The sequence below is a fragment of the Carassius gibelio genome, chromosome B18, assembly GCF_023724105.1.
Source record: "Carassius gibelio isolate Cgi1373 ecotype wild population from Czech Republic chromosome B18, carGib1.2-hapl.c, whole genome shotgun sequence".
Lineage (NCBI taxonomy): Eukaryota > Metazoa > Chordata > Actinopteri > Cypriniformes > Cyprinidae > Carassius > Carassius gibelio.
The window spans coordinates 4674770-4737919 of NC_068413.1; the positions used below are offsets into that span (position 1 = coordinate 4674770).

Below are 63150 nucleotides of genomic sequence, written 5' to 3' on the forward strand. Positions count from 1 at the left end.
GGGGGGTGAACAAAGGGCTCCTGTGGTGAATTGATGTTTTTTTTTTAAGAAAAATGTCAATATACAAAATTAAAGCTGCGGTAGGGAACTTTTGACGCTCTAGCGGTTAATAAACAGAACTGCTTGCGTCTTGTGGAAGAACATCGTAGCCGGAACTACTTCTCTCTGTTTATGTCAATGAAGAATCACAAAGGTACTGGGTTACTCCGCTGCGGTATCCCCGAAGCAATCTAAAATAATTTGAATATAAACACTTATTATAGGTGCACCCTAGTGATTCAGGACAAGCCAAAAACACGGTTTGGAAAATGGATTCATGGTGTACTCACTTATTATATACATTTTTCTACATTTTGAACACAAACAAAGTTACGGACCGCAGCTCTGATTGGTTAATTTTTACCGGGAGCGCATGACTTTCTGCAAATGGCAATAGGAGCACTGGGAGGAGCCAGAGGAGCTTGATTTTTTTCACTTGTAACTTTGTTTGTGTTCAAAATGTAGAAAAATGTATATAATAAGCGAGTACACCATGAATCCATTTTCCCATGAAACCGTGTTTTTAGCCTGTCCTGAATCACTAGGGTGCACCTATAATAAGTGTTTATATTCGGACTATTTTTGATTGCTTCGGGGGTACCGCGGCGGAGTAACCCAGTACCTTTGTGATTCTTCATAGACATAAACAGAGAGAAGTAGTTCCGGCTACGATGTTCTTCCGCAAGACGCAAGCAGTTCTGTTTATTAAACGCTAGAGCGTCAAAAGTTACCGACTGCAGCTTTAAGAGCTAATTTTCATTTTTGGATGAACTAACTAATAAATAAATAAAAAAACCCAGGAAGGAGGCAAAAACCTTTTCATGGCACTATAGATTCTAGCAAACTATAGCATGCGTAAACGCATAGAAGACATCCAAACACATTCCTTTTTGCATGCATCCACCTCTATCTCTTCCTGCCGTCTTTTCTAATTTGTTTCCCCCCTCTGTGCCTGAGCTATATAGCACATGCATTGCATGGTTCTCTTGCTGCTATATTACCCTGCAGGTAAACCCTTTTCCGACCCTGCTTTGTTTGCAAACTGTGTGCGAGTATCAGATTCCTCTTTGACAGGATGCAGTGAGCGTGGAGAGGCCAGCTGGTTCCGGCAATGTTCGGCCCACCTCCATGGGTCTTCACGTCTGGACAGAGTAGGGTCAGCCGGGGGTGAATGCTTTTCAAAGCCTGTGTCAAAGCTGTGTTCTGGCTCTGTGTGTCTGCCATCACCCAGAATGACCTCCGGTCTCCTCCTTTTGGTCTCTGCATCTGATCCGGAGATGTTAGTTGAGCTACCAAAAAACAACTTGTCAGCGTTTCTTCCTGCAGCTTTGGTGGAATCAATCGCTTTTGCATCTGCTTAGCAAACTGAGAGAGGGATATGCATCAGGTTTTGGCCCAAAAAATATTTGCTAATTTAAGCCACTCATGTATTTAGAAAAAAATATATAGACCTTTGTGATTTCCAGAAGTGCCATTTTGGGTTTTCCAATGAAGCTTTCAGTGAAAAGGTCTTGAAAGGACCATTTTAGGTGAAGAAAGAACCAAGTGTGAAGTTCTTTTCAATGATCTTAAGAACCCTTTTTTAAACACTCTTAAATATAAAGGTTCTTTATTGCCATTGCTGTTTCTGCGAAGAACCTTGCATGTACCTTTCCATTGCAATGTTTTTGCAATGTTTTTTTTTTTAGATTATAAAAAAAAAGAAGTTGTTTTAAGAACTGTTTAAAAGTTATTTGGAGAACCCAAACTAATTATTTAATGGCATTGCTGCAAATACCCTCATTTAGAAATTTTATTTTAAGAGTGTACAAGAAAAATTTTATGCTAAGAAAAGGTTGTGTGTATTTAAAATCGAACTGTCAATACTAATAGAACCTTTAGTAAATGAGGGTTTATTTTTAAAAGTGTTGTTAAATGTGCCTTAAACATCCCAAAACTTTTGGGTACACCATGCTAAACCTTTTAAAATAAATAAAAAAATCTTTGCTTAATTGTCAATTCAGAAAAGATATAGGGTTATCTGCAGAGTACAAAGCTCTTAAAAGAGTTGTCATTTTGGAGGAAGTGGTTACAGACATGTTCAACATTTAAAGTTAGCTCAAGGTTTTTCAAAAACAAAAGGAAAGATATCTTAATTAAGCAAACCATGAGTTCATTATGAACACTTCATTACCTAAATGCAGAATATGTTGGGGAGACAAATTAAGATAACAGAGACGAATGGCTAATTAAGATAACAGTAATGAATGTAAAATTGAATTTAGATAAGAACAATTGAATCATCAAACACTCTTGTTAGAGTGCTACTGTCATCAAGAAATATTGTAAAGCTTTTCTGTTCAGGTTTGACACAGACAAGATGAGTTCACCCCCCCCCCCTTGCTTTCTCTCTCTCTCTCTCTCTCTCTCTCTCTCTCTCTCTCTCTCTCTCTCTCTCTCTCTCTCTCTCTCTCTCTCTCTCTCTCTCTCTCTCTCTCTCTCTGTGTGTGTGTGTGTGTGTGTGTGTGTGTGTGTTAATTTAAAACTGAAGAACTTGAGTGCATTACACTAGATGAAATTAGTTAAACTAGATTAGTTGTGTTGTCATGCAGAAGTTACCATCATGTTGCTAGGGTGTTATAGGTGGTTGCCAGGTCCTTGTTAATTGGTTGCAAAGGTGTATTATCTGTTTTTCAGAAAAACATTCAAAATAAAAGTTCCAAAAGTGGGGTTTTGCAGCAATGTCATAGAACCATTTTTGGGTTCCTTAAAGAACATTTCAGTTAAGAGTTCTTAAAATAATAATTTTACTAAGTGTGAAGAACATCTTTTTCATCGAAAGAACAATTTTCCAGTTATCCACTATAAAGAACCCTTTGTGCAATGGGACGTTTCCATGAATGTTGAAGGTTCTTCATAGAGCCATTGATGCCAATAAAGATTCCACTTATGAGTGGGCATCATTGTTTTTGCTATGGTTCCTTGAAGAACCTTTATCATTCATAAAACCTCTTCATTGCACAAAAGGTTTACTTTTAGAATAAAGGTTTCAAAAGTGTGTGATGCAACAGAAGAACCATTTTTCTTTAGAATTTTAAATAGTTTTTCACGCTAAAAAAAATGGTTCCTTAAAGAACTGTTAACTGAAAGGTTATTTTGTGGAATCACTGCAAAATACTTATTTTTAATTTAAAAAGTTTAGATTGCATTTGTTAGACAAGCATGTGAAGGGTCTGCTCTAGTGTCTTCTGTAAGTTGTACTCATCGCGTGAGCAGTGTCCTTACAAGTCCTCATGTAACCAGCTTCAGTTTAAGACCTTGGGACAATAGAACAAGCGCCATGACCCACTTAATGTGAGCTAAAGACACACTGTTCTTGGCGAAGTTCATGAGACTGGAGCAAGATTGTGCAGACAGTTTGGGGACAACAGATACACAATCATTTTGATGCATTATGCAACAGCATGACAGACTTTATCAGACCACCAGTGACCATTTCTAAAGCGTTCAAGCTTGTTTGTTAATTGCTCTGAATGATAGAAAAATTGGCAATGAGGCCAAAAGTGGTACTTTAGAAGATTAAAGCATGCGATTGCAATGTCATGCAAATGAATCTGCTTCAAACAATAATGCTATTTTTGGTAACTGACTCTGTCGTTATGCAACCTAATGAACAGCTTTCATGGTCTAACACTTCTCTCATTCTAGTCGTTGCACTTATTTATTTATTGCCAAAAACGTCTTACTCTATATAGATACATCTAACGATCATGAGAACTATTTGTCCCTGTATCTGCCTCCTCTCATTATTGAGTTGGGTGCATTCAGAGTTTTGAGGGGTCAAGAGTGCTTTTGTTTTTGGGGTGCTGAGTTTTGTATGGCTTACCCCCTCTCAGAGAGACTCCTTCAGTGCGCAAACACTCACACATTTTGGCATATAGCAATGGTTCTCAGCTTCAGGACCAAGATTTTATAGTGGACATCAAGTGGCAACCCAACATGGTGCCAAAATAATTTATCATATTAAAGTTATTTGTTAATTTATTAATTCATGCTGTATATATACTGTTAATTAGTGCTGTCTAATCGATCATCACAATTGATCACATCCAAAAGTTTGATCTATATATTCAGATTTCAGAATTATAACTATATATTCAGGTTTACTTCTATATATTCAGATTTACGTGTATATATTCAGATTTACATGTATATATTCAGAATTATAACTATATAGTCAAGTTTACTTCTATATATTCAGAGTTATAAATATATATTCTGATTAACAATGTAGTCACAATTTACATTTATATATTCAGATTTACATCTATATGTTCAGATTTTTATATAATTATTTCCTGTTTGGCACCTCATACACCTCATAACAAACATATACATATAAATGTACACAGTACACACATATTATGCAAACACAAAGTATTAAGCACAATGCATGAATATTAAATTAAGATGAATTGTGATGTACTATTATTATTATTATTATTATTATTACTATTATTATTATTATTATTATTATTATTATTATTAATTTTATATTCTTATGTGATATATAAAAAGTAATATATAATTAGTAATATATTTTGGATCTCTTTAATCATAGTATTGATTATGATGATGATACTTATTTATTATTATTTGTAATTTTTCAATTCTCATTTCTGTTATCCATTTCAGATGTTTAAACACACACACACACACACACACACACACACACACATATATATATATATATATATATATATATATATATATATAATTATTATTTCATTATTTGCATTTAACAAAATATTTTCCTGCAGTCTGGTTCCTGCTGACTGAGAACCACTGGCGTTTGAGCCGACTGCTCTTGCAACCAGAAATCATATGATATCCCAGCAGACGTCCCGTAAAGCAGGTGTAAGAATGTGGGAGACACACAAAAATGCGATATGTGCATGTGTGTATTGGGGGAAGAGGTCGTTTGTAATTGCGGTAAACAGTTTACTGAACCAAGGGGCCCCTTCTTTGAATGGTAAATCAGCTTGGCTGTCACGCGATTACAACACAACCGTATGTAGAGTAGATGGGCAGAGAAGATCGAAGCTTCCGCTTTCTTTCTCTTTCCTTTTCTTTATCATTATCTTTCCCTTTCTCTTCATGAATGAGGCCTTTCTCAGGCTGGCACAGGGACACTTGGCTTGCCGTAGACTACTAATGTGCTGTGAGTTTCTGGTCAGGCATTAAAGGGACGGCTCAATATGTTCTGAGTCCTGATGACAGGAGGTTGTGGAAACCATCTCTCACCGTATTACACACATCAGTTGATCTGCCAGGGGAAAGTGTTTCAGCTTATCAGGGCTGTAATCGGATATCTGGGCTGTGTGTGTGTGTGTTTATACTCTTTCTCCTCAGGGTAACAGGGTGTTTTGCAGTCAGGTATGGGTCAGGATGTATTGCTCGATGATTTCTCCTTTATGTTATTGTTTCCTTCCAGGCCAAATTCCAAAGCTTATACCTGTGTGTTGCAGCGGTTGAGGGTTTACTGGTAAAAATAACATTGTGCAAGTGGGTTCAGGGATCGAGGCTTACTGGGGTTAAGTGGCTTGGCAGATATGGTTTCCATGAGCGTGAGCTCAAGATTACCTGGAAACGCTCAAATTCCACTTAGATTTTGGAGCATATTAAGTAGCTTTGCTTAGAAACCAATTCAAGGTAAAGTTACATTTAAAAGGAAAGCTCACCCCAAAAAAATGCAATTAGAAAATTCTGCTATCATTTATTCTTCCTCATGTCATTCTAAACCTGACTTTTTTTTTGTTTTGAAGCATTTTTGAAATTAAAGTAATTATCTGGAAATCTTTCCTTTTGTTGTAACTCTTAATCTTTGTTTGCGCTTCCGCAGACGGAAACAAACTTGACACATGGAGATGTGATGTGCCAGGTTTCACTTCAGAGATGCAAAACAACATTGTTTTTCTTTGTGTCTCATATCCAGCACACACACAAGTACTTACAAGATGGTGAAACTGTAAATTATTGTGTGACTATGCTAGCTGGCTGTTTATTGTTTTTACTATTACAATCATGGCTAAGTTGAGAGCTTGTGCAATTGTTTGTTGTGTTTTATTCTTAGGTTTATATATGTTTTTGTACAAGGGTCAAAGCCATTCAAGTTTCAAGCCATACAAGTTTCATTCATTGCTTAGTTTTGTGTGTATACAGAGGGAAAAGTGTTGCAATGCACCTGTTGGTGCTGCAATCCTAGGAAGTGGGCATATGCATGTCATCACTGTCTGGACTTCATAATCAAGCTCTCTCTCTCTCTCTCTCTCTCTCTCTCTCTCTCTCTCTCTCTCTCTGTATGTCTGTCTGTCTGTATGGCTGTTTGTTTTTCTCTCTCTCTCTCTCTTTCTATTTCAACACCTGGACGGACGTGGAGTGTGGGTGAGTTGTGTCAAATATTGGCTGCTGTCGAGCAATAAATTAAAACGAGGTGCAATTTCCTCCAGTCTAATTAGCAGTAAATTGGTGGTGTCTGTTTAGTCAGTCTGCCCAAGGGTACAGAGAGAGATTGACATGTCATTACATGAGTGAAGGAATATGCTTGATACTCTCACATGAACTTTATTATATGTTGAATCGTTTTCATTGCTTTATACATGAATGTTTATGTTTACACAATTTAGCATGTACATTTAGCACACTTAAGTATTTAAAATAACATTACAAACTAACACATTTAACCATGCGACCTACTTTATGTTTAGTGATATGGAAAACAATACAATGTATATTGACCTCTAAAGGCACTTTTTGTAATACTTATTCAGTGTTTGATTTAGATTAATTGGCATTTATTTAGTTAATAATTCAGCATATTATGCCATCAATTCTATTGTTTCAGTTGATTGACAATCCTTAGCTGCAATATTTTAAAAGTAACACATTCATGAAATGCTATTAATAAACAGTATTTTTAATACAGATTCAAACACATGTAGGTGGTTACTTTAGTTATAAGGGCTTTAAATCTGCTTATGCTCATGGTCTTATGGGTGTGTGTGTGTGTGTGTGTGTTCACATGGTAAATCACTGTGCACTCTGGTCAGGTCCATGAATGGAAAGCATCTGTCATGCATTGAGCTGTAAAAGCTGTGCAGTGTTCCCTGACTGTTTTCATTCTAAAAAAACAAGAAAGAAAATGAAAACACAAAACAGCATCATGGTGCACAACCCTTCTCTGTCTTTCTCATTTGGGAAGGTACATGTTTTGGTAGTAGACAATATGTGGTAGCAGAGGTGAACTAATTATTCCTTTACAATTTTGGTTACATTTTTAAGAGCTTATCCATCCATCTCTCCATCTTTCTGTCCACTCTTGCAGTTACTGTCTTCCTTCATCTCTTTCATCAGCACAAAGCTCAGAGGTGATTACTGGACTGCATTGTTGTCTAGGATCTTCTGAAAGAGAAAACTTGAATTCAGCATTGAATTTACTGTGACCTCGTCCTGACACTCATCATAGTCAGCGTAGAACATGGCTCTGATCAATACAACACCTTATCAATGTCACTGAGACCATGTCACACCACTGACCAGACAAGACTTTTAGAAGGGTGCATCCTCATATCTTACATACCATTGTTTGAATACTTTATTAATATTTTCTATTGGAAAATAAATTAGTACTATAGAAGTTGCACTCAGAGAGATTTCCTTGCAGACATAACCAACCTAAACTAGTTAAACTGGTTCAGCTGGTGACCATGTCCAACCTGACGTCTTAACTGACAATGCCAAACTACTGTTCAATTATTTGTGATCCGTAAGATATATATATATTTTTTTTAAATAAGAAATTAATATTTTATAGCATGGATCATTACAAAAAAATACACAAATCAAAAGTCAATAAAGACATAAGTAATGTTACAAAACATTGTTTCAAATAAATAGTTATTTTAAACCAAAAATATGTATCATGGTTCCAACAAAAATTATAAAACAACGCAGCTGTTTTAAAAATGGATAATATATTTTTCCTGAGCACCAAATCACCATTAGCATGAAGGATCATGCAACACTGAAGACTAGAGAAGCAGTGCTGGGAAAGTCAGCTTTGCATCACAGAATAAATATATTCAAATATAAAACAACTTTTTAAAATTGTAATAATAATTCACAATACATATGATTTTACTGTATTTTTAATTAAATAAATTGGTGACACTTAAAAATGTATATACGGTATATGCAATATATCAAACCAACCCCAAGCATTTAAGCAGTTTGTTTTGAGCACTTTTGGGATTTTAGGTGGTCATTGGTTTACCTGCAGCAAAAATCATATTAACCCGTTTGTTTCAGTAATATACCAGCACTGGCCATCTAAAACATGTCTGTCTAGTCTAGTTCATCTAGGAATGTACAGTAATTACATCTAAAATGCACAATACTTAGTTTTTCTATTTTATTTGTGACAAAAAAAAAAAAAAAAGAAACTGCAAGATGCCTATATTTTTTCCTAGGCTAGTTCCCCTTGTAGGTGACACTGTCTACTGTCCTCCTGTTGGGTTCTTGATAAATGGCTGATTATCTTAAATGCTATTTATCTCCTTGATGTTTCACCAGTGGAGATGTTTTTCCCCTCCATTGATCATTCTGTGAACAATACTCTACACTAGCACTGGCTTCCATTCATTGCAGCCTCAACTCTAGATTTGTCTACAAAGCAATTAAAAGTGTGAAATTCAGTCAGTGTATGCCACAGGAGAACTTTTCCCAAATACATTGAACATTAAGCGGTATCTGATATTTAGATTCACCATGGGTCACCAAAAAAGCACATTCAGACATTTTACAACAATATCAATCTCTGTCGCTGTGGCTTGTACTCAAATGATTCATTAGGAAATAATTGCTTCGGAACAATACAGGCCGCATTGACAGCGTTCAGTGATTTATGACGCAAAGAGATAGCGTGCACAGGTGAAATCAATCTACTGTAATGAGAGAGTCCAGCGGAAGTGGTCTCACCGAGTTGAACCCACACAACCTCTCGCAGTCACACTTCTTTTCTGTTAGTGTTTACAGTCCGCCGTTCTTTTGGGTTTATGAAAAGAACATTCACACCTAATGCCGTGTGACACATGTCTGCAAGCATTGAGCTTCTCACTGCTGATCAAAGATACCTGAAGGGCTTCTTTCCATTCAGTCTTAAATAGATTTTAACGGATCCATACCTTCTGCTGCTGCTCACTTGGAGTTGGTCTGCATAAATTCGGATGTAAGGTTCTCTTTGAGTCTAACACACTTTGGAGTTTACAATATTTTCATGAGGTCACTGAGTTTCTGTTGTCCACCATGAACGTGCTTGAGAAAAAGGCTTAAGTTATTTCCCCCAGACTTAATTAACGATATCGGAAAATAGAAGAGGTGGTGTGTGGGTGGAAGGTTGCTTTAGGACTTGTTGCAAGAGAGAAGAGTGAGTGAAGTAACCAGACGTTTATATTCCTTGGTTTGTGCTCAGCAGGATTAGATGACAATGTTCATTCTGACTTTTCTTTTTGAAATTGTTTTAAGTGTTTTACCATCTTTACATAGTACATTGTTCCTGATTGGAAGTTGAAAGACTGAATACTCGTTGTGAATCTATTGCTGATTGACAGAAAATGGACAGTTAGTTGGATATTCCCATTGTGATTGTCAGAAGTTAAATTAATATTATGTATGTATGTATGTATGTATGTATGTATGTATGTATGTATGTATGCATGTATGTATGTATGCATGTATGTATGCATGCATGTATGCAGGTATGATAATAAATGCTGTTCTTTTGAACTTTACATTCATCAAAGTAGGTTTCCACAAAAAAAAAAATATATATATATTAGGGCCGGGACTTTAACGCGTTAATTGAGATTAATTAATTACACAAAAAATAACGCGTTAACTAAGATTAATTAATTACAGAAAAAAAAATCCCGCATTTTTAATAACTTATTTTTGCACCGCGGAACGTTTCTCACTGGATTTGTTTCGGCGGACCGATTATACTGAAGCACCAACTAGCGTTCGCTCTTTCTTTTACTCTGTCTATGGTTCGCTCCGCATATCACTGCAGCCTGCAGCACATCGAGCCTCAAGTATCACCTCAACGCAAAACATACAGCAGCTAGCGTGGACTTTACACTTTATGTTGAACTATATATTATTTTGTTGGTGCAACAGTTTATGTTGAACTCTTTATTGTTTTGGCCAAGGTTATTGAGAGTTGGACTTAGTATGTTATGGCCTCTGAAGCAACAGAGAGATGTTTTCTAATAGTCAGTGTTTCCAATGTTCTGAATGTAATTGACAGTATTGTGTTTTACTTTAAAAAAAAACACTTTAAAGAAGGTTCCAGCACCTATAAGCTTCCTGAATTTCTGAAATGTACTATTTCTAAATTGTTTCTAAATATGCTATTGCTACACTTCATGGCAAAAATTGCACTGGTCTGCTAGACTTGGTTGAACAAAAATAAACAATATTTTGTTGCTTAAGCTTATGTATTCAGTCATTATTCAATGGTATACTATAAATCCATGTGAAAAAAAATTACTTCTCACTGTTTTCAGGTCAAATATTTATATGCGATTAAAATGCGATTAATTTCGATTAATTAATTACAAAGCCTCTAATTAGATTAATTTTTTTAATCGAGTCCCGGCCCTAATATATATATATATATATATATATATATATATATATGATCCTTCAGAAACCTTTCTTATATGCTGTTTGATGCTCAAACAATATTTATTAGTATTGTGAACATTAAAAATAGTTATGCTGCTTTATATTTTTGTGGAAAGCGTATATTTGTTCAGACTACTTTGATGAATGTAAAGTTCAAAAGAACAGCATTTATTATTATTATAATAATTATATATATATATATATATATATATATATGTGTGTGTGTGTGTGTGTGTGTGTGTATATATATATATATATATATATATATATATATATATATATACATTTTTTTTTTTTTTTTTTTTTTTTTACTGGGACATTTGACCAATATAATCTTTTCTGAATAAAATGTTAATTTCTTCAACGAAAAACAATAAACATTTAAATATTTTATTGTTACTGAAAGTATTGTTATCACATTCATCAGCAGATAGTTTTATTTCAGTAGTGAAGTGTATGGTATAGGGGTTCCACAATTTTAGTGTGAATTGTAACTATACAAATATATATATTTTTGTAGTTTTATACATTTCTGAAGCTGTGCACATCAGGCTGAATATACGATGGAATATGATGTTCTACAATGTCTTGTACAGAACTCTGTGCTGAACTCTTCAATAAATGACTCTCAGAGTTTTCTGTGACATATGTCAAGAATGTGGGTGCTGTTATAGGGGAAATGGAAGCCAGAGGTACAGGCTTTATGGATTTGGTGAAGTTTTTTGTTATGACTACTCTGTGAAGGTGTAACCTTACATGCAGGCCACTCACTTTCTGTCCACCCACTTTCTCCTCCTTTTTCAGGCGTTCTCCCAGTATTTTGTTAAATGATCTCAGCTAGTCTTGACAAGCCCTTCTGGTGCCTTTCCATTTAAACATTGGTGTCAGGATATCCATAAATCTTGATGCCAGTTTGTCACTTTGTGGTCTTGTGATAACCGAATATCAACATATTCAGGGGAGCTTATTTAATATCAAGTTATTATAAGATTCTGCTAATTCTAGTTATTTTTATTAATGCATTCAATTATCTATTTAACATTAGTATTATTATTTTTTTCATATTCCTTTTGGAATTATGGTAATTAATTTAAAGTTCAATTCATTAACATTACTTAAATGGATAGTTGTCCAAAATCGACCCAAACCTGGGATTGAGACATGGTTGTGATTTTATTTTTTTCAATGTGATTTTGAGAAAATTAACTAAATTGAAAAATTTAAAAAACTGAAAAATAAAAATACTGTTTGGATGCAGATTTGGAAAAAACATGAGGGTTAATAATGATAAATGATGTGCTCCTTTAAATCATTAGGCAGAACCAACAATGAACACACTTTTACTACATTTATCAGTCTAGATTTAAGTTGATTAATGTAAAAATGTAAATGTAAATTTAATTTAATACCAAATTTATTTTACAGTATGCATTAAAATTACCTAGATTAATATATATATATATATATATATATATATATATATATATATATATATATATATATATATATATATATATATATATATACATCACAACCTTATGTAAGCTATTGCATTAACTAATGTAAACGTATAAAACCTTATTGTAAAGTTTTATCAGAAATAGTTATACCTGCATTATTTGGTTGGTTTTGTTGGGTTGTTATTGTTTACAGCTGATGGAATTCACAAATGCATGCAAAAATGTTCTTGGGCTCTAGTTCAAAAACAGCTTCTCTGAGGGGCTGGGTATTCATGACTATTTTGGGTTTCGACATCAAGGTGGCCCTGCATATGTTGACTGGATGATGGATGGTTTTCAGGGGCTGGTGGTTGCATATGGACAGAAAACTGAAAGTGCTTATGTATCCAGTTTATATAAGTACAAAGTGGAAAACTGCTGGCATTTCTCCTCCCCATACAAAGACCAAGTGTCGGCGAGGGAAATGAGAGGGATGCCAAAGTAGTGTGACTGTTCCAAGACCCTTCGGCAAGAGCTTATATTGGTCCTTTACCAGGGCAATAATACACTATACTGTACTTGTATTTGCATTCATGTTGTTAAAATTGTGCTATCTAGAAAAACTGTTCTTATCTGTGCAAGAAGTAGACAGTACTATCTTGATATGGTATGTCACTAATTTGGCCTTCCTTTATTGTATATAAAATCTCTCAAATCTGCTTTTAAAGGCAACTTGGAATGACTAAAATAATATTGTTTCTTTTAGCTCCACAGTGTTGTAGTTGAGCTTTGCATAGTTTAAAACGTTAGATGCTGTCGTGATCCCTTCATCTCCTCAAACTCCCTCACATCCCGTCTTCCGTCTGCCTGTCGCTGTATTTCCCTCTCCGTTCTTAAGGTTGGCTCATGCCAATGCACATGTGTGTTAGGAAAGTGATTAGAGTCAAGAGTAGTGCTTTAAAGACATGCTTTTGTCTACAGCTGAAAGACTTGAATGAATTGCTTTAATCCTGCTTAGTAGACCTGAGGCTGTTGGGTAAAATCTTCTTCAAAGCCGTGGCTGCCTTAAGCTACAGGTAGGAGTTTCTCTTTCTCTCCTGTGAATTTGCATCGTAATTGGGTTAAGCTCTCATAAACGAGGTTAATTACTGCAATGTGGATCTAATTTCAGAATCAAGCACATGCCAGTTCTAGGTAGTTCTATTCTAATTCTAGAATGAGACTGAAAATGCATTAGTAGGCAGCGAGCGATGCTTGTTCAAGAATTAAAACTTTCAAAACCACCCCCCAACTTGAAATGAAATATATAAGAGCTATTCAGCACTAACACACCTACATTTATGTCTAAAACGGCGCAAAATAGCTGAACGAAATGTTATCTGATTTAAACCACATGTGCAGCTTCTGTGCAGCTGTGTTAAAGGTCAGTACTGTGAGGTCCCAGTTTCACCATGTGCCCAATGGCACTTAAGGGAAGGGCGGGCCAACCTCTGCACGGTGGGAAGGCGAGCACATTGCGCAGAGTAATTTATTCATGGCTTTGTGGTTTTCCACGTTATTTTGTCATCCATTTTTTATTGAGAGAGAGACACTGACTCACACGGCGTGGTGTTCTTGTCCATTAATACTGCATGCCGGTCTCAGCCAGGATTCTACCAGGAAATGTTTATGGAGTAAATAATTGCTCCTGGTTAGGGCATGCTGTCGACACCCAGAAGGCGACGGTCTGTGTTTGGATCACGATGGGAAATTCATAAATTAAGCCACTCCCCTCTACCCGACTTTCTGCCATGTTTCTTTTATAACTACTGTTGTGTACATGTCCTGCTTTTTAAATGACTGCATAGCCTGTGAGAGATTAAAATGTACAATAATATTACCATGGTTTAGAGATGGTACCTTGGTACACTCACAACAGTTGCAGTTATGTATCAGATGGTGATATTGCACTTTACTATGGTACAAAAATGTTATGGAAAGTACTTTGTATTCAGTATTTAGATCACTTAAAAACATTTCATGGGATCATGGCAGTGTCATATAAATAGCATGGTACTGCCAAAGTACTTTTTTAAAGTGATTATACCTTATAATAATAGCATGAGTTTTTTTAATGTATTATTATTTATTTTTTTATCAATATGTCCAGATACCTTCCTTACAATGAATGCTGTGGAATAAACTGGGTACAGTGGCAGTTTTCAATGGTAATTCATAGAAATGTACCATGGTATTGAAATACTTGTCCAAAACCATGAAAGTAAAATTATACTTTTTGTAAAATCACATTTAACAAAGTTTTGTATTTTATGTGATATGACATTTAACATCATAACATGTCCAAAACACCTCAGTTTTACCATGGTACTTTTTGTAAGTGATATCAAATTTACAATAGTACCAGGTCCAAAATACCATATTAATACCATGGTCATTTTTTTTGTAAGTGATATGACATTTACCATAGTACCATGTTGTAAGTTATATCACATTTACCATAAAACCCAATGAGGTTGATTGACTTTCCTCAAGACCTGCTTGATATGCTGGATTCCCTCAGTCTAATAAAACTGTGTTTGTGGAAAGTCATTGTGTCATCTTACATTATCATAACAGGTAATATAAACCATAATTCCTTGCTTTTTCTTTCATCACGACTCACACTGCCTCCCTAAGCATCTTCTCACACCTGTCACACGGTCCCACAGTCCCGGGACTGACTCTGCGTGGGCTTTGGGACAAATGGTTGAGCTAAACAGCCACATTTATGGGATTACTTTCCCAGAGTGTTTGAACAGATGAGGACTCAAACGCTCCACCCAAACGGTCAGTAGTGGGTGGAGGTCGAGAGGGGACCAGGAAGGGTGGATGGAGCCTGAAAGGGTTTAGAGAGGGTGATGGGGGTCTGGAAGAGGTGTGGGCATCAGAGTGGGTGTGGGTATGTCTTTATGTCTGTTTTGCTGTATGTTCTGTGTGGGCTGATGGGAGGGGTTGAATTGTATTAATGAGTGCTGAGTGGGATTTTCATGCTTCCTGTGGTTTCACTGTTAATAGATCCTTGAAAGATGCAAGAAGAATATTACATTTTTATTTGAACTCTATAACTAAAATTGCCCTGTGAGGTGTTTGTTTAAAACGTAAAACTGATCTGAATAACTCTGAACATTTTTAAGTAGTTCATTAGCAACTTTTAGTCAAAAATCTTTAAGGAATACTAATGGAATTTCTAGCACAATTTGGAGCCACAATTTTGTATATAATATAATATAATATAATATAATATAATATAATATAATATAATATAATATAATATAATATAATATAATATAATATAATATAATATAATATAATATAATATAATATAATATAATATAATAAATGGTTAAACATTTTATTTTTAAATATTAAAACAAAAAACCAAACTGAATTTTCAACATCATTACTCGTCTCTTCAGTGTCACAAGATTCTTCAGAAATTATTCTTATTCTACGTGATTTGGTGATCAAAAAAGCATTTCTTAGTATTATCAATGCTGAAAACAGTGTTTTTTTTATTATTATTTGATGCATAGAATGTTTTAAAGAACATATTTTATTTGAAATGAAAAATCTTTTTTTTTAACAATGTACCTCTGAAAGTCTTTAACATTACTTACTTTTTTTAAAAAAGAATAAATTAAGAATAAATGGCTTTATGAATGAGTTCTTAGTCCATGATGTGGACCTTGAAAAGCTTGACACGTGGATTTGGAGGGTATACAGCATCAGGCTTACTTCACAAAGACAATAAGCAATACCCAAACGATCTTCCAGATGAAGGGTTTTCTTCCAGCCTGAATATACAAACTCTCAAGAGCTTCATATCACTAAGTGTGTTTGAAAGAGAATTAGTTCTGGATCATCCACGCTTCTCCAGAGGGCTTTATTTATTCCTGCCTGTTCGCTCAGATTCTTGAGCAATAACACAAACTTTCCTATTTGGTCTTTGTTGTGTCAATATGTGAGCCTATGCAGTTTACCAGTAATATATAAAAAAAAATAAAATTGGAAAGTTGGTGTCTAACATAAAATCAGGTTTGAGAACCAGTGAGATGAACTCAAATGAAATGAATTAATTTGTACTTATGCTGCTCTTTTACACTGGAGCAATGTTTTTGGGACACGAGAGGAGGAAATGTTCAATGAAAGTCCCTTGTTTGTCTTGAATTACTTGCATACATGTTTGCTTTCCGCAGACGTTCATTCTTCCCATTTGATATTAAAATGATGTACCTCAGGCCCTTGGTCATCTGATTCCAATGTGAGATTTGCTAGAAAAGACCGGAACGCTGTATGATGCCACACTGGCCTTGTGTGAGTGAGTGCCATTGAATTGAATTGTGTAATAGTTGGACCCTGGAGTCATTCAATAATATGCTTCAGCAGATTCCTTTTTTTTTTAAAGCAGCGCTGTCAGTTAGACTCATGGGATAGATGATTGAAGCAGAGAAAAAAATAAGATGAGATAGAAATAATAGAACGCATTTAGTACTTGACCCACATGGATTCCAGCAGAATTCTGTAGAATTGGAATGCTGGACGTTCTACACACAATTCAATCCTTGCATGTTTGTCTAGTAAATATTTCAGCTAATTTGATGCACTATTTCTTAGACAGTTTAGGCCTATCATTGAGTTCAGTAGTAGAATCTGATGTGTTTATTTAGGTGTGAAGTTCAATTGCTTGAGTTTGTGTTTCTCGCTGGAAGCAGACATCAATTAGATGGGAAATCAGTGGGGAGCTCACTGTAGTAGGAGGCAACCTTAATGAAAATTGAACACCACTTGAAGTAACTTGGCAGACTGCCGCTCTCGCTCTGCATGCTGGCCTCATTATTTACCCATTAACAGACTCTCTGTCCAAACCTTTATATAGCAGGCAAACACTTGCTACTTTATCATGACTTCACCTCAACTTGAATAAACAGAGTTCAGTCTCCTCAGCCTAATCTTACAGCTGGCATTTCTCATTATGAGAAACGAATGCTTAAATCACACAATAAGCAAAAATGGTGTTGTCTATAACCAAAACCGTAGGACTAACTCCTGCCAAGATGCTTAAAACCATTTAGTTAATGTTTAGATTTTCTTCGTTTAGTAGTGTTTCCAGCACTACAGCCAGTCAAAGTTTAAAATAATTTTAAAAAAAAAATAATTTCTCATATGCTCAGCAAGACTGAAAAAAAACCACTGTAATTTTGTGAAATATTACCATTTAAAATAACTTATTTTCTGTATTATATTTTAACATGACATCTTTAGAGAGTAAATTACATTTTAAAATATAGTAATCAACATCTGAAGTGGATCAAAAAAGTGCATCACAGTTGTCCTAAGACAAGAATTCATTGTGGTTTTAGACTTTAAACTTTGATGAAAGGTTTTGATCCGCTTCAAATGTTGACTAGTGTACATTACATATTTAAGTTGTATTAATATTTCACAATATTGCTGTTTACTATTGTATTTTTGATCAAATAAATGCATTTACTTTGTTTTTTAGCCTTATGGTCCACTATTTTATAATTTAATGAGAATCGCAGGGTAATTATATCATATCATGTGAGATATTCCCAGTATTCTCTGTCGTTTTTTCTTCTCACATTGCATCTGTTGCTGAGAGCTTTGGACAGTCCTCTCTGTCGCAAGCTCGTTTGTCAAAATGAATTAAATCCCAATTACAGAAGTATTTATGCCCTGTGTGGTGAGCAGAGAAGAGAAGTCTGGTGGCCTGTGGTTCAACATTATCATGTTACAATAGTCAGCATCACAGCTTTGGGAATATTAAAAAGAGATCAGACTGAAAGCACTTGAATCATTCATAGACTGCTCCATTGTCTTCTAGAAGTGTTGGTATGTTCTGTGGTGGGGGGATCACAGACAATGAGGTCAATGGATTTGGGGTAGAGTGGGCGGAGTCACGGAAACTGGCGTCAATCAAATATTCACACTAAAATCTTAAGGTGAGGTGGGGGGAATTGGGGTCCGATGCTGTTTAATGCATGTTGAGTTATTTACACTGTTAAACAGTTGGATTATTATGCTAAAGATGGCCACAGTTTCAAAAAACAATTTGGATGTACAACAGAGTATTTCTGTGCCAAATTTGTGCAAGGTTATTTTTTTTTACGATAGAATAGAACAGCATTTATTCAAAAAATCTTTAGCAACATTATAAATGTCTTATTTACTGCCACTGTTGATCAATTTAATGCATCCTTGTTAAATAAACGTATAATAATTATAAAATAAAATAAAAAATTGATGTGCCACATCAATTGCGACTTATGAGATCCATCAGAAGAGAAGATTATCAGTAAATAATTGTTTAAAATTCAGTCTGTTCTTCACACAAATAAGGCACACACATTTGATTGACCAGTTTTATGATACTTTTGTATCTTTACAGTGTAAATAGCGGATATGCGAAATGAAAATGAGTAAATGATGAACTTTCCCTTTAACTTTATAAGCGTCCTGACCAGCCTTTCTTTAAACATGGAATATCATCCTTCCTGCCACACGCCTTCACCTCACACGTGGAGACGTGCTAAAAATAAACGTCTGGCGTGAGGGTGGAGTTTGACGAGTGTTTTCAGACTCCTGGGCGGCAGAGAACAGTGCGAGACACGGACAGGAAGGGACGACTTCCTAATGTCCTGAGAAGGACATAAAGTCTGTTCTTGCGTCTAATATAGAGCAAAATAAACATTGGGAAACCAGGACAGTGAGGTCAGGAAATATCAACCACACATGGCCTCCAATGTCAGAATGATTTTTGTAGAGTGAGTGCAACTTTGACAGTGTGTGTGGGATGTGGAAGTAGGAAAAAAATCTACCTAGAGGATCTTCTGCTGGAAGCACAGCCCTCCCCTTTCCTCTCGCTCTCTCTCTCTCTCTCACTCACAGTCTTTCTCAGCTGGCTCCGCTCTCTCTCATTCTTGCGCTGTGACCGTGTGCACTGAGCTTTTGCAAAGAGAGGGAGAGAGAGAAGCGCCTAGGGCTTCACAGAGCTTAAGTTGAGTTTAGTCTCCACTGTGTTACTATTTAAAACAGTCAGAGAGGAAGAGCGCACAACATCTAGGAGATAAACAACCACGGGAACACACTTTAAAGTGAGACAGTGAGTGGTGTGGACACTCGTGGTCTTCTCCTGAGGCTGTGACTGCTTCACCAGGAGAGATGTGATCTTTGTGTGACTTATTGTACATACAGACACACCTGCTCCATCCTCTGAAGGACTGGATTGCTGAACGAAACAGTGTTTACCAGAGGCCAGTGGACTGCACAGAGGCAGGGGTGAAAATGGACTACCTGTGGGGGATTGTACTGCTGCTGTGGACGCTCGGCGTGCCGGAGAGAGGAACCGACGCTCAGGGGAGCAAAAACAACGTACCCCGGCTCAAACTCTCATATAAAGGTCAGTCACCTTCTGATTTTGGGAAAGGGAGAAATCAGAAAATGATTGAGGAATCTTAGGAGAGTAAATGTTAAAGTTTCTTGATGCTTTCTTGTCTGGAGTTGGCATACAGGTCTGTTTGCTTCATTAATATGATTCACATGGTTTAATTATGCATGGTTGGTGATTTTGAAAGATGTTTCTTAAAGTGAAGCTAGACAATATATTCTGTCATGGATATTTGCGTTCCTTATTCACAATTAAAATATTAGAGAGGTGATATTAAAAATGAAATTGTGCTTGCTGAGAGGTGAAATTATAGATCAACAATTAGAATGTTCTATTTGTTTTTTTTACCAGTAGTGCAACCACACTGAAAAAAGTTGGTGTAGGATTTAACAGTTTTCACTGAGAAATTGCAAGTAAATTACACAAATAATTACAAAGCAACACACTGAATTAAATGTGAAATTTTGAAGTAGAAATACTATTTTCTTGTTAATCTTATTCCAGTAATCTTTTTTTTTTTTCTGTTAAGCGTTAATCTTAGATTTTCTCAACAATGCCTTCTCTCTCTCTCTCTCTCTCTCCTTTCTTAATTTTTAACATTCAACCTTAAAAAAAAGTAGATCTGCACATTTCTACCCTATCTGACCTGAAATATTACTTTTGTTTGGATAACCTGTTTTGGTTGATTCAGTCAAATTAAAAATAACATCTGACATAAAAAAAAAAAAAAAAAAAAAAAAAAGCTGTTACCACTGAAGCATTTTGTACAGTTTAGAGGTTTACAGTATTCTGTTTGAAGGAAGCATTTAGGTTTAATTCTACAAGAGACACAATTATTCTACAAGTATCACACAATACTGGGTAATTATGCACAGATTAAATCAGGCATGTGATGTTAAGTTTGTGTGTTCACAGAGCCTGTGGGCTGAATGCGTTTGTCTGGATGCACAGGTGGGAATGTTTAAACCGCTGGCATTCATTGTTTCCCTGAAACACCTACACGTATACAGTTCAAACGCCCAACATACAGACTAAACTCTGTTTTTAATTTGCATCCTGTACATTTTGAGTCTAACTTAATAATATCAGTCAATCATAAATTATCTATCACAGTGGTTTTGCAAAAAGTCTTTTATGTTTTCTATTTTTGAATATGAGAACATGTCATTCAGACTGTTTATGTTGGCATCTGCTAATTTTATTAGCATCTGCCAAGATACACCAAAGTTGCACCATAAATATGAAATGTGGAAAGCCTGTTTATTTCGCTGTAATAACTATGCAGGATGTTAGATTTTATTATTGCTATACAAGCATTGTTAGCCCCTATCAAAACCGACATTGTTTGCCCCTATCAGAACAGACTTGTCCACTTTTGGGTCATGACCCACTGCTTGAAAACCAATGATCTATTATATTCTTCTCTGCATGTGCTTTCCTCCACTTTTGTTGCTCAGCTAGAGTAAAATGTTTATAAGATTCCCAGTGTTTTGAGGGAGTGTGTTATGATAATTGCAGATAGTATAATGCAAGGTGGCTGTTTTTAATGGTGGGGTTTTGTTAAAACATTACAACTCTTCACATCCGACTGGTGTTCGTGATGAAGTGAGTGAATTCACAGAACGAGTGTTTAAAGGCAAGAGCTAGTTCCTCCCTCCCTCTGTAATTAGAAAGAGACACAGAGAGAGGTTTAACAGTCAGGGCAGATGGCTGTATAAAAGTGAGCCATTTCTCTCTCTGCCAGCTTTCTAATTGCACTGACAGCTCCTCATTAGCTGGCTGGTGGAAGCTGAGCTCTATATGAACCGCGGTGTGTGACTGTCAGGCGACAGACGTGCTCGATCCAGCACGCACGCATGCACAAACACACAGGGGGGCTCTTTAAGTACCCAGAGCTCTCATCTGCCCCAACACACACACACACCTCTGGAGCTGTTTACCGTATCAAACACTGACACCTACAGGCATACACACACTGTTTGTGTGGAAAACAATGAAGAAAGAGACAAAGAGAGATGGAGAGGGAATATGTGTTTGTGCATCTATAGAGAGAGAGAGAGAGAGTGTGTGTGTGTGTTTGAAATGTACCCTAGGCTGATCTAAGCAAACACGGCTTGGTAAAATGCCAAGACTGATTCTGATATCCACCAGCACCAGAGCAAACTCACACACCTGTGCACATTTGTCAGCACAGTCTGGCTGATTCATCCTTTGCTGAATTCTCATCAATTCAAATGCATGTGGCTGTGTGTAATTTATTTATTTATTTATTTATTAAAGTAGGTTTTTTTTTTTTTTTTTTGTATTCCTTTAGTCTGGAACAGGAGCAACGAACATCAAACCATTTGCTTAGCCATTTCTTGTGAGAATCCCAGAATTGTTTGCTTGTAGTCATTGTAGGTTGGCTTAAAGAAAGAAAGTGTAAAAAAAAAAAAAAAAACTTTTAAAGTTATATTTCAGAAATATAAATATAACTTCAAATGTAATATATATACATAATATATAAAAGCATTAATAGTTATAAAAACCAGTTTGACTAAAATTGTGTTTTTGTGTGGTAATATTTATTGCAGATGCCCAAAAGAACACTCTAAAAAGTAAATGCCTTATTGCTAACTTGAATTTATTTATTCGCTTATTCATTTGTTCACTTATGCACTTATTTTGCTTGCTTTATTCCCTGATATGAAACTTAAACATGCTCACCAGTGGTGAAATCCATTTTAAATGATGGCAAGTCATTATATATATATATATATATATATATATATATATATATATATATATATATATATATATATATATATATATATATATATATATATATATATATATATATATATATATATATATATATATATATATATATATATATATATATATATATATATATATATATATATATATATATATATATATATATATATAAATGTTTTTGACCTTTATTTTAAAAAGTCTTATTTTCTTCTTTTTTTATAATATAAAATGTATTTTATTTATTTATTTATTTATTTATTTATTTATTTCTACCAGTTGATTTAAATGTTACCACATGAAACACATTTTTAGTTAATCCTGACAACATGACTCAGACGAGCTGAGCCATTTACAAGGTCCTCCAATAGACATAATGATTTTCATACTATGATAATTATATTTTCTATGCTCTAACGTTCATGGAAACCTGCTCACATTATCATACATGATTTGGCTGCATTATGAACCTTTTAAATATGGAGGACCACTTTAAATATCTTCATAAATTGTTTTATTATATTTTTCTGAGTGAGAATATATTCCAAAATGTGGTCCTTACATGTACAACCAAACCTGCACACATTCACATACATGCTGTGGAATCCCCACAGCTGTACTTCAAATATTATAGAGGTGTGTGTGTGTGTGTGTGTGTGTGTGTGTGTGTGCTCTTGTTTTTGTGACATATCAAGACACAACTCTGTATAATGACATGGGTATGACACAGGTATTACAAGGAGAGAGTGACTTATGAGGACATAACCCATCTCCCCATTGTTCAAAACTCTTATAAATCATACAGAATGAGTTTTTTTGAGAAAGTAAAAATTAACAAAGCTTCCTGTGAGGGTTAGGGTTAGGGGTAGGGTTGATATAGGGCCATAGAATATACAGTTTGTACAGTATAAAAACCATTACGCCTATGGGATGTCCCCACTTTTCACAAAAACAAATGTGTGTGTGTGTGTGGAGAGGAAGCCACCCGTGAGGAAGTCCTGACTGAGCACTGATGTTCCTCACAGGGATAGTATCAGTGTCCCCTCTGAGCTGAAAGTTCCCAGGGCAAGTTAACAATAACACCTTTACTTAAATGTCAACTGGTGTGGAAAGACATAAAGAACAGGATAATGGATGTGGCTGCATGTTGTCTCAAATAAGTGGAAAAGAAACAAGAGATTGTCTACTTTAGTACTGTATGTATGAATGTGTGTGTGGATGTGTGGTCGAATAATGTTTTTGGTGTAAAGTTATCCCATTCCGAAATTAATGTTTCAAGACAGCTATAATCTCATGAAGGCATGAGAGAAATTTTATTTCACTTGAATTAAGCTTTTAATCCACAAACATGCCAAGAATCTGGTGTTGGATTGCATTTGCAGCATGTGAACTCTCCATATCCTCTTCAGAAATAAAGCCGCAGTGTTAGAGCTCACACATCTAAAACAATACCCTGCCAAATTCCTATGAAATGGAAAATATTTATGCCATAATACAGGTTTTCCCCTTGGAAAGCAAAAAGACACAAGGAGAATTGGATTTGATTTCAGGTATTTGATTGCCTGAAAATCATCTTTGGACCCTGTGGAAAGAGTTCAAACAATTATATACGCTAATAATCAGAACTCCAGATTTGATTAGATGGACATGCATGCTGTGATGAATGGAAAAAGGTGAGCGTGGATAGTGCTCATGTTTCATCTGCCCACACACACACACACACACACACACACACACACACACACACACACACATGTGCCCTGCAGAGCAGAGAGCGCAGGCAGTATGTAGGGTAGGGAAGTTTATTTTTATCAGCCTCAGATGGGACTGTTCCTCTGCCTCCACCTGCCCTCCCCTCCTCGCTTGTATTCTCAGATGTTTTTCCACAACAATAGATGGAGGGAAAGAGACAGTGAGACGGTCTCAGTGGTTTGAAGAGGCTGAGACTAGCTCTTTTCCTCTTTAAACCGGCGAGGTTCAGATAAGCAGCATGTCTAAAGCCACTTCCTCCTGTGTGACTGCGTGCTACTGCTGTAGATTACCCACAATGCCAGGCAGGGGCACCGTATGTTTTGGAATCTGACACAGAGCTTGACCCGTTTTTGTCCTGACTCAGCTAAACCATGGTACACTATTATTTCAGGTTTGAGGTTTTTCAATGTTTTTTTTTTTTTTTTAAAGAAGTCTCTTATGGAGTTGAGTATAGCTGCATTTATGTGATCTAAAATACAGTAATATTGTAAAATATTCTTACAATTTTAAGTGGCTGCTTTTTCTATTTACAGTAGGAGGACAAGCTAAATGGGCTTTACCGCCGCGCATACTGCCGTTTTACATTTTACATTTGATCTTAAATATTTAGGTACATCTAGATTTATATTTAGATTGAACCCGTTTGGTGTTCCTTGTCTTTGTCTTTGCAGCTCAAATCCTTCATTCTGAGAACCTGTTCCTCAGGGTGTTCTCAGGTAGTCTTTAATAGATAAATAACTCTGGGCTATATGATAATTACAGCTCAGGCACTATTGATTCACACAGCAACTGTCGCTATAGTTGAATTCTGAGTGAAACCTGCCAAGAGCAGTTACTTCTTGAGTCTTTATATCGGAGTTATGTGGCTGAGTGTAATGGATATTACTGATTTAAAAAAAAAAAAACTGTTTTACAAGGCAGTTAGATCATAAATCTCATATTCACATTTTACACAAGATCAGGTTTTATTGCTCCAGGTTGAAAACTTAATGTTCTCAGACGGTATTTTATTACCAAACCCAATTAAATGTACTCCTCACACCTCAGTCTGATCACACACTCAAAGACATGAACAATGCGCAGAATGATGTACTAAGTGCCTGATGATGTTCTATCTGTGGTATCTGATTTATGAGTTCGAAATGCCCTGGCAACCATCTGGATCATAACAGAGACGTTAAAAAAACCTAAACATTTCCTCATGCTTTGTTTTCACCTATTTACCAGATGTAAACTTGATGACTGATATGTTTCAGTGATGACACAATTACAACAGAGCCACAATGTTTTAGAACATTTGTGCATTTGGCTGCACATAGACTATTTGTTCAAATGCAATGCTTTTCAAAATTTGACAATGATAAAGAGCACTTAATTTCCTTTTTAAAGTGAGTGTTTGTGATTGTTGATGGAGTCATTTTGCAAGAGGGTGTGTGTGTGTGTGTTTGACTGCTATATGTGTGAATATTTTAATAAGACCTCTTCTCAGCACCAAGTGCATTGCGCAAGCAGACCTTTGACAATCCGATGAGACGCCTGTGTCAGTTGATGTTACACACTCATGCAAAACCACCAAACACACATAGCCACACATTTACACTTTCAGAAGCAGAAGTGAGCATAAAGCACTTCAAAAAAGAGAGCGCATATGACAGTAACAATGACATAATTCAGCAAATGTTTTTATGACATTAAGCTCAGAGGAAACGCTAGTCCTGTACATTGTTACTATTGCAAAATGCATTTCTTTGAACTGTGATATTCTATTTCAATATCACTGCACATAAGCCTAATTAATATATTGATTTAAGCAAATATTGTATATTGTACATAAATTTAATAAATCTGTCTGATTTTGTGTAAGGTTTTGGCTGAAATTAAAGGATTATAGCTTTCTGGACAGTTTTTATTTGTTTTGTCTTCTAAAAAGCCTGTGTTTTTGTGAGCATGGTGAGTAATGGTGATGGTGAGATGAATCTCACAGTGTTTCGTATGTGTCTAAAGGCATTCGGAGTGCTTTTTTTTTTTTTTAGTCATGGTCCCAAATGGAAACACCACAGCCACTCCAAACCCAAGCGAGAGATTCCCTCTCATTCTCTCTTTCTCCTCTTCAATAACTGGCCTCTTTTAAGTCATCTCATCCTTAGTCTTAACCTTTCTTCTGTTCTGGTCTTTTATTCTCCTCTGTGGCACTCCACAGGTTTTATCTTTCCTTTCTCACACTTTCCTCTTTCACTCTTTCCTCTTGCCTGGTCTTCGTCCTTTTCCCTTCAGGCCCTTTGAAAGCCCGTTTTCTGACATAAATATACATTATACATGTGTGAGTGTGTAGTTATGAAGATTTACATAATGGAAAATTGCTTTAAGTATTAAGTATTCCTTAATTCATTCTTTCATTCACCTGTTTACATTTGTGTATGTTTGTATAACATGGTTTTTATTAATGAATGAATGAAATAATTCATTTGTGATTTTTGGTAGGTAAGCAACAGGCTTAAAAACAGTTTTTGGATACTAAAAGTAATGTGGATTATTCTATCCCACACTGTGTGTTTGTGTGTGTGTGTGTGTGTGTGTTTCATCTGCTGCCCTTTTTGCCTTAACCCAATACAACTTAAAACCCAACACAGTCGCTGTGATTTTGGCAAGTAAGACATGTTCCTGGATCAGCATCTTTTGTTGATCCTGGATCAACATAACTGTCCAAAAATGTAGACTAAAATCAGGAATGATAGCTGATTAACAAGGGTGTAGAAGCACCTAACCCTGATTGTGAGCCTAAAACAGATAAAGATAACTGAAAACAGATAACTGAAAAGTTATCCCCCAATTCTGACTGGTTAATAGGAATGTTGTTCCTGGATCAACAGGGATATTGATCCAGGAACATGTTATACTTGGTGTAATCACGTTCACCAACCTAACACACACAGACACACACACACACACACACAATCATAAGTTACAACAATTGTCCAAACACTTCCATATTTCTCAGCTGCTATTAAAGTCCCTCTGGAGAGCAATTTAAGTGTGACGGCAGGGAAAATTTTACTTCCCTTTAGAACAAATGCTGTAATTACAGCTTGCTGGTCCTGTCACACATTTTCTTTGTTTCTTTAACTTGGTTTCACACCACACACCAGCCATCCAGGTACCAAGCTACTAATATACACTCTTTAGAAGTAAATAAGGTACAGAGATGTACCTTTTGAAGGGTACTGCCCAAGTGACAGCTTTTGTACCTTTTTATTCCGAGAGTATATTAAAGATGTAAGACATCCTGTTCAAAGTATTTTTTAAAATAAAGTGCATGCATGACAAGTCCTCCATAAAGGTCTTGATAGCCGAAAAATAAATGTTCCATACAACTCATACACTTTATTCTCAGTCGTCTGAAGTAACATGATTGGTTTGTTTGAGGAACAAACCAAAACTGACAGTCATTATTCACTGAAAATCCACTGTAGCCCTCAGATATCATCACTGCATTCAAATTCCAGTCTGTTCCTTTTTGCTAAGCAGAGAATAAACTACATGAGGAACAAAAGCAAAATCCACAAGCAAATATCTTTCGTCAGCTTTCCCAGCTGTGTTTTAGCCAAACCACAGTCACACGTCGGACACACACTAAAGCAGAGCTGCCGTCAGAGCCAAGGTCCATCTATCTGTCTCCCTCTCAACTATGCAACTCAAAAAATGAAGATGAGGTCGGAAAGCATCATGTTTTACGTATTGTGAAGCATATTTGAAAGCTCAGCATATGGTTGTTAATGTTTCTGTCAGCTTTTGAAGGTTGCAGAAGACCCAATAAATCCAATATACTATATTCACTTTTTCCCACAGAAATGTTGGATTCCAACAACCTTCTCACTTTCAATGGATTGGCCAACAGCACTGCCTATCACACCTTTTTATTGGACGAGGAGAGAGGCCGGCTCTTTGTGGGCGCCAAAGACCATGTGCTGTCCTTCAACTTGGTGGACATCAATCTGGACATGCAACTGGTAAGAAGAGGGTTTTAGAATAGCTATTAAAACAATCAGGATGACATTAACCATTTTGGATGGCCAACAATGCACACTGCATGACTTGTTCAGGTGGACAAAATTTGGGCTGGTTTGGGGTCAATTGGACATTTTTTCAAACATATTAATTGTATAGGCTAATTGGTTAGCAAACAATCCCAAAAGGTTATTGTTCTGCATCCAGTCAGTCATCACAACATTACTAAACACACACGTACAGTGGAAAGATGACTGCTGCTGATGTTGACGTCGCGGCCACACTTTTAGCCAATCACTAAGGATCAGCAGACAGACGTGATGATTGTTTTAAGCGTGATAAAGCATTGGATTTTGAATGTATAACTATATAAGTGATCATAATGCCTAAATATAAGTTACATGGAAAAGAGTTGGAGAGAGTTTTAACTGTCAAAATGTGAATTACACCTGTTGAGGGAGAGATGACACTCCGAAATCAGAGCACAGTTCAATTATTTAACCAAAATATGTTGGCAATATTTACCCCAATACTGAGGTGTTTGCTCTCAGATCAATGAGTTGTACAATCAATCTGTTTAAATAAGAAATAGAAAACCTGTCATAATCGACAGAAACAAGCTGATAAGATTGAATCCAATATTTGCTGGATTACATGCTTTATATGAACAGAAGTTATAAATAAATAGCTGTACTTGCTACTTATACATGGTCTCTCTCTCTCTTTCTCTCTCTCTCAGTCTTATACACACAAACATGAACACATCAGCACACAGGGGGATCTGTTTCCAGTGAAAAGAATATGAATATTTCAGGGCAAAGCTGTCATTCTGATCACATAGAGTCTGGCTGAGAGCTGCTATCCATTCACCTGGATAAATAATGAACAAAATAAACGTAGCAAAGTACAGACAAACGGCGCCAGGCAAAACCACAGCCCACTTTAGTCTATATACAACTTTATAAACTTAACCTTCACAGAAGAAAGGTAATATGGGGAAAGTTTCAGCACAGGCATTTTGTGAGGAAGTCAGTGGTTATACAAATTTTGATGATTATGCATATTTATGAATGAATGATTATGAAATTTTGTTTTACGAAGTAGTATTAGTATTAAGTATTAGAAATTAGGATAAACAAATGTTCTGACCATTTTGGGTCAGCAAGTTATTTATTTATTTTTGAAATTCATAATTTTATTTAGCAAGGATGCTTACATGGGTCCAACGTGACAGTAAGATACTTATAATATAGATACTTATATATTTTTAATGGATTTTCTTTTTCGCTCAGGATCCTTTGATGAAGACAAATGAAAAAAAGATATATATATATATATATTTTTTTTTGTCTTCATCAAAGGATCCTGAGCGAAAAAGAAGATCCATTAACAGTAAATAAAAATAAAATAAAATAAGCACCCCAACTTTTTAACATTGTTAAATAATAATAAATATTTGTTATTATTTAACTTGAAGGTCTGTCTTGTGTGATTAAGTAAATTTTCCCTTTTTTATTACTAAACATGTTGTATTAAATTATAAATTTAATCATATAATATATGATACAATAATATTACAGGTCAAATACATTTTGTAGATTAATACATTTAATCCAAAATGGTTATCAGTGTGTTATCTTAATGTGATGTGTGTGTTTTTCATGCTAGGATATTCAAATTGTAATATTGTCCTTATAAACCTGTTGCTTTGGTATATTTTATGGTGAATTACTGCTGTTTTGTGGTTTTAACCAATATTAAGTTTAAAAATATGTAATGTTTTTTTGTTGTTGTTGTTGTTGTTGTTGTTTTACTTGCTCAAAATAAGTAGGTTGCTGCATTGGGTTTTCTTAAGGTTAACAGACAACAAGAAGCTTCCACAAAAAGATTTCCCAGTATTCTTTCTCCTTTAACTTTCTCTCTCTCTCTCTAACCGGTAGATATCCTGGCCTCCTTCACCTTCTCGACGAGATGAATGCAAGTGGGCTGGGAAGGACGTCCAGGTAAGTGCTTCTCTTTCACTTTGTATTTTTTTCTATCCTCTCTCTTCTGTCCTCTTCACGACCCTGAGATCCATCAGATAGACCTCACTGATGCAGTGAACTGCTTGTTTGTCTGCACTGTTCCACTTCTCTCTTCATCTCTCATATGACTCACTTTGTAGTACATGTATGCATGATATAACTTATAATTAGATCAGCAAGATGAAACTACATAAATTATTACACAAAAATCGAAGAGAGCGATTTTCAGACCTAATATTTTACAGAATTTTCAACTTTGATAATAATAAGAAATGTTAATTGAGCTGCTCAATAAAATTAATTCATAAAGGATCATGCAACTTTGAAGACTGGCGTAATGATTCAGAAAATTCAGCTTTGCATCATAAGAATAAAATAAATGTTAAAATTATTTAAAATAGAAAACAGTTATTTTAAATTGTAATAATATTTCACAATATTTTACTTTATTTTTAATCCAATAAATGCAACCTTGGTGAGTATATGAGACTTTGTTTAAAAACAGTAAAAAAAATCGGGCCCTAAGCTTTTGAGCAGAATTGTGTTTACATAATACATCAGCTTTTAAAAGAACTTTTTTTTCCATTATATATGTATATTGTTGAAAGTAAATGTAATATTTGAGATGGATCCAAAATCAAGACTGGATTGGTTTGCTTTTGACAAGAACCACTCGTTCTGAGAAGGTAAAGCTGGGCTTGTCTGTCATCTGTCTTTTGCTTTCACAAACAAAGTTGAAGGTTTCTCTCAGAAAATCAGTTCAGCAGATGTCAGTGGAAGAATGAATAAAAACCAAATCACTGAATCGTGGGACAACGGTGTGTAAACACTTTCCAGGCCGGGCTGCCATTTGCTCTCATAAATTCCATCGCCGGTCCTGCCCGAGGCACTGCCTTGAACATATAGAGCCATAGAAAGCGGCCCTATGCGCTGTTAGCATCATAAAGAAACTATAAGGTTGGTTGGGTTTCAATGGTGCTTATTTGAATTGCAATAACATGCATTTTGATGTAAACATGGTTTCGATGAATGGCAGGGTGCTCACTGAAAGATGGCTTTTATGTGAAGAGAGGGGTGCTGCTGAAAAGAGACAGATTGACTGAGGCTCGTTCAGCTCAAAGAGAGGCTCAAGCTTGTTTGAAGTTAATGGGAGTACGTCAATTTAGAGCCCTTTTGAAGGTCAATGAAGGTAGAAAACTGCTGGTCCTGTTGAAGGATCTCAGCCACAATTTGTAAGAAACAAAAAGAGAGTGAGATCAGCGCTTATGAACCAGAAGTCTTCACAAAAACAACCATTTATCTTGGTGGTGGTGCTGCATGTTAGGTAAGGTTTTAATTAATAGTTTGAATTCATCTGTGGCTTTTGCAATAAATAACTTTAACATAAAATTAGCAGTTATTTAAAAACCAAATATGTATTTAATTGTATTTTCACATTTTATTTTATTAATTTTATTTTATTTTAGTGTAGTTTAATTTTATTTCATTTACAGTTGTGATTTACAGAAGTGTTTTAAATGCATTTTACATTTAGAATTAATTAATGAGCATATTGACATTTAAAACAATTTATTGTATTTTTCGCTTTTTATTTAATTTAATTTAATTTTATTTTCAGATAAGGCTTGGTCAAAACCAATAGCATGGACAAAGCAACTTTTTAAAATCCTATTGGTTACTGTGCAATTTCACTATCAAACAAGGTGTATAGAAGTGACAATCCACTATTAAGAAGGTGAACAAGCAATACATTGAGTGGAGAGCTTAAACTTTAAATAAAACCACGTGTTTTTGTCTTGATGAAGGTGTGTGCAGAAACATGTCAGTTTAAATTAAGTCTGAGGTATCCAATTAACAAATGTTTGCTGGTTGCTGGGAGAAATCACCATACAAATGAGTTACATGTAATCATCGTGGTATATTAGGTTGGGATAGGAGGTTGGGGAAATATAGCTAAACTAAAGTATCAGTAGAATGTAAAAAAAAATGAAGAAAAAATGTAGAAAAAGCCAAATCTTTGAGTCACATATTATATGTTGTCACACTTTTCTGTAAGATGAGTCACTTCAGTCTGTTCCAGATGAGACTTGCTCAGACACGTGGCTTTAACACAACTGAGAAGCTTCTGATCATCACACACATGCACATTTCCATAGGCAAAATCCCTGCTCAGATGCTACAGTGGAGCTAACAAATAACACACACACACACACGCTCTAACCCTGAGAGTAAAGGCCACTGGGGAGATATGGACGCCTATAACAGGATTTCCCTGTTAATGCACTAAACACCCCACTGAAAAACAGCTCCAGCTGTTGTAATATTTTCCTTTTAATGAAGCGCCTTGTGGGAGCATGTTGGTCAGCTGTGCCGCTGTGTGTGGAATTCCGTTGTAGGAGTTGGATGAACACAGAAATGACATAAGCATAAAAAATCACGCAATATTAAAGAACATGAAACGATTGAGTCAGTCCACAGATTACAGCATGACAATCTAATGGCATCATAACACATCATTATGCAACCTAAACCTACGAGTGAACCCCTATAATACAGAAGGTGATAATATGAAGGTAATTATTAGTGAATATCTGAAGTCAGTTCTCCTCAAGTGCACACAGGTGTCCTAATCACAGGTTTAGATCACCACAATAACTGTGTTTCAGTAAGTATATATATTTAAAAAATCTGAAAGTAAACAAATACTTCATACATCTTCACTACTGTACTGTTTTTTTATTATTTTTATCATAAATGCAATGAAACAGTAATATTTAAAAATATTATTACAATTTAACACACACACACACACATATATATATATATATATATATATATATATATATATATATATATATATATATATATATATATACAATGCAATGCATTGCAATGCAAACGGAATGCAAACGGAATTTTCAGCATCATTACTCCAGTATTCAGTGTCACATGATCCATCAGAAATTTTAATATGCTAATTTTCTGGAGACATTCATACATTTAAGAGTGTCCTAAGTGTCCACTGCATGTGTGTGCGTGCATGTGTGTGTTTGTGTGTGTGTGTGATAAGTGATAAGCTGTGTCTCTCGCCATTTGTTGACACAGATGGCATGTGTTTATTTATCTAAGAACCTAGTGATCACTGTGAATCAAGAAATACAGATACACCACAGATTTAGTTTGCTTTTCTCTCTGTCATGTCCAAGGTGTTGTTTTGGAAGTTTCTGTTGGTAAAATATTGGCTACATCAATATAAATGGCCTTTTTATGACCATTAATTGATGTTTTGTTCTCTCTGTCTGCAGAAAGAGTGCTCAAACTTCATAAAGGTTCTGCAGTCGTTTAATCAGACGCACTTGTATGTGTGTGGAACAGGAGCCTTCCATCCCGTCTGCGCTTATGTGGAAGTGGGCAAACGCCCCGAGGTAAATCCATCCAACATCAGTTATTCTTTCACAGTTTATTGGTGATTCTGATTTATCAATGTATGTCACTTTTGATTATTTAGAAGCTTTGTTCACTTAGACAAGTCCAAAAAATAATGCTAAAATAGTTCGAATCACAGAGTAGCCAGGAAATGTGATAAATGTTTCATTGTGAATTGTCATCTGCACAGATTAATTTTGTGCTCTTTTCTATCCAGGACAACATCTTACGGCTAGGGTCATCAAGCTTTGAGAATGGCCGTGGAAAGAGTCCATATGACCCCAAACTGCTGACCGCTTCCATGCTGATCGGTGAGTGATGCTGAATATGAACGACTGATTTTCTGGTTAATATTTAAATTCATTGTAATCCTAGAAGTCAAAAAAGTAATTTTAAAAGTCTTTAAGAAGTTCCTACAGGTAGAATCATTTTATATAGACTGAAAAAATGAATTATTAGCTTGACCGCACATCTTTACATGGGTGGTGTAAAGCCACATTGTAATTGTGTAGGTACTAATATATTAACAACAAGCAAGTTATAGGTTACTGGTCCTATAATACAAATAAAATGCACACAGAAGACAAATCTATCGAAGGTAAATTTTATAAAGTGTGTAAAAAAGTAAACTAATTCTGAAAATATAATATATTTATTTATTTAGGATTTATTTATTATAATTACATGTAATGTTAATTTAATTTAATTTAATTTAATTTAATTTAATTTAATTTAATTTAATTTAATTTAATTTAATTTAATTTAATTTATGTGTAGAATATTCAAGGGGGTCCAAATATAAGGCCACTTTGGACTTCAAAGGAATCATAATCTAATTTAAACTATAGTATCTAATATAAATAAATGGACATTTTATATATCAAATACTATATCATTGATGTTACATTTTCATTCAACTTTTGACTCAAATATACTGATAATATAATTAAAGTGCATATGTTTGTTTTCTCAATAGTAGTTGTTATGCTTCACTGAGCTATTTTGATTGTCACTCTGGGAAATTAATTAAACTATATACAGTACATAAAGCAGATTTGGTTAGAGAAACATAACAGGCTACAGGTCTGTGTTTGTGTATTTGGTGTGTGGCAGTGCATAATCCGGAGTGTGTTTTGCTCTGGTTCATGTGTTCTGAATGGAAACTCAACACCCTTGAATAATGCTCTCTTTTCGAGGATGACCAGTGCATACTGTTCCTCTGGTTTTGTGCTTTACCTGCAGAGCATTCTACTGTTAAATCTCTCATCTCAGATTAAAGGTCACTCATGACACACACACAGTCCCGTTCTCTCACACCGTCCTTAAGCGTGAAATTGCCTGCGAGTGTTGACGGTCACACCTCTTTGAGTCTTCACCTGAGCCGTTAATAAAGTTTACAAAACCCAGACTGAACTAGCTCCACCTGTCTCCTGACATTTTATTCTTGCCATCCATATTGAACTCACATCAACCATCCTAAATATGAGTTATAAACAGTGTTTTTGATCATCAGATGGGGAACTTTATGCTGGGACATCAGCTGACTTCATGGGCCGGGACTTTGCCATTTTCCGAACGTTAGGCAAGCACCATCCAATCAGAACAGAGCAGCATGACTCCAGATGGCTCAATGGTGAGACACAAACACATATTTCCACACAGCTTTGTATATATTTTAAATGAATGCAAACAAAGACACAGATACTGTTACTTTTCCTTAACATTTACATCAACACAACAATTATATATATATAAAAAAATACATTTAAAACAGCAATTTCTGCAACATCAATTACATATTCCCGTGAAGCAAAGCTGATATAATATACTTCTGAATTCATTCTCATATGCTGATGAATGTTGAACACTTGTGCTGCTTAATATTTTAAGATGATATATGTTTTTCAGGATTCTTTGAATAGTAAGTTTAAAAGAATATTTGTTGGAATATAAATATTGTAACATTATAAATTGGGAATTTATTTCCCACAACATGATGTTGCTTATTATTTCAAACTTTACCTCTTATTCTCAGATTTAATAATTACATTTAAATGACTGTTTATTCTGTGGAAACAGACAGTTATATATGTGTGAGAGAGAAACAGAGAACTCCTTAACCAGAAAAACTGGATTTTAAATCTTGATCAGACCCTTAAAAGTGATCAAATATCATGACCTCACATTTTGTGTGCTAGCATGTGTGTGGCATCATTTCTTCATGCTTCTTTTTGTTAACCAAAGTAACAATTAAAGATTAAAGGAATGCCTTTGGCTCCAGTGAACAAGTTTTGCGTCATAGGAGTGTGCATGCACTTGTGTGTGTGTGTTTGTGTAGATGTGGTGAGGTGACTGTGTAGGTCAATGTTAGCTGGTGCCACAGTAATATCACGTGAGATGTTTGTGATGTGGCTCTTGGACCTCTGTGAACACACCAATAACTCTGAATAACCATAAAAAACAGACTGTGAAGAGCTGGGGCCCACAACACCGTAAATAGAGCACTTGCACATCTCACTAAGACACACACACACACACACATGTAAATTTGAGAGTCAGACCCATTCAGCTATATGAACGATGAAGCTTAAAAATGAAATCTAAAACTGTCAGTACTCTTTCTGTTGAAGTTATTGGTCAACACTATTGTTGTTGTATTATGCATTTTTATTCTTTTGTGTTAATGTTGTGTTTGTTGTCCTTCCAGATCCTAGATTTATCAGTGTGCATCTCATCCCAGAAAGTGACAACCCTGAGGACGACAAGATCTATTTGTTCTTCAGAGAGAATGCCATCGATGGAGAGCAAACCAGCAAAGCCACGCACGCCAGAATCGGACAGCTATGCAAGGTACAGATACTCTTCACACGTCCAAACACCAAAGGACCACAAACAGACTGTTTCACACACACTTAAGCACAGACAACTGGAGTTATCAGTTACGTTTCAACTTTGCCCCAGATCCAACCTAGAATCATTTAACCAGCCTAGAATCATATAACCAGCTCCATGTGTATGGCTTTTTGATGTAGTAAACTTGCTCGGTAGCACACCTGGTACAGCAATGCAGTTGCACTGTAAAGAGCTTAAGTATGGATCTTGTGAAACATGTATCATGCCAATAGAGATAAAAGACTTGAAAAGTGAGCTCAAATGAAATGGTTGATTCAGCAAAAGCGATTACATCTCATGTTTGCTTATGTTAACACTATCGATAAGACCAAATATGAATCACACTGGACATTTCACTTTGAAAGTGTCATAAAACCTGCAAGAATCTATGTAATATCGTTTTGCAAAAATGCCACCACAAGCATATTTTGCCAGTATGTTTCCAATCGGACGATGCCATATTGAATTCTCTGACTTTGTTGATATCTCTGCAAATTTGAACAGAGTTTAGGATTGTTTTTCTCTGAAAAAGGACTGTTTCCATTTAATATTGTAGGTTGAAGAGACAATTGAGATATTAACTAGATCTCATTTGTGGTTTCTCTTTACTACGATAATGCATGCAAACACCTTTGCTCCATTCCTCTCCTCCTCATGGTGGCGATACAGGTAGGTGGATGGCTCAGCCAGTGTTTTTGCATTTGGCTTCACCTCTGTCTTGTGGCCTTGCTCTCACCCCCCACACCGTGAAACCTAAGAGATGGCTAAAATGTCATAGGAGTCATCAGCCAAGAGAACAAAGACTGCTCTGTGGAGAAAATGTGAGACTTTGGCAGACTCGTTCAGCTCAAGTGCAAGTCTACAGCTTGAAGTGGTAGAAAGGTGTTCTCAATTACAGCTTGGTCGGTATTCCGGTATGACTGGAATCCTCTCCTTACAAACACAGACAATTGGCTTATTATACAGAGTGCATTTTCCAGCCCTGCTAATTAGAGCTGATCAATCCACAGTAAAGAAGATTGTTTATATTGCTCATGTGTTTCACATGCCGACTCCCAAGATTGTAGACATATGCGTATATATATACACATGCACACACCTCTTTAAAATCAATGAATTGTTAATGTTTTGGGACTTGTTGTTGTAGTGCATTAATTCAGGGGTCATGAATTGACAAATCTACCTTTCCTTGATCTTTTGACATATTAGAGGAAATTGTACTATAAAAACATTGTAAGTTTCAGATCTCAAAACTTCCTTGTTGGTTTAAAACAGCTTTTAAACTTGAAACCAAAGCTGCCAAAATGACTAATTTTGCCTTATTATGGAACACTTCAGAAATTAAAAAAGGGCTGTTAAGGATATTATTTTACACATCGGCATGTCTGAAGTAAACATGATAAGTAAAATGATACAAGTACGTTTTAATTTGTCCCTGACAGAATGATTTTGGAGGCCACAGGAGTTTGGTGAACAAATGGACCACCTTCCTGAAAGCCCGCTTAATCTGCTCCGTTCCTGGTCTGAACGGCATAGACACACACTTTGATGAGCTACGTAAGTGACCCATGCTGTGACAATGCCTTTGTATTTTGCTCTACAGTACATCTCTATTTTGGCATATTTGGTTTGCAACTCACTGAATTTGGTTTTGATCGTTTTCAGAGGATGTTTTTCTCATGAGCTCCAAGGATCCCAAAAACCCTATTATCTATGCTGTATTTACAACATCCAGGTATTAAAACATCCAATTTACACAAAATTTCCCCCTAAGACTGAAAGCTTGTTCTGTGTTTTTTGCTGTGTCTTAAGTCTCTAAAGGCAAAGTTGTCAAAAAAAAAAAAAAAAAAAAACTCAGATTTGCTGTTTCTTGGGTTTACAGTAACATCTTTAAAGGCTCAGCGGTGTGTATGTACAGTATGGCGGATATCAGGAGGGTGTTTCTGGGCCCTTATGCCCACCGAGATGGACCCAACTACCAATGGGTACCGTTTTTGGGTCGAGTGCCATATCCAAGACCTGGCACGGTAAGACGGCCAATCAGTGCTGATGCCTTTTTACATTTCACTTTTTGAAATAAAGGGACTTGCCTGCTTGGATTTGAACACATGTTCTTCTTGTTGTTGACAGTGCCCCAGCAAAACTTTTGATGGTTTTGAATCAACAAAGGACTTTCCCGACGATGTTATCACGTTTGCCAGAAGCCACCCGGCCATGTACAACCCAGTCTTCCCCATCAACAACCGTCCAATCATAATCAAAACCGATGTGGACTATCAGTTCACACAGATAGTGGTGGACAGGGTGGAGGCAGAGGACGGACAGTATGATGTCATGTTCATTGGCACTGGTGAGTGGAATAAAGTATTTAAATAATTTGATTTCTGTAATATTTTTAAACCATATACTATATGCAAGTTAATTATGTTATTTTTCTACCGTAGATATGGGCACAGTTCTTAAGGTGGTTTCTATCCCCAGAGGAACATGGCATGATCTTGAAGAAGTCCTGTTGGAAGAGATGACTGTGTTCAGAGTGGGTTTACTGAGTTTATTATACTGATTTATTTCTAATTGGTTTATTATTTAGATTTTTTTTCTCTCTCTATCTACTACAGTACATTCTACAATGTAGCATTTGTCCACTAAAACACTCCAAAGGCACAATTTTTAAGCTGTATTATTTTCCCCTATTTTGTAATAATTTGGTGATAAACAATATAAAGCATTAAAAACACTTATTTTCTTTACAGGAACCAACAGCTATTACTGCCATGGAACTCTCCACTAAGCAGGTTGGTATTATTAGAACTTTGAAAACAACTGATCACATAATGCAATAAAGATGGTGAAAGCAATTCAAATAAGTGCAAGTACTAAACATAATTCAGTTAAGCAAGTCTGAGGAATATAATTGGTATGTTAAAGTGCAGGGAAAAGAGTGAATTTAAAAGTGTGGGTGTGTGTGTGTGTGTGTGAGGGAGACAGTGTGTATGAATCACTGCAATGCATAACTGTTTCCACAAAAATGTTAAGCAGCACAGCAGTTAAAATCAACGTTAAAATTAATTTTTCATAATGAATATGATTTCTGAAGGAGCATGTGACACTGTAGACTGGAGTATTGGCTGCTGATGATGATTTAGTTTGGCCATCACAACTATAGATTACATTTTAAAATATACTGAAATAGAAAACAGTTATTTTAAAATGTAATCATATTTCACAATATTACTGTTTTTCTCTATTTTTGATCAAATAGTTGCATGCTTGGTGAACATAAAATCTTTCAAAAACATGCAAAAATCTTACAAACCCCAAAAATCGGAATGTTCATATAAATATAGAAATAAAAGTTCAAATAAAATAATTCAGCCACTTTCAACCACTGTGATTTTTGAAGACATATGGCTTGCATTGATTCTAAATAGTATCCTAATTTTAAATGCAAACTTGTTAATAAATCATTCTTTTTGTGTTAAAATCAATCACGCACAACAAGACCCAATAAGTCTAATATGTGATCTCCGTAAGTGCACAACTAGCGCAGCATGTGACTTTTTTTTAAAGAGTTAACTGGTCAACTGACCATTTTGTGGGTAAATTGTTATGCTGCACTGCATTTTGTTGACAGAGGAGATATAGCAAGATTTATCATGTACCTAAAAACCCAGCACAGTTCTCACACTCAGGCTGGGTTACACACACACGTTGCTTGGCCTCAAGCTACATTACGCAGAGCAGGGGCTGCTGTCACAGTCACTCACACCACACAGCAACATGAGGTACTGCCATTAGAGGCCACACATACACACACACACTGTCACACACACACTCAGGACTGCAGCGTGAGCTCTCCTTTAGATGGTGTGAATAATCAAGCAGACACTGAGAGGTTATCTGAAGCGATATATATAATTAAACCACTGCATGCAAGCCCGAGAAAGTTCCCGTTGTTAACTCTGCTATCTCACCAGCACAGACCATCAAAACTTTGCTATCACTGTTTTAAGTAAGTCTCAATCTCTCTGCTCTATCTTTACAGCAACAGCTCTATCTTGGATCCACCATTGGTGTTTCTCAGATGCCGCTGCATCGCTGTGACGTGTATGGGAAGGCCTGCGCTGAGTGCTGTCTGGCACGTGATCCTTACTGCGCCTGGGACGGCTCGCAGTGTTCCCGATACTTTCCAACTGCTAAGAGGTACGCTGAGGAACGCAGAAACAATGCAAATTTGACCTAAGATGAACAAGATGCTCTATGTGTTTTTACAATGGGTTTCTGAATTATTTTGGGTTGCTACAGTATATCAAAAGTTGAGTTGCTAATATATATAAAGAACCCTTTTATTTTTTACATTTTTTATATGATTGCAGTTCATGCTTTTAGTTAACCCTCTGAGGTCTAAGGGTATTTTTGGGGCCTGGAGAAGTTTTGTCATGCCCTGACATTTGTGCTTTTTTTCAGTTGCTTATAAACATCTAAATGGCTAACAAACTGGTAGTTGACACAAACATTTACGGCAAAAGGAAAACATTTTTAGATACATATTGTTACCTAAATGGCATGTATATCAAAACCCTTATATTTTTATATTTTCAGTTTACTTTTTAATTTTACTAGTTTTGTCATATACCTTTGCCATTTTTATGTTTCTACTGTGCTTTAATTTATTTTTTATTTCAGTTTTAGTCATTTTAATTCTCCCACTTATCTTAGTCAGTTGCCAATTGTTACATGCTGTTTAAATCTAATATATATATATCGGCTTTAAATGAACAAAAGCAATTGTTTACACTTTTATTTAAAAATAACAAAACTGGTGGTTGACACAAAAATTAACACAAAAATTTAAACTGTCACCATTTGCCTAACCACGTATTATTGTAAACAGCAAAAGCATTTATTTACTAGTTTAAGTTTCAGTTAACTTAGTCAACAATTAGTTAACAATTTAGTAAACAACAACTCTGCTTGATCCGTCCCTGGTAATGCTCTCTTGTTGTATTCCTTGAATGAAAGAATGTCAAAGTTTTGGAACAACGTGCTGATTGAGAAAGATATTAATTTTTAGGAGAACTATCCCTTTAATGTCAGTTTTACTATTATATTAGAACATTAGAAGTCACAAGGCTGGACGAGGTTCTCAGAGAGGTTCTTTGTGCGCTACTGCTGCTAAAAAAGGCCTCACATATTGCCAGAATTATTGAGTTGCCTCAAAGGTACATTCAGGACGAGATGTCTCGGGACATATGTTGCATGATACTGTATGTCTTTTCATAAAGGTTAGAGACTAAAAAGCCCAGAGCTGAAACAGGTTGCATTTCAGACACACGTATGCTCATGTGGAGCTGTGTTTGATTTACTTTGACCATTATATAGTGAGAGCTTTTCTGTGAGACAGATGTGTGTAGCAGTGGAAATCTGAGTCTCGGTGTGCTCACGCTCACCTGCCCTTTCTAATCTTCTGCTATGTGTTGTACATTCACAGGAGAACAAGGCGTCAGGATATAAGGAACGGAGACCCTCTGACTCAGTGTTCAGATCTACAGCATCACGGTAATATAGGTGGATCTCAGTGCAATCACAAAACATGTTTACTACTGTATGTGCAGCAACACGCTGTTACTGTGGGTTAATGATTGTTTTGATTTATTCCATAATTTTCTGCCAGGTCTTTACATGATAACTAGACTGATATTTCCTACCTTCCTAAATGTTTGGAGATTACATTCAGCAAGATTGTATGCAGATTGTATGCATTACATTTATGCCAGCCATGCATTACAGCTTTTCTATCAAACAGTCTCAGCCCTAATTCTAACCTAGCACTAAACACAGAAGAAAATGTGATTTATTAATAGAAATTGTTGTTCCAAGACCAACTTTCAGAACTTACTACTTGACATTATGTTATGTGTGATAACATGCTAGCAAGAAAGCAGTCAGGGTCTCATACTTCCCTCAACGTCTCTTCATAAAATAAAATTCAGGATGGATGGAGAAACTAACATTTTGCAGCCAAAGCAACTGTTCATAATGGTTTTTAATGAAAACTCTGCATACATGCTGTACAAGCCAAATTAGTGTTTAATTAAAGCTTCTGAAATGAACACAGCCTAAAAAAAGCCATTCTGCTATGTTAAAGACATATTTAACTGCTGAGAAATGGTTTCACAGCTGTTGCAAAAATAACAGGTTTCAGAACATGCACTTATGCACGTCAATGTAGATATAGTGTACAGTACCCTTCAAAGGTTTATAAGATTCTATAAGAATGTTATTGAATGAAGGCTCTCGTGCTCCTGCATTTATTTGATCATAAAAACAGTAGTGTGAAATATTATTTTAAATAACTGTTTTCTATTTGAATATATTTATTCCTGTAATGCAAAGCTGAATTTCCAGCATCATAACATTCTCATTTGCTGATTAGGTGCATTTCTTATTATTATCAATGTTAAAAGAAAAAAAAAATCTTACTGACCACAAACGTTTCAACGATAGTGTACATCGTGCGATCACATTCATGGAGGCCACACACAGATTTCCTGCATCGGAAACACCTCATTAAAGTGGCAGCGCTAACCCACAGCACTGCGCTCTGACGTTTCATAGTTCACACTTAAAAGGATGGCAGTAGAAAATGAAAGACTGAGGAGTAGATGCCGTTTAACACAAGTGATTTTCATGTTTTTGGTCGCTCTTGGCCTTGGATCCCTACGGACCTGAAACATGCTGAGAGAGACACAGCTGTGTGATATAGACATGCTCGGTGCGACTTCACTAGTGTGATAACACATGGTCTGAACTATCAGTTTGTATTCTCACTGTTGGATGCCCTGTCTCTCTGTCTCTGAATCAAGATTTCTGACTTGTTTCTCTGTTGTGTCCCTGCCAATTTGAGCAGAAGAGGGAGAAGGAGAGAGGGGTTTGCTGGATAAGACAGTGTACGGGGTTGAAAACAGCAGCTCTTTTCTGGAGTGCAGTCCTAAATCCCAGCGTGCCCTTATTTACTGGCAGTTTCAGAGACATGGAGAGGACCGCAAACAAGAGGTATGTTCTGTTATGTATACGGTGGAGGCCAAAAGACCAATTACAGAAGTTACGTAAATAAACTTATATTTGATAAGAAAATGTAATCGGAAAACAGAATCAGGCACTGTTGTTGTCAATGGTGTTAAAATTTCTCAAGTCTACGTTTTTTTGTTCAGATAAAGTCAGATGAGCGGGTGTTGGGCACAGAACAGGGTCTGTTGATCCGAACCCTCCATCAGAAGGACTCGGGTGTGTATTACTGCCATGCTGTTGAACACGGCTTCATCCAGACCATCCTCCGCCTGACACTCAACATCATTCCCACCGAACACCTGGATGACCTCCTGCACCGAGACACGGCTGACAGCAGCGACCCGGCCAATGGCAAGATGTGGTACCGTGACTTCCTGTCCCTCATCAATCCGCCGAGCCCGAACAGCGTCGACCAGCTCTGTGAGCAGGTTTGGAAAAGAGAACGGAAACAGCGTAGGCAGAAAGCCAATCTGCTGCACACCAGCCAATCACACGCCAGCCAGCTCATCCACTCCAGCCAATCACACACCAGCAAGTGGAAGCTGCAACAAGAGAACAAGAAAGGACGCAATCGCAGGACCCACGAGATGCAGCGGGCGCCCCGCAGCGTGTGACATGGACTCAAACGGGACATCAAACAGACTTCTGCTGAGACTGGAGACAGGAAGAGCGGAATTCCACTTCCTGTAGTATGTGTGTGAGGGATTTACTTATGAACCAGAGCACATCTTCATTCACACGTATTGAGACTCAAACTCTGAGAGGACGTAACGGGACACAAGAAGCTAACAGATACTGAAATACCTGTAAATATGACATCAACACAAAAATATACTGTGAGACAGGTTTCAGTCTGTATGAAAACCTTGTTTCATTTTATGAGAGACAAAACATGGATGCTGAAAGACCACTGTTTAACCTCCATAGCTAAAGCACAATCCCAGTGCATTCTGGGTAATGAACTTGTCAGTGATATTATGTGTATAGAGTGTGCTGACCTTAACATATACTGTATATCTTTGTATCAGAATGGTAGGCCCTTCTGTTTATGTACTTATCCATTAATTAGGAGTTCTTCTTCTTTTCTTTCCCCCTCTTTCTGTCTTCCTCCTTGTGTTTTCTGTATTCATCTGCCTCAAAAGCAACGCCTCCATTAATGGAACTGTGCACTTGTTCCTCTGAATAAGCTCTTCCTGACAAGAAAAACTAAAAATATTTTCTGCTATTTTTTTTTTTTAGATTAATATTTAATTTTGTACTGTGCCAGAGTATATCTAAAATATTACATGATAGATTTATTTTATTATTAGTTGTCTTAATTGTAAACCACTGCATAATGAGGGTAAACAAGCCGCCTCACTAACTTTTTCTCCTCAGTTAAGTTATTTGCTGATATGATTTTTGTCTATGTTCACGTTCACATTTATGTAAAAGCATTGTTGTCAAGTATATGAAATATGATTTTGTCATGTTCATCATGCATACTTGGGGAAATACTGGCTTGTACTACATGTACTAAAACAGAATTTATGAAAAAGCAATCCACACTACAACTATATAGACTATATTACCGTTTTTCAGCTATAGAATAATTATGTTTATGGCATAACATTATTATTTGTAACTGCGAAAAACTGATTTAAATTTTTTTCTTTTTACAAGGCTCTCCATTTTTTATGATGTTCAAGGCCATATTTGAAGTCAACATAGAAATATAGTATGTCTGGAGCACTTTTTGCTACTATAACGTAACATTTCTTAGAGAAAAAGCATTAATTATAATTTTATACATTTTAATCCCCTAATGAAAAGTGAGCACATCCACAAAATAGATGAAAAAAAAAAAATAATAATTATATCAATCTAATCAAATAAAATAATAACGTCACAAAACTTTTAACGAATGGGTGGCGCCATTGTTACACCCCTACTTATATATTCGTAGCTCAGAGATGTCTTAGAGATTTCCACATTTTATTAATTTTTTTAAGAGATTACGAAAACAATTTCTTTTCTTTGGAATAACTTAGGGACTTAATCATGAACCATGCAATAAGACCAAAACTTGGACCGAGAGAGTAAATGGGGTGTTGGTTTTGATTTTTTGTTGACTTTAAATATGACAAATTTACAACTGTTATACAATATCCCAAGCCTGTCCCTTGGCTGAGGAAGGGACAGCTGTGTGACTGGAACTGCTGGAATCAGAGACAGAATACAGCTGCGACCGGACTCACAGACTCCTTGAAAAGTCCTACTTTCACTGAATTAGTTTTATCAAGTCATGTTTGACCCTTCTTGTTGAGGCCACACACACACACTCACACCTACAACACACATATATCTGAATGTAGCTGTGAACATATAGACTATTTATGGAAAAAATGGTCCAAAAAATATATGCCACTGTGTACAAACTGCATGTGAATTTTCAGCACCACTCATTTCTATACTCGTTTACAGTAGCTGCTCTTGTTAATGAGAGATTTGTCTGGCGTTGGATTCCAGGTGGTGCTGAAAAAAAATATTCTGCTAATAATGACAGATGGTGTTATCGACGTGCATAATTTCTGCCTGATGAATTCTCTCTCTTTGTAACTAAATGTATAACCAACGGGAAACCGCTGTAAATGAAAGGATTTGACATGCAAAACTCGACAGTATGAACTCGGTTGGCTGGCTCTGTTTGAATGGACATCGGGCAGGAAAGGTCACCTGCCTTGCTTAGACCTTTCAAAGGGACTCTCTTGAACTGGAAACGAGGGACAAAGACATGAAAATGCTGCTGTAAATTATTCATTTCTGGCATGCATTCTGCTGTTCAAATAAACGTCTCTTCTAAAGAACCTGTTTCTGAGGGCTGGACCGCTGGGTGCGTTCTTGTTTCTGATTGCCTTGGCAGTGCCGTTGTGTTCTAGGTCCCCTGGACGCTGCACCTGGGCCCAGGGAAAAATTCTCCCTGTCTTGTGTTATTAGTCTGTCCTCTCATCCTGGAGTTCAGTGGGTTCTCAACCATGAAACTCATGATACTGCTGAGAGAAGCATAAACTTAACATTCAGGGGGAAATTACTGACACAATCCATGTAGAACAATACAATGTCATTTCATGATACAAGATGAAGTTGAGCAACGATTCTATCTATCTATCTATTTATCTATCTATCTATCTATCTATCTATCTATCTATCTATCTATCTGTCTATCTGTCTATCTGTCTGTCTGTCTGTCTGTCTGTCTGTCTGTCTGTCTATCTATCTATCTACACTCTGTCTACTCTCCACCAGTAAGCTGGTGTGTGGTGGCCGTTCTGGCGCACTATGGCTGACGTCGCATCATCCAGGAGGATGCTGCACACTGGTGGTGGATGAGGAGATACCCCTTAACAATGTAAAGTGCTTTGAGTGCTTAGAAAAGAGCTATATAAATGTAAGGAATTATTATTATTACAAAATTAAAATATAAAAGAAAATAAAATAAAAAAGCAAATTGAAGGATGGATTAAATTAGCCTTCCTCCGTATTAACCAATCAACATTATCTGTAACTTTTCTAATCAATCAACTTTATCTTTTTAGCGTCATCGTGTCTATTTATGGTGAACGCCACAGGTGCAAGTGGTAGCTGCGATATCGAAAATATTTGACAATAACAAGTGAAATATTGAATAACAGTGTCTTTATCATAGGTAAGGACTGAAAGATGGACTATCTAAACACAGATAAGATGATGTTAGATGGAATTAGGCCCTCCAGTCGTTTATGAATATTTGTGTGGGTTACATTCTGAAGATGGAATTGCTAACGTTACATTTAAGTTGTTTCCTGCATTTATAATCGTGACAGCGTTGGGTCTTTTGATCGGAAAACAATATAACATGGCATTATTAAAATGATTTTACAACACCAGGGGTGTATTAGGGTATCTGTATTGGGGCACATTTATCAGCAAAAGATATTTAAATCAGGGTGCGAATTATTCAATGAACGGTTACATGTTTGCATGTTATTTTTGTTCATGTTTGGGGTGTTTGATGCCACATCTCATCTATTAGCCTGTCACAACATAACACTTTGCTAAGGATGCCTAAGATCTGCTTTGACATTGGTTCGAGTGTGAATACAGTAAAGTGGATTTATGTACCGTATTCGCCTGCCTGAAATTCTCACTGAACAAAAGATGCTAAATGCTATACCACTTTGCAGCAAAATTTAGCCAGTTGAACTGAAATAGTATTTTCTTGTGAACTTTGAAAAATGCACAAAAATATTTTCAATTTTTTTTAAACTTTGCAGAGTTTCCTTCCATAGCAGAAAATGTCATATGTACCTCAAGGTCCAAAACCTATGCTTGAACACAGGCACATCTATGACATATCGATTGTAAACACTGTGAAATATGTCTGAGCACAAGTAATAATGCCAAGGAATATAAGCAGCTACTAGTGGTCAGTTTTCTCTTTTTGATCAACTAAATTTGGGGTTATCACAGTTTCCTTTATTATTAAACTAGCGCCTATAAACCCGACCAGAACACCCTGGCAACCTCACAGCAACGCCTTATAGCTCAGCAACAGGTTTTTGCAGGGACATTTTCCTTAGTGACCTCCAAAGATCTAGTTTCGGTTATTATAAAGAAATACATAAGACACGTCTGTCATCTGGTGGTAGAGTTTGGTACTGCATTCACCGGTTTAAAAATCCTGAGCTTCCCAGATGGTTGATTTACCACAAGGCCATCGCTGCTAAATGACTCTATAAACACATTTATAGCATTCTGTAAATCCAGTTATACCAAGCTCAGCTGTTAGAAATGTGAGGAAAATATTCATGTTTGTAGGTAAGGGTAAAAATTAATTAGTTATCGAAACTGAAAGTGTAATAATTATTGTTTCTCTTGTTTCCCCTTATGGGCTTTTGAACTTACTCACACTTAAAGGTGACAACTGGTCATGTATAGTGTCTAAAGGTCAGAGGTCATCCTGATTACCCCACAGACTGCTCTGTGGACACAGATGTGTGACGTAAAGGTCCATATCTGAACTAGTGCATTAGTGGTTGTGTGATGAATGAACTGGGCAGGATTCCATGGTGCAGACCATATAATGAGAGATTTGTCTGGCGTTGGATTCCAGGTGGTGCTGAAAAAAAATATTCTGCTAATAATGACAGATGGTGTTATCGACGTGCATAATTTCTGCCTGATGAATTCTCTCTCTTTGTAACTAAATGTATAACCAACGGGAAACCGCTGTAAATGAAAGGATTTGACATGCAAAACTCGACAGTATGAACTCGGTTGGCTGGCTCTGTTTGAATGGACATCGGGCAGGAAAGGTCACCTGCCTTGCTTAGACCTTTCAAAGGGACTCTCTTGAACTGGAAACGAGGGACAAAGACATGAAAATGCTGCTGTAAATTATTCATTTCTGGCATGCATTCTGCTGTTCAAATAAACGTCTCTTCTAAAGAACCTGTTTCTGAGGGCTGGACCGCTGGGTGCGTTCTTGTTTCTGATTGCCTTGGCAGTGCCGTTGTGTTCTAGGTCCCCTGGACGCTGCACCTGGGCCCAGGGAAAAATTCTCCCTGTCTTGTGTTATTAGTCTGTCCTCTCATCCTGGAGTTCAGTGGGTTCTCAACCATGAAACTCATGATACTGCTGAGAGAAGCATAAACTTAACATTCAGGGGGAAATTACTGACACAATCCATGTAGAACAATACAATGTCATTTCATGAGACAAGATGAAGTTGAGCAACGATTCTATCTATCTATCTATTTATCTATCTATCTATCTATCTATCTATCTATCTGTCTATCTGTCTATCTGTCTGTCTGTCTGTCTGTCTGTCTGTCTGTCTATCTATCTACACTCTGTCTACTCTCCACCAGTAAGCTGGTGTGTGGTGGCCGTTCTGGCGCACTATGGCTGACGTCGCATCATCCAGGAGGATGCTGCACACTGGTGGTGGATGAGGAGATACCCCTTAACAATGTAAAGTGCTTTGAGTGCTTAGAAAAGAGCTATATAAATGTAAGGAATTATTATTATTACAAAATTAAAATATAAAAGAAAATAAAATAAAAAAGCAAATTGAAGGATGGATTAAATTAGCCTTCCTCCGTATTAACCAATCAACATTATCTGTAACTTTTCTAATCAATCAACTTTATCTTTTTAGCGTCATCGTGTCTATTTATGGTGAACGCCACAGGTGCAAGTGGTAGCTGCGATATCGAAAATATTTGACAATAACAAGTGAAATATTGAATAACAGTGTCTTTATCATAGGTAAGGACTGAAAGATGGACTATCTAAACACAGATAAGATGATGTTAGATGGAATTAGGCCCTCCAGTCGTTTATGAATATTTGTGTGGGTTACATTCTGAAGATGGAATTGCTAACGTTACATTTAAGTTGTTTCCTGCATTTATAATCGTGACAGCGTTGGGTCTTTTGATCGGAAAACAATATAACATGGCATTATTAAAATGATTTTACAACACCAGGGGTGTATTAGGGTATCTGTATTGGGGCACATTTATCAGCAAAAGATATTTAAATCAGGGTGCGAATTATTCAATGAACGGTTACATGTTTGCATGTTATTTTTGTTCATGTTTGGGGTGTTTGATGCCACATCTCATCTATTAGCCTGCCACAACATAACACTTTGCTAAGGATGCCTAAGATCTGCTTTGACATTGGTTCGAGTGTGAATACAGTAAAGTGGATTTATGTACCGTATTCGCCTGCCTGAAATTCTCACTGAACAAAAGATGCTAAATGCTATACCACTTTGCAGCAAAATTTAGCCAGTTGAACTGAAATAGTATTTTCTTGTGAACTTTGAAAAATGCACAAAAATATTTTCAATTTTTTTTAAACTTTGCAGAGTTTCCTTCCATAGCAGAAAATGTCATATGTACCTCAAGGTCCAAAACCTATGCTTGAACACAGGCACATCTATGACATATCGATTGTAAACATTGTGAAATATGTCTGAGCACAAGTAATAATGCCAAGGAATATAAGCAGCTACTAGTGGTCAGTTTTCTCTTTTTGATCAACTAAATTTGGGGTTATCACAGTTTCCTTTATTATTAAACTAGCGCCTATAAACCCGACCAGAACACCCTGGCAACCTCACAGCAACGCCTTATAGCTCAGCAACAGGTTTTTGCAGGGACATTTTCCTTAGTGACCTCCAAAGATCTAGTTTCGGTTATTATAAAGAAATACATAAGACACGTCTGTCATCTGGTGGTAGAGTTTGGTACTGCATTCACCGGTTTAAAAATCCTGAGCTTCCCAGATGGTTGATTTACCACAAGGCAGGGGCGTCGCTAGGCCCTTTTTAGGGGGGCTTCAGCCCCCCTAAACTTATGCCCAGCCCCCCTAAACAATTATTTGATTAATTAGTGATCACTTCAGTCCCCTTTAAAAACTCATTTGAGACGGTGGCAAGCTGCATCAAGTTCCGGCTCCTCCCCTGATCTGAGTCTGCATGGATTCAGCGCGTTTTTCCATCCACAGGGGCGCCGAGCAGAGCGAACATCAGAGAGTACAAGGTGTGTGTGCGTGTGTGTGTGCGTGCGTGTGCGCGTGCGTGTGTGCGTGCGTGTGTGCGTGTGGTGTGTGTGTTCTCGCATCCAATACCAGTACGTCTTCGCTGCGTTCACCTTCAGCCTTTATCACGGTGTGACAGTTGTTTTTTCTTCCAACAAAAATGAAGCGATTAACACCCATGAAAACATACTTTAGAAAACGATCATGATTTATTTTAATTTACTTTTTGAAATTGAAAACATATTATTGTGTATTTCGGCATTACATTATGCAGCCATGCAAAATAAATTATTAACGACACACATCATTGTCTGAAAGTACTAAATGGCACAGAGAGAGAAACATCATGTGGAGTTATTTTGTTTTGCATTATTAAATATGATTTTGTATTAAGTAATAATTAATCATTAGTGTATCATTATACATATATTAGAGTAAGAGTAAAGGGATCTGTGAATTTTTTTTTTTTTTTTTTTTTTTTTTTTTTAAGTAATTGATTTATAGAAGTGGCAAATTGATAATGATGTTATTTTTAATAAATATAAATAAATATAGAACAGATTAAACATATTGCCAATAGACAATTACATTAATACATGTTTTGTCTATATTCTTAATGAAATAATGTTGGCCATAGGCCTATATGAATAAGTGTATATATTTAGTTATATATATATATATATATATATATATATATATATGTCCTTTATCTTTATATGTAGATGCTGTTTGCACTGCCTTATATACTATCCTGTGATGTAGCTGTTATCATAGACATTTTGAAACACACACACACACACACACACAAATTAGTGATTTATTCCCTCAGATTAGATCACAGGTCAAAGATCAAGCCCTCCTTCTCTGGTCTTATCACACATGTGGAGATGTTCAATGAGGCAGACAGACAGCCAGCAGAGGGGAACCAGGACCACGGTGAAACACCAGACATTGTTTGAGTGTGTGTGTCTGTTCAACGCCAGTGTGAGCAAGACTGATTGCTTTAGTGTCATGGGTGACATGAGCTTGACACCTGCAAAAACGTAAAAATACCACATTCTTGCTTAAATACTTCCTTCTACCCCCTTTTTATTAAGCAAGGATGAATTATAAATCCATCAAAAGTAGAGACACTGATTTCAATGGAATTTTCTGTTCATAATAGAATCCTAAAATAATGTCTCTTGATTTCTGTTACTGACAGTAATAAGAAATATTTCTTGAGCAGCCAATCAGAATATAAGAATGATTTCTGAAGGATCATGTGACACTGAAAAATGGAATAATGATGTAAAAAATGCAGCTTTGCAGAAAACAATAATATTTCACTGTGTGAAACTGTCAGTGTTTCTGATCAAATAATTCAGACTTCGTGAGAATGAGACATTAAAACAGCATCATTTCTTCTTTTGAATGGTAGTGTATTTATGCTTCAGTCGCTTTCTTTAAATTTACTGAAAATGACAAAGCATTACAAACCTCAAAACAAAATCAAACAAATCCCACAATCCTCTCTGATGACTAGTGGTTCGAGTTACATTCCTCTCAGGGCTGTTGCAAGCATTGTAAGTGTGTAATGAAATGTTATTCCAGCATAATGCCTCATTTATTCATTTCACTCAGATGATTCTATTTGCCTGTGTTTAAACTGGCACGAGACGGCGAAGCACACCCAGGTGAGGCTCTACAGCTATTTGATTTGGATTTGTTTTGGTCTATCTCCTGGATAGCGCTGTTTATGAGCATTATTCTGTCATGGTTTCTGGGTTTGGCAGGCAGAGGATGAGCGCCAAACCCTCAGCGCAGCATCAAAGCGGCCTTGTGTGTTTGTACAGCATCCATTACACTCACCTTCAATAATTCAGTCCACAAAACACTATGCATTGCAGTCCTCAGTTTCTCCTGCTGTGGTGGTTGGCTCTGTGTTCTGTGTGACAAATTCATCATCGTAATTCTCAAAATAAAATGGTGTTATCATGATGGAGGAGGCTTCACGCTCAAGAGAGAGGGGGAAGATAAAGATTTCTTTGGCATTAGGACTTATTAAGTGTTTGTTTTTTCAGTGAGTCAGTTTACCAGTGTGTCTCAGTCAGTGTCTGCAGTGTGTGTGTGTGTGTGTGTGTGTGTGTGTGTGTGTGTGTGTGTGTGTTTTCACTTTTAAATGGTCACACTTAAAGGAATAGTTCACCAAAAGTGAAAATTTATTGCTTACTCAACCTCTTGTTGCTACCAACTAAACTAAACTAAACTAAACTAAACTAAACTAAACTAAACCACTAATAATCGGCATGACCTGTTCCGATAAAAAAGTTAAATAATTATTATGCTTTTTGTTTATTAGTATAATTATTTTTACATTTCATATTACCTTTTACCATCATCTGACATTCACTAAAAAAAAAATATATATACATATATATATATATATATGTCTGTATTTATTTATTTTATAATTTATATTAGTATTATTCTTATTATTATTTTAAAATGCTCTTTTTACAGTACTATAGTTTTATTACAATAGTAATATATGGTGATATTGATTTATTTGGATTATTATTATTATTATTAAATACTATTTTACAGTCCTGTCATACTAAAATATTAATATTTTTTTATTATTATTTTATGTTATTTTTTTACATTATTATTATTATTATTATTATTATTATTATTATTATTACATGCCCTATATTACTATAGTTATATTGCAACAGCAATGTCTGTATTTATTTATTTTATAATTTATATTATTATTATTATTATTATTATAAAATGCTCTTTTTACAGTACTATAGTTTTATTACAATAGTAATATATGTTGGTATTGATTTATTAGTATTATTATTATTATTAAATACTATTTTCAAGTACTGTCATCCTAAAATATTAATATGTTTTTATTATTATTATTTTTTTACATTATTATTATTATTATTATTATTATTATTATTATTATTATTATTATTATTATTACATGCCCTATATTACTATAGTTATATTGTGATAGCAATGTCTGTATTTATTTATTTATTTTATAATTTATATTATTATTATTATAAAATGCTCATTTTACAGTACTATAGTTTTATTGCAACAGTAATAAATGTCGGTAATGATTTATTTGTATTATTATTATTATTATTATTATTATTATTATTATTATTATTAAATACTCTTTTTACAGTACTATAGTACTAAAATAGGATTATGCTTTTATTTTTATTCATAACATTATTATTATTAAATGCTCTTAATTAATATAGTTCTATTGCAATGGTAATGTATGTCTGTATTTATTTATTTTAGAATGTATATTATTATTATTAAAAACTCTTTGTTACAGTACTATTAAAATAGTATTATGTCTGTATTGATTTTTTTAAATATAATTTATATTATATTTTTTGTTTTATTATTGTTATAGTGGTATAGAATGGGTGTATAATATATATATATATATATATATATATATATATATATATATATATATATATATATATATATATATATAATGAATCAGTATTCACTACAGTGCTGTTTGAATGCATCATACCTGTTTCACTGTTCCTTGATCTCCATATACTTCACCTTTTCTTACTGTAGGACCTCATCATTTACAGATGAAGTAGGCAGAGTGGAAGCAGTGGGGGTGATGGGACAGGCTTTATGTGTGTAGTTTGGCATGAGCCAGATATTGAATGAGGCGTCTATAATAGCTTCCAGAAGTTAAAGACAGTAACTCTGTGTTTCTCCTACTCAGACGCACCAGAGCTTAAATACCAACAAAGACGGAGGGATTGTTTTTCTGGAATTAGGTGAACGAGAGGATTGTGGTCCTGTTTCATGGCACCATGCCTGGTCTAGTAATGTGGCACTAATTATTGAAGCTTTATCCCCATTGGCTACCACCTGAAGAGTTTACTGTGGCTATCAGAAATCAGGCCAAAGAGATGTGAAAGATACAACTCTAAGTGGAATTCACGGGTAATTCAATTAAGTTAAAAAGTTTTAGATTAGCTTAGTAGAATGATATCCCTATGAGGTTGTATTTGTAAACATACCACATTTTCTTGAGTTGCTTCTAAATTCACCCCATGGCATATTAAGACTGTGTCAAACCTAAACTATGTCAGAGTAGAATATAAGCTTTCTTTTAGTGCTGACAGAAGTGTGTCACATGCTAGTGAAATGGTGTTCACAGTTGCAGTGTTAGTGTTACATATGACTCAAATATGGTGCGACTCAAGGTCGTTCAAACATAACATGACACAACTTTTATCTGACCTCTTGACATCAGCTAATCCTTATGTCAGCACACTTTCTTCTGACTTCTGGAGCCCTGGAGCAATGACCGCTGAGTGCAGACTTAATCCACCCTTGAACACCCTTCTCTCAGAGGTGACAGACTGTGTTTTGAATGGAATAGCATACTGCTTATGCTACTATTTTTATTTTTTATTTTTTTATTTTTAAATAGAATGAAAACGAGCAGTATTTAATACTACTGATTTAAACAGTACGATTCATTGGTCACGATAGTTTGTTTATGTCTAAATTGTCATTAAGTTATCATGTGAATTGTCTTTTAGTATTTGAGTATGCTTTTATGTTTTTAAACTGAAGTCTTTTATGCTCAACAAGGCTAGACATGCTGATATTAATTTTTTTTTGTGTGTTTTTGCCTTCATTAAGATAGGACAATGTGGGGGGGGGGGTTAACATGTTTGGGGAAAAGTCCTTCGACTGGGATTCAAACTCAGGATGCATTGCATCGATGAGGACAACATGCTAATATTTCTTCGCACAGGCGAAGACTAGTTTGTTCATAGAGAGTGATTTTAAGTGCATTATTCATTTATGCATTTATTTGATTTAGGATTTGTTTTAAAATTTCACTTTATTTCTATTATTTGACATAAGAGATACCACTATCAAAGAAATTAGCTGCATTTTGTCAGGAAATAATAAAAACGCATTTACAGTTTGTCTTAAATTTCCTTTTTGTTTAAATTGTGGGGAAATGGTATTGTGAAACCAGTATCACATTGTGAGTGAGTGAGTAAATCATTACATCCTTAAATATATATATAAGTCTTTTATGCTCAACAAGGCTAGACATGCTGATATAAAATTTTTTGTGTGTGTTTTTGCCTTCATTAAGATAGGACAATGTGGGGGGGGGTTAACATGTTTGGGGAAAAGTCCTTCGACTGGGATTCAAACTCAGGATGCATTGCATCGATGAGGACAACATGCTAATATTTCTTCGCACAGGCGAAGACTAGTTTGTTCATAGAGAGTGATTTTAAGTGCATTATTCATTTATGCATTTATTTGATTTAGGATTTGTTTTAAAATTTCACTTTATTTCTATTATTTGACATAAGAGATACCACTATCAAAGAAATTAGCTGCATTTTGTCAGGAAATAATAAAAACGCATTTACAGTTTGTCTTAAATTTCCTTTTTGTTTAAATTGTGGGGAAATGGTATTGTGAAACCAGTATCACATTGTGAGTGAGTGAGTAAATCATTACATCCTTAAATACTTTTATTTATCAAGGTTATTTTAAATCCATCAAAAATGGAAGTAAATGCATATGATAATATTACAACTTACGCGTAGCGTTAGTTCTGGCAGGTCACCTGAGTCAAGCTTGTATCAGCTGACTCTTAGCTGATCACATCTACATATAGGAATTCGACATATATCATGGCATTCCTATATAAGCTCTATTCAGTATTTTTAAGCAGCCTTTTCACAAATTACCCTCCTCCATCCCCCAACTCCTCCTTTCATTTGCACTGTCAGGACTTGGCTTTCTGATATTCCTTGTTGAATCCGACTCCTTTTATCTTGAATATATAATTAAGTACATTAATAATATCTGCTTTGTTCTGATCTGTTTACCCGAGGGGGGGGAGGTTATTGCTGCCCTCCCTGCTCATTCATGACATGCTGCATGGATGGGCAGGACGTTTTGCCCAGAACAAAGCCATACATAGTGTCTATAATTTTGACGATAGTGATCAGTAATGTTAATAAAAAATAAAAATAAAAGAATTAGGAGAGTTTTTTATATTTAGTGTCTTTATTGGTAACAGTCCTATCTGAGGCTGCTCAGTACCATCTTGACTTTTATTGCCCTTCATACTTGTACCAGACGCTGAAGTGTACTAAAGGTTATCACCGTGGCTCTTGTTAAACACACACACACACACAAAAAACTGTTTCACTGAACAGGAAAGCTCTGCAAAACGTTTTCTTTATTCTTTTCACCACGTAATCTTGCTGAACTCACCAACAGCTGCCTGACATGGACAGGACTCTTATCTGCAGTAACTTATTAAACACTGGAGAATAACCAAAACCAGTTGGTATAGAATCCCCCCAAAATTAAACTTCAGTCATTTGTATCTTGTCAGCCCCAACATTTTTGGACAGTTTGGAAATTATCTTTAGTTTAACCCTTAAATGTAAGAATGCTGTTACAGTACAACTTTAATTTATTTTATGGCACACTAATATTTCAGTCATTTATATGTACTGCAAAAATGTATGCAAATTAAAAGTAAAATATGCTAATCACCACAGAAAGCTTTTGTTTAGTTAAATTGTCATACTTTAAATAGCCCCAAAGATTAATATTCTTATAAAATAAAGTTTTAAATGCCTGAAGGTCCTCATGTGTTTCAGTTTTTCTTTGCGTTTCTTTGTCTTCTTTCATCTTTTCCTGAATGTGAATCAGTTTTGTTCAGAGGCAGCCACTGCATAAAATATTTAATACTTCAAAAAGTCAAAAACAAAACAATATTGTACCAAACTAAATCTTCTGTCCGTGAGCCAAATGTTACGACGAGACCAAATTACACAATACAAACAAGTAGCCTAGTGTTTTTAAGAACTTACTTCATCCTTGAACCCTAACCCCAACCCTAACCCTATGGTATGACATTTCAAAGAATATTGCAGTTGAAAAAAGTTATTTGGCAGATTAATTTTCTAAAAAGCCCAGTCTTTATTGACATTTAACAGAAGCTACAATTATTCAGTATTGGAGCATTTCTTTTCTGGTTAGCTTTAGAATTTCATTTGCAGATCAAAACGCAGAGGGTAAAAACATGGGCTCTGAACGTTTGCCCAAGTGTTTGTGAATACACGGTGGTCTCATTGGATTACGGAATAAGAGCAATTCAGTTCGGCTTAAATTGCACCAGTCATACCAGTACAAAGGAAACCCTCCAAGAGGGTTCTGCTTTAATTCTTCAGTTTCCTCAAGCCAGCTGAGAAAGATCAAGTTACAGTTTTTTTTCTCCTTTCCTCTCTCTCTCACACACGTTATCTTTCTTTCTGCAGATTTGTATTAAGTCTGTTAATTTTATATTGTTGTTTGTTAGAGCTTTTGGGTTGACTCGGATGCATATGCCATACATATGAAATTTCTAATTTTATACTTACAAGAAATAAGAAGCGCTTGTCTGCTCACCCTCAGATTTTTATCTTTTGCTTCAGCAGCAAACATCTTTTTTTTTTTTTTTTTCTGAAACCTTTCTTTTGCAATTATTGTAATAAACCAGTGAGAGGTTTCAAAGTCATTGCACTTTATAGCTAGTCATTTTTGTGCATGTAAAATCCTGTCATTTAGAATTTACAGAAATTGTGCAGTGGGGTTCTGAAACTCTGCTGATGCCCTGCCCTTGGTTTGGCTTTATACAGTGGTTAAAAACTCCAGGCTTTGATTTTCCTGACATGCATACAAGTTACACAAGCACATGTCTGGTTGAGCATCGAAACATCATTGATGGCTGACAGTTTCCTTTCTCTGGCACGTCTGCGGCTTTTCACTTTTGATTTGTCGAGAAGGTTTGGAACAAACCGCTGTGCGTTTATGTTTATTGGAACAATGGGCTGCTTGTAAGATCTTTTTTCTGCACTATTACATACTGTATCAAGCGTGACACACAAATATATCATGCATTTGAAATTAAGTGGTTTTAAACCAGGTGAGCAGAGAACTTTGAATGGACACTAATAATGGCGCAATGGGAAAAACTGTGATGAAATACACAAGAGACAGGGTGCGAAATCGTTCAAAGTTGGTCTTAAAACAAAAACAGGAGGCAGATTTGACAACCAGGTGGAATGAGAGGTCATTACAGCACAATCACGCTGGTAATGAGTCTTTCAGAGGCAACGCTCAAGTCAAGCTGGAGAACTTCCAGATTCATACAACAAATTGGCAGTTTTATTAAAGATGTCTTTGTGTTTTGTGATACCGCACTTGGTTAAATTCTTTCAGTCCGATATGGCAGCCAGGACAAGTAACTGTATATTACTTTGGGGACTACGTTTTTTCCAATGGTCTACAAAACTTCCATGCAGATAACAAGTACTAGACTCTTGAGATATTACAGTGAGATAAATACATGTAAGGCCATCTAAACCGCCCAACCATCTGTTGGGCCTCATCTGTTCTCATCATCATGTTTCTCATATATATTTTACACTCAAATACATTCAGACACACCCACAGACTTGAATTTATGCCAGTTGGACATTTCCTTTCCGGATGAAGTAATATCAAAGCACATTTATGAAGCAGCCCCTATTGCAGATAAGCATGGGTTAAGATGGCGTTTCACATATTTCATAAGCATGTGTTCTTAATGCACAAACTGTTGCTTGTTTGTTATTTCAGCATTGCATTTGTGGCAAATTACCAGACATGTTTAAGACCCCATGAAGTCGGAATTATAGTTTTGTGGCTTTTATTTAGTGTGTGTTAGCTTTGAATTCAACTATATATCTGTACTCCTAAAAGTTATCTTTAGCAGCTATACACATTTAAAATTGACCATCTTTCTTTCTCTACTGGGAAAACCAAATTATTAATGTCTCATATTATACTTTTGCCAATATATTTGTCTTAAATGGTACTTGCAAACGTTCTCAATCTAGGCAACAGGTTATAATTCAACATGTTGTTCCAGTAAAACTATGCAAAATGTTATTGATCAATACTAGATTATTTTTAAATCATTAATTTTGTTACATTGTATTAGATGACTTGTTTATATAAACACATTTTACATTAGATTGTTGCTTAAATGGTTAAATTAAAACTTTATTACTATTATTTCATCTATCTAAGAAAAGGTATACAATTTTAGCCACTTAGTCCCCAAAGTAATAGCTAGTGGCTTATCTCTTCCAAAGTTGGAATATGACTATATGATATAGCATGAAAGTCATAAAATTTACTTTTAAAAAGTTATTTTATAGTGTTTTGTAGACCTTTGTTTTCACAAATTATTTTTTGTTGTTGTTGTTTTTTCATTTATTTTTTTCTGGATTCCATTTTTTTTTTTTTTTCAGAATCTGTTTTAATGCTTAAATTAAAGATTATTGACAAAAAGAAAGCTTAATTTATGAAATCATAGTACTTGCACAATTTAACAGCAATTTATTAAAAGTTTAAGAAAAATGACATTTTCAATGCCCTGTGAATTATTATTATTATTCTTTTCCATGTATTTTCTAGGTTCAGTTTTAATAGTTTCATTAGATTTTAATAGCATATCTAAATCATTGATTTATAAACACATACACACACACACACACACACCCACACACACACACACACACACACACAAACACACATTGTGCTTTGAGTGTTGTGGTACCTATATTTTTTGTTGATTTAAAACGATTTATTTTTATTTATTTTATTTAAGCCAAAATATAGAATTTTAGTTTTGGCAATTTATCGTTTATCAGCCATAAAATAAAAAGTTGGTAGCTTATATGTATCAGCCAGAATTTTTACATCAGGGAATCTAAAACTGAATTTCTTTTCCCATATATCGGTTGGTTAAGTGTCTTTATTGATTTTCTCATCACGTGTGGCTTTTCCAACTATGTTGTAAACTGATGTCCTTAAAGGCGCTGTAGGGAACTTTTTTTTTTTTTACATATTTATTAAACCTGTCATTATGTCCTGACAGTAGAATATGAGACAGATAATCTGTGAAAAAAATCAAGCTCCTCTGGCTCCTCCCAGTGTCCTATTGCCGTTTGCAGAAAGCCATGCGCTCCCGGTAAAAAACAACCAATCAGAGCTGCGGTCCGTAACTTTGTTTGTGTTCAAAATGTAGTAAAATGAACATAATAAGCGAGTACACCATGAATCCATTTTCCAAACCGTGTTTTTAGCTTGTCCTGAATCACTAGGGTACACCTGTAATAAGTGTTTATATTCGGACTATTTTAGATTGCTTCGGGGGGACCGCGGCGGAGTAACCCAGTACCATTGTGATTCTTCATAGACATAAAAAGAGAGAAGTAGCTCCGGCTACAATGTTCTTCCGCAAGATGCAAGCAGTTCTGTTTATTAACCGCTAGAGCGTCAAAAGTTCCCTACCGCAGCTTTAAGTCTTTTAATGTTGTCTAGCTCTCCAGTTTCCCGAGGAGAACATTTGTAGATAAGACTTGATTTCAGAGTATATAGTTTCAATACTTTTTTAACCTCTTTAGTAGATTTTATGATTGTTTTTGTTTAAGCATTTGAGAGAGCTGAGAGTGGAAAAAAAGATAGTTTATATCTTGCACAATGTTTCTTCAAAATATTTAGATGGTTCTACTGGAAAACAGAGCAAACATACGGTTTAAGAAAATCATTGTTATGACACAGACAAAATCTAAAAATATTCTCTCACATTAGGACGCAGTATACCGAGAGGGGTCAATTTCAGTGTAGTTTACCCTAAACAATAATGGCCAAATTAAAATTCCTATCTAATTATCTCAAGTACCAGCATTCTTACCCACTTCCACTCACTCATGTGAGTCATCTTTTTGTAGAAAGACCACATAAAACCTCCAGCCTGAACTGTTTCTTAGCTCTGGTTTCTGTGGGAAAGAGGGTTCCATCCATGGAAGTGGTCGATGGTTTCAACCGCAGAGATAGTAAATTTTAGTCTACAATAATTTGTCACAATGACAGCAGCTACTCTTCAGCACAAATAACTTTAATTTATTATTATTATTATTATTAAGTAGCCTTATTTGGGTATTTTAAAGACCTGCATGCATATAAATGTGATATAAAACATTATGTATTGAATCCTGTGAACTCTGTGAACAGTAGCAGCTCTTCAGTATTTGGATGTCATGTTATGTATGCTGTTGTAAATTGAACCGTACTTTCATAACACTTTGTCTAAGAATGCTATGAGAGATTCCCCTCTCTTCTTTCCAGATGCTCTCTGACACACACTGGACGGGTCAGGTGGTTCTTTTATACAAGCCTTTCTTTCAGTGAAGGTGTTTGTATGCTGGACATTCTTGTAGCCCCTCAGGGTCCAGAGAAAAGCTCCCTCGGTCATGGATCCTGATGTTTGTGTGTGCATCGATGCGTGAGCCAGTGAAAACACACCTGGATTCACCGTCAGAGAACGAGGAACTGATCATACCAGCTTTCAGAACATTCAGGTCATCCTGTGTTTTTATTCACTGACATTAACTCATCGATTGAGGAATTTATACAAGTAAATCTGGAGTTAGCATGTAATTTAATTTTGAATTGCTTAACCCACCCTATCCCATAGTGCTCAGTGTTTGTGTAGAATTTATTTAGGTGTGCACATCTACGTGTGCACAAAGACAAAAATAGACATGTGGTTTCACTTAAGATATCAGCAGACATGGTCATATCTGCAGCTTGCAAACTTTTAAGATAACATTCCTTTCGATTTCAAGGTTTGGTGGCAAAATATTATTTATATCCGAGTTTTTAGATTAGATTTTTATCACTGTTTTGAGATACGAGTTGAAGCGGTGTGAGGAAAAGACATACCTCAGCTCACTTTATGAAGCTAAGCTTTATCTGACTGAGACAGACACTGTGTCTGCCAAGACAGCAATGCGTTAAGATGGTTAAGAACAATCACAGCTGAACGTGTGTGCTAGTGCAGCTATAAAATCCAGCATGGCATGCAATGTCTTTT

At 35.7% G+C, this 63150-nt stretch overlaps 1 protein-coding gene across 1 annotated transcript; it reads left to right on the top strand.

The window, feature by feature from the left end:
• Positions 1–18922: 18922 nt before the first annotated feature.
• sema3ab (sema domain, immunoglobulin domain (Ig), short basic domain, secreted, (semaphorin) 3Ab) lies at positions 18923–46417 on the top strand. The gene is made up of 17 exons (XM_052582060.1): positions 18923–19659; positions 28000–28160; positions 30099–30161; positions 33488–33607; positions 33826–33919; positions 35122–35241; positions 36316–36458; positions 37943–38057; positions 38166–38235; positions 38383–38527; positions 38631–38850; positions 38945–39036; positions 39254–39295; positions 40546–40703; positions 41992–42059; positions 43411–43556; positions 43715–46417. The coding sequence occupies exons 1-17, from the start codon at positions 19545–19547 to the stop codon at positions 44183–44185; spliced, it is 2343 nt and encodes a 780-aa protein (XP_052438020.1). The 5' UTR covers positions 18923–19544; the 3' UTR covers positions 44186–46417.
• The last annotated feature ends 16733 nt before the right edge of the window (positions 46418–63150 follow it).

What these genes read in the sequence shown, in the direction of transcription:
- sema3ab (XM_052582060.1), top strand. Translation starts at nt 19,545, where the DNA reads ATGGACTACCTGTGGGGGATTGTACTGCTGCTGTGGACGCTCGGCGTG. An exon ending in GCTCAAACTCTCATATAAAG is followed by an intron (nt 19,660 to 27,999) that starts GTCAGTCACCTT and finishes TTTTTCCCACAG; the next exon opens with AAATGTTGGATTCCAACAAC. An exon ending in TCAATCTGGACATGCAACTG is followed by an intron (nt 28,161 to 30,098) that starts GTAAGAAGAGGG and finishes TCTAACCGGTAG; the next exon opens with ATATCCTGGCCTCCTTCACC.